The sequence below is a fragment of the Protomyctophum bolini genome (assembly GCF_963924005.1).
Source record: "Protomyctophum bolini genome assembly, chromosome: 16".
NCBI classification, from domain to species: Eukaryota; Metazoa; Chordata; class Actinopteri; order Myctophiformes; family Myctophidae; genus Protomyctophum; species Protomyctophum bolini.
In genome coordinates, this window is record NC_137877.1 from 40,371,755 (window position 1) to 40,443,843 (window position 72,089).

The 72,089-nt window shown below is 42.3% G+C and overlaps 3 protein-coding genes and 2 long non-coding RNA genes across 7 annotated transcripts; 4 read left to right on the forward strand and 1 right to left on the reverse strand.

Annotated features, from left to right (window-relative positions):
• Positions 1 to 3,482: 3,482 nt before the first annotated feature.
• Positions 3,483 to 25,318, reverse strand: LOC308330712 (C-C chemokine receptor type 5-like). Of its 2 annotated transcripts, none has more exons than XM_080785689.1 (6): positions 25,199 to 25,318; positions 21,223 to 21,558; positions 8,629 to 8,990; positions 7,497 to 7,783; positions 6,603 to 6,728; positions 3,483 to 5,484 (listed from the first exon to the last, which is right to left on the reverse strand). In XM_080785689.1, the coding sequence occupies exons 3-6, from the start codon at positions 8,966 to 8,968 to the stop codon at positions 5,110 to 5,112; spliced, it is 1,128 nt and encodes a 375-aa protein (XP_080641815.1). In that variant the 5' UTR covers positions 8,969 to 8,990; positions 21,223 to 21,558; positions 25,199 to 25,318; the 3' UTR covers positions 3,483 to 5,109. The 2 variants fall into 2 exon arrangements, with proteins under 2 accessions (XP_080641815.1, XP_080641814.1); XM_080785688.1 differs by having other exon boundaries at positions 21,130 to 21,558.
• A 4,139-nt stretch (positions 25,319 to 29,457) lies between these two features.
• LOC308330623 (uncharacterized protein) lies at positions 29,458 to 37,743 on the forward strand. 2 transcript variants are annotated; one of them, XM_080785572.1, is made up of 6 exons: positions 32,951 to 33,432; positions 33,554 to 33,714; positions 33,804 to 34,024; positions 34,467 to 34,614; positions 36,173 to 36,279; positions 36,734 to 37,743. In XM_080785572.1, the coding sequence occupies exons 1-6, from the start codon at positions 33,144 to 33,146 to the stop codon at positions 36,909 to 36,911; spliced, it is 1,104 nt and encodes a 367-aa protein (XP_080641698.1). In that variant the 5' UTR covers positions 32,951 to 33,143; the 3' UTR covers positions 36,912 to 37,743. The 2 variants fall into 2 exon arrangements, with proteins under 2 accessions (XP_080641699.1, XP_080641698.1); XM_080785573.1 differs by lacking the exons at positions 32,951 to 33,432; positions 33,554 to 33,714 and adding an exon at positions 29,458 to 29,538 and having other exon boundaries at positions 33,802 to 34,024.
• Positions 37,744 to 49,224: 11,481 nt separating this feature from the next.
• Positions 49,225 to 51,185, forward strand: LOC308330626 (uncharacterized protein). The gene is made up of 4 exons (XM_080785576.1): positions 49,225 to 49,318; positions 49,685 to 49,832; positions 50,297 to 50,403; positions 50,868 to 51,185. Exons 1-4 carry the CDS (start codon positions 49,242 to 49,244, stop codon positions 51,043 to 51,045), a joined length of 510 nt encoding a protein of 169 aa, XP_080641702.1. The 5' UTR covers positions 49,225 to 49,241; the 3' UTR covers positions 51,046 to 51,185.
• A 6,960-nt stretch (positions 51,186 to 58,145) lies between these two features.
• Positions 58,146 to 59,058, forward strand: LOC308330628. The gene is made up of 3 exons (XR_013965509.1): positions 58,146 to 58,267; positions 58,357 to 58,577; positions 58,946 to 59,058. It is a non-coding gene; the product is annotated as an uncharacterized lncRNA (long non-coding RNA).
• A 10,961-nt stretch (positions 59,059 to 70,019) lies between these two features.
• LOC308330629 lies at positions 70,020 to 71,134 on the forward strand. Its single transcript, XR_013965510.1, has 3 exons — positions 70,020 to 70,529; positions 70,658 to 70,818; positions 70,919 to 71,134. It is a non-coding gene; the product is annotated as an uncharacterized lncRNA (long non-coding RNA).
• Positions 71,135 to 72,089: the final 955 nt, after the last annotated feature.

Genomic DNA, 72,089 nt, shown 5'->3' on the forward strand with positions numbered 1-72,089 from the left:
TGCGAATCCCTTGACTCCTTCAAAAGAACGGAACAGAATTGATTTAATACTGATGGATACATGAGTTCACCCTCTCTCTCTCTCTCTCTCTCTCTCTCTCTCTCCCTCTCAGGACCAGGGTCAGGTCGAGACATCAGCGGCTCTGCTTGTGTCTCTCACTCACTGTGGCTTCTGTTCAGCTGCGTCTCCTGCCTTTTCTTCAAGTGTTAATACCAAACCACGACGTCCTCCTGCATAGAATAACCACTTTTTTGGTTCCCGGAAAAGAGCCTTTCAGACCCGAGGTTCTTTTTAAAAGAACCATTTATTTGAACGGTTCTGTAAATCTTGTATATACGGGGCATAGCGTATCTTGTGTGGTTCACTCGATTCTTTGTTCAGAGTCATAATGGAGATGTCCAAACAATTCATTTCAATTGTTTTAAGAAGTCTATAGCTATATAGAATCAGGCCATTCAGGCTCCTGTTGAATCACGACCATAAAAAAAACATTTGATTATGTCGGGACGAGGGGGGGGGGAGAAAATACATTTAATATTGAATTGGACTGATATACTATTTAATAAGTACCCTTTGTTTTTCGGTTTACGGATTTCTATTTTCACAGAATCACATGTTTTATGGTCATGATTCATTCTTGCCTAGCCTGGATGGCTTAAAATAATCGTTATCTCTATGGGAAAAATGCATTGAGTAAATTTGAGTGTAACCACAAAATGGCCACCACTGCTATGCCCTATAGGGTTCTATTTGTTGGGGGAGATGGGGGGGGGGGGGGGGGGGGGGGGCTGACCCCTGACACCCCTGCCTCTGCTTTTCATGTATACCTCCCTCTGGGTCATTACTTTTGTATCGCCGACCGGAATTGTTTTATCCCCCGCTCTCTGGTCAAGAATTTGAACAAAGATAATTTATGGCGCCTCCTGAGTTTCAATGAATTATCTCGAGTCAGGAAGACATCCTGGCGAGGTCCTCCGTCCCGGCTCGGCGATCCCTGTGCCGAGTGGAACGACAAAAGAATGACAAAAGCTCGTTTTGATAGCGAATTACAATCCAGTTCCACTTGTCCCTGTGATAGCGAGATGGAATCACCACGAAACCCGCGGGCAACAAGTATTGTATTTCCCTTGTTTACAGGGAAAAATGTTTAGAAAAAAGGAAAAAAAAAAGAAAAGAAAAGAGACAAATATTACTACAATAGATGATGAACCAGGCAATAGTGAAAACGTGTCAGAAACACAGCTTCATCATTCAACACAAACCTATGAACGGCTGGCTGTCGGTGAGGAGGGGGCAGTGAAGTGGTATACGTTGATTTATAATAAAGAAGTTATAAAATATAATTCCAGCAAATGCTTTCTGGGTCTGTTCTTTGTTTAACTCACACATAACAGTTTAAAAAAAAGACAATTTCAAGCAAATGCTTCATGGCCAGCCATTTATTTCATTAATACATGGATTAAGAGATATAAGGCTATACCGTTTGGGAAATGTAGCCTGTTATGTTTGGTACGTATGTTTATTTATGTTAGTTTCATTTAAGAATTGTATTAAACAATTATGCCAATAAACTACCCCCACCTGTGTTGTTTATTTCCCCCCCTCGCACATCAAACCTTGCCTATAGAGAAATGTTTTGGGGCCGATCAAATAATTAGTAAGAAGAAAAACAAAAGTGTTGAATACCCTGCCTTTTTATTTCTTCTTTCTAATTATTTGATCAGCTCAAAACATTGTGTTTATTGTCATGATTTGTCACGACGAGATCATGAAAAAAAAATGAGTAGTGATATGGCTGACTGAGTAAAATAAAACAATCTACCTGAAAATAGATAGCTATAAGTGAAGAGCAATTTCCGCAATTACCATTTCCGCAATTTCCATTTCCGCAATTTCCATTTCCGCAATTTCCTCAATTTCCATTTCCGCAATTTCCATTTCCACCATTTCCGCAATTTCCGCAATTTCCATTTCAGCAATTTCCGCAATTTCCGCAATTTCCATTTCCACCATTTCCGCAATTTCCGCAATTACCATTTCCGCAATTTCAATTCCCGCAATTTCCATTTCCGCAATTTCCATTTCCGCAATTTCCATTTCCACCATTTCCGCAATTTCCGCAATTACCATTTCCGCAATTTCCATTTCAGCAATTTCCGCAATTTCCACCATTTCCGCAATTTCCGCAATTACAATTTCCGCAATTTCCATTTCCATTTCCAACTATTAATGGCAGCTGGGTTTCATCATTCAAATAAAATAGAATTCTGTCCGTTTAGCTATAAAATTATGTCAGGGAATAGGGATACACAGTATATGTCTTTCATTTGCATTGCATCTCCCCCCCCCCCCCCCAAGCTTTTATTTTCGTTCGAGTAATAGTACAACTCTAATAGTATTACTTATAATAATGTAATTAAAGATAACTTCATTCAGATTTATTTATTTTTATTTCATTTTCCAGATTCTTTTTTCTTCTTTTTTTTTAGATTTTCATTGGTGGGCCAGTCATAATGGTCCCGCAGGCCTGATGTGGCCCGCGGGCCTGAGGTTGAGTATCACTGCTATAACCCATCGTTTTTTTCATTTTTTTCAAATCCTCAAAAATGATGAAAAACGGCGTGCTATAATATGCCGTACGATATGGGAATCTGGAGGCCACAGGTTCAAGTCCCATCTTTGATGCTGGAATGCTACTAGTCCCAGTTTTAGACATAATAGTGCTTTCAAATTTGATACATTTATAATGGGTCTCAAATTCAATGGCAGATTTTGGCACGTCAAAAAATCACTTTCACCTAGAAACTCCACACTTTTTATTAATCAGCTTACTGTGGAGACACATGCTGGAACCTTTTACTTTGAAATGTTTTGTATTTTGTAGTTTTTTTCAACCAAGGTTCATGTTTTATGTTATTAGAGAAGGTAAAAGATGAGTGTTAATATTGTTTCATTTGCTGCTTTCTTTCGTTTTAGGGATTTTAGCTGTTTTTGATAGGGGGGCAGGGGCATTCGAGCATGGGGCTAAATTATTTTACAACATTTTCTAGCGATGTATTTTTTGATTATTTAATATAGTCCTACTAGACCCCAAGAAATTACATCTGGCCAAAAAGGATCACGAGATCTACTGAATGTGTCAAACCGACATATTGAGCCTATGACACACAATGTGGCTTCCCCCCAGTAGGCTACCTTCACATTCAGTAGATCCTGTGATCTTTTGTGGCAGATGTAATTTCTTGGGGATTAGTAGGACTATAGTAAATAATAAAAAAATTAATCGCCATCATAGTGTAAAAAAAATACATATTTAGCCCCATGCTCGAATGCCCCCGCCCCCCTGTCAAAAACAGCTAAAATCCCTAAAACGAAAGAAAGCAGCAAACGAAAAGAAATTAACACTCATCTTTTACTTTCTCTAATAACCTAAAACATAAACCGTGGTTGGAAAAAAAAAAGGTTGTCCTTTAAACGCCCAATGCATTCTCAATGGCAATAGCACAAACTTTGGCATGCTACTAGTCCTACATACTTAAACCCATTCAACCCATTCAAACCTATATAGGTTAATCTTACGGTGGACATGTTTCCCTGAAAATGAATCTTTGAAATGTTTCATGGTTTTAGAAATATAGTACTTTCACATTTATAATGGGGGTCAATGGCAGATTTGGTCACATCAAATAATCACACAATTAATGCTCACACATCAATGGTTTATTCACAAACCCAACATGTTGTTTGAACCGTCAAGGTATCCTAGTGATGTCCCGTTTGACTGGCCCACTGCGCCATTGGTACCGGTGAATTCATTCTGCTATTTTAGTTTTCAAATTGTTCTTCTAGAAATCGGTCTTGAAAGTAAAGACTTGAGTGGGGTTTAAACCCACAACCTCCAGATCATGTAGGCAATGAGCTAACTCACTGACCTACAGTATGTGCTACCTGAAACAGCACAGTCTTCCTTTGCCTTTGAGTAACATTGGTACAAAACAATAACATAACAGGAGCTTTGTCTATAGTTTGTTGTGCTGTTGTTTATCTCTAGACGTATGAATGTTTATGAATCACAATGGAAACAAGCCTCTGGCTTTTCTGTCATTATTCATTTGGCTTTTTATACACAACCAGCACATTGCCTCACTGGGTAAAGAGCCCGCATGGGAATCTGGAGGCCACAGGTTCAAGTCCCATCTTTGATGCTGGAACTTTGAGTTTTTAAATATTTTGTAGTTTCCGAGTTATTGAACGCCCAATGCATTCTCAATGGCAATAGCACAAACTTTGGCACGCTACTAGTCCTACATACTTATACCTATAGAAACCCCATTCAAAACTATTTAGGTACATCTTACGGAGGACATGTTTGCCTGAAAAGGAATCTTTGAAATGTTTCATAGTTTTAGAAATATAGTGCTTTCAAATTTGAGACATTATAATATAATGGGGCTCAATGGCAATTTTTTTGGCAAATCACTCACACTTTTTATGATTCGGCTTATACTGTGGAGACACATGCTGGAACTTTTTTACTTTGAAATTAATGGGCCTGCGTTAGTAAAGAAAAGCAGGCGACAAATGCCCAGGAAAACGGCTATATAGAAAACCAGCTAAAGTGGCCGTTTTCAATATGTTTTTGGTCCATTATCTCTGGAACGGAAAGTCCAATGTGCTCAGTTCAAAGCGTGTTGGAAGCGTGACTTTAAAGGGACATTATGAATCCAAGGGCGGCCCTGGGCCCCCATGGGCTCAGGGGCCCCCGTGGGCTCAGGGGCCCCCATGGGCTCAGGGGCCCACATGGGCTCAGGGGCCCCCGTGGGCTCAGGGGCCCCCATGGGCTCAGGGGCCCCCATGGGCTCAGGGCCCCCCGTGGGCTCAGGGCCCCCCCCCATGTGCACTTGGCACAAGCCACGATTCGTCCATGCTTCCACAGGTCAGATCGATGATCACAAATGTGTCGCACCTTGTCAATCTGCAAATTATTTGGCTTTATGCTTACAGTTAAATATGCGAAGAAAGTATGTGTGTGCGTGGGTGGGTGGGTGCGTGCGTACATGCGTGCGTTGCGTCATTGCGCGCGCGCGCTCATTCGAGTCCTCTCTCCAGCTAGTAATCGGCGGTAGTGTGGGGTGTTGTTGTTCTCTGTGAGGTGGTCCTGCTGCTCTGGCTGCTCTGGAGGCCCACGACGTGTCTCCGCAGACAGGGGAGCTTCTTGGCCAGCAGCCTCCTGAAGTGGCTCTGGAACTTCTTGCCCACGAAGGTGTAGAACAGTGGGCTGACGCAGCAGTAGAGGTAGGCCACGTTGCGCGTCACGTACAGGGAGTAGTCCAGCGTGTCCGACGCGGAGCACGACTCGGCGCTGCTGCTGTTGTTGTTGTTGTTGTTGGTGGTGGTGGTAGAGATTCTGATGGCCTGCAGGAGGATGACGGTGTTGTAGGGCGTCCAGCATGCAAAGTAGGTGAAGACGATGACGAAGATGAGCTGGATTGGACGGACGGAGCACACGGCTTTTAATTATTAACCCATCCTGACCTGAGATCAGCTTCTAAAACTTGTCTTCTGACATCCTGACAGTTTTCTGAAAAAGCTATATGTTTCTGTGTCAGTCGTTCTTTGATTTAAAAAAAATAGCAGACCTACAAGCTCATGGAGACTTTACAAAAAAAAAATAGGACTAACTGAAACAGTTAGTGTTTACAAAAACAAGCTAAAACTGTCTAAAACAAATGTCCTTAGTTTTAGTCTTTGTCAATATGTCATCCCAGAGTAATTCAGCTGCGCCAGTAAAGACTGAAAACGTCTTCACTCTGGATTTTTCTGAGCTTTTTTGTATCTCCCCCACTGAGTACCCCATACCCCTAAAGGCAATAAATATCAGACGAGTCTAAAGTGAGTGGTACTGTACTGTACTGTACTGTACTGTACTGTACTGTACTGTACTGTACTGTACTGTACTGTACTGTACTGCACTGCACTGCACTGTACAAGCCCTATGTGGCTATAGTAGGACTCAAAAACGAAACTAAAACAAAGAAATCCCCCAAAAAATAGAATAAAAATCACAGCTGTGTGAACTGAGCGGTGCAACTATATGTATTGTTATAGTCACTGTACTGTACTGTGCTCTGTACTGTACTTTGATTATTTTTTGAAAAAATCTTTGAGAAATTACAGTTACCGCGCGGGGGGCCCAGGGGCCCGGCCCTGTTCCGGCCCGAGCCGAATTCCCCGCGACCGAAACGATTGAGAAATGACATAGTTTCCGCGTTGCAGCTTTCTGTGCTCGCGCAGATACAGATACAGGGACACGTATACATATAGGGACACACATAGCTGCGTAATGGAGTGGAGGCACCGCTCAGACATATAACTAAACCAGCCCCTTTAACCCATTTTGACCGGAGATCAGATTCAAAAAATGTTCTTCTACATCCCGACAGTTTTCTGAAAAAGCTATGTTTCTATGTCAGTGGTTCTTCGATTTAAAAATAAATAGCAGACCTACAAGTTCGTAGCGCGCGCTATGAGCTTGTAGATCGGCTATTTTTCCATAGCTAAAGCATAACGTAATGCTAACGACAATAATAATGCTATAAAACCTTGATGGAGCGGCACTTCTCCTTCATGCGCGTGTTGATGATGCGGACAGTGATGCTGGCGTAGCAGAACATCAACATGAAGAAAGGCAGCAGGAAGAAGACAAGGAACTGTTGATAATAGCTGACCTGTAGGGGGCAGAAAGGAGCCTTTTCAGAGATATCGTATATATCGTGATACAGTGAATGTGCATTCTATGATTTGCAGTTTTATACCTTAATTTATATCTTTTGTAGAACAACGGTTTGTTAGTTGTTAAATTAAAAGTAGTTTGGTCTAAATGTTCCGTTACTCCTTTTTCTCCGTTGTTACCTTGTAGGTGTTAGGTTAAGTAACTTGAACAATATAATAACTATATTGTGACATATTCTTTTCCATAACGTCCACTTCTAACTTCTATAGGTTTATAGTGTGTTGGACGTTATTTTTCAGAAAGGAAGCCATTGAGAGTTAAAATGGGTCTTAATGCTTCCAAACTCGAGTAGAATTATTAATGTTTTGTGTGTCCACGACAACAAAAATCCATTTGCTCTGTAAAATATTTCGGGGGCATATTTATAATGTGTGCAGGCTTGAGTATGTCGAATCTAGTTTGCATTAATGAGGATTTAGTTGACACAATAAAAATAAAATGGCGATAGTATTCCATATGGGGCAGGCGGCCTGTCACAGCCAGATATGGGAGAGCAGCGCAGCTTTGTTGTTTTGCGAGGAAAGCGGCAAAATGAGACTTTCGTGGTTGTTTCCGTCTCAGATTTAGTCCGACGGATCGTCACAGTATAGCTCTATGGGGGACACAAAAGCGACACAAAAGTAGGACCCGGAAGTATTTCAGGAGGGGGGGGGGGGGGGGGGGGGGGCGCTCAACGTCACGGCTAAAACACCGAATATCTCACCTGGCGCCAGTGGTTCATGACCTCCACGTCGTATCCGGTCTCCTCGCAAATGAGGCCCAGTTCTTGGTCGCGGCGTACGTTCGTGAAGACCAGCTCTTTGAGGCTGGCCAGCACGCTGACGCACCAGACTCCCGCCGACGCGCACACGGCGTAGGTGGTCCTCCTGCTCCTGGAGGCGGCCACGGCGTGCACCACGGCCAGGTAGCGGTCAAACGTCATGAGGGTGAGGAAGAGGACGGAGCTGTAGTAGCCGATGAAGTAGGCACTGCTGACCATCTTGCAGAGTGCTGCACCGAAGACCACAGAGAGGGGTCAAGAATTAGATGCATTTAGTTGCATTAAACTAACTAACTAACTATAGTTGCATTTTACTTAAACATTACTTATGGATGAAATACAATGTAAGTGTACTGTAAGTTTTAAAAAAAAGGTAATTGTATCGTCTACTCAGGCTAATGTGAACACCCCAGTCAGTTTTTAAGTTACTCTATATTCAATTTAGCTTCCCCGCCCCCTTCGTATATACAAACCCATTCAAACTCCATTTTGACCATGATAGAATCATCGAAAACACTCAACCATTTCGCTGGTGATTGAAATACACGTATAACCCCCATCTGAATTTGCACATTTGCACAAATTCTTTCACACAACTTGTGTAGATGTATTCAATCACCTTTTTTTTTTTTTGATTTTTTTGATTTTTATAGCAGATAAACAGGTTCAGCTTTTGCTGGTGGATCTGCTATATAAAAAAGAATCAATTTCAAATTTCAAATTAAGCCACATAAATAGGGTACAAAAAAAACTGATGGAACCCATCTCAAGGGCCCCTCCCTGGGAGTCCATCTCAAGGGCCCCTCCCTGGGAGTCCATCTCAAGGGCCCCTTCCCTGGGAGTCCATCTCAAGGGCCCCTCCCTGGGAGTCCATCTCAAGGGCCCCTTCCCTGGGAGTCCATCTCAAGGGCCCCTTCCCTGGGAGTCCATCTCAAGGGCCCCTTCCCTGGGAGTCCATCTCAAGGGCCCCTTCCCTGGGAGTCCATCTCAAGGGCCCCTTCCCTGGGAGTCCATCTCAAGGGCCCCTTCCCTGGGAGTCCTCGGAGAACCAAACTCGTTCGACTCCCGCACCCACCTCTGCCAAAGATCCACTCGGACGAATGGTAGGTGGCCCAGAAAGGAAGGCTGGAGGCGAAGAGGAGGTTGGAGACCACCAAGTTGAGGAGGAAGATGTTGGTCACCGTGTGGAGCTTCTCGAACTTGTAGATGATGAGCAGAACCAGCCCGTTGCCGACGGAGCTGAGGAGGAAGTTGACGTAGTAGAAGAACGGGATGAACGTGGCGCCGAAGCGGTTGACGTCGGACTTGGAGCAGAGCACCACCACCCTGTCGACCACGGCGCTCGGGTCATCCGTGGCGTCATAGCTGTCGTTGAACAGACTAAGGAAGTCATTGTAGCTGTCCGCGTCCTCCATGGCTTGGATATAATGGTTCGACCTGTTGGGAGAGAGACGTCTTTAATGAAGAATAGAGACGGCAAAATGGTTCCTCATTCTCATTTCATCTTCAATACAGTGTCACATGACCGTGCTTGACAACTGGGCAGGGGCGGCCTTAACCCATTCTGACCTGAGATCAGATTCACACGAGGTTTCCACTGCTGGACACACACTGGTCTGATGAACCCATTCTGACCCGAGATCAGATTCTAAAAATGTCAGTCGTTCTTTGATTTTTCAAAAAATAGCAGACCTACCTTGAAGATCTGCTGTTTTTCAATAGCTAAAGCATAACGTGATGCCAACACCAAAATGGGTTCCCGTTCAGAATGGGTTAAGGATCTGGAAGCCACGTTCATGACGTCATAATATATTCTAATAATTATTTAAAAAAATATATAACCTTTTTTTTTTTTCTTCAGTGTGTATTATCAGACTTCAAAGCATGAAGTCACATTACTTTAGTGGTTCTTTTTGAGGGGCTCTAGCGCCTCCTTAAAAACGCCATTGACAATGGACAGAGTTTAATGTTTGTTTTGCCACTAACACAAACATTAAATGCCATTAACAATGAACAGAGTTAAAAAAAAAAAACATTTAAAAAAAGAAACATTAAACTCTGTTCATTGTCAATGGCATTTAATGTTTGTTTTAGTGACAAAACAAACATTAAATGCCATTGACAATGAACAGAGTTTAATGTTTGTTTTGTCCTCGTAAGATGATATGTCCTCATCCTTGTAATATGATAAGAGTGCCCCTCACTTCACACGGGTGTGATTGTATTGATACTTTTTTTTTTTGTGGGGATGAGTGTCGAGAATTGGAATCAGACGGAATTTATTCCCAAGTTATTGAGAATCAGGAATTGGTTAAAAATGATCCATTCCAGTGATATATCTACAATTCACGTTTTATCCTACAGACAATTAGTTTACGTCCAATAATCAATTTTTTTGGTCATAGTTAGCATTTCTCTAAATGGTCCTGAATTAGAATATCCTCATTCATCACATTTTCTGATCTATGTTTAACTCTGAACTATTTTTAAAGGATTCAAGAAAGGCAATGAATTATTCTGCATTATACTTTTTTTTTTTGGCTTCTCAGTCTAACTGGATTGTACTTTATCTTTTTCACGATGAATAAATAATCTCATGATCGCTGTCTCATGAGCCTGTGTCCACTCCACTGTATTCCAATGTTACCAGTATCAGACACCAGCATCAAATCAACGATAGTTGCCGTTTTGTGTGATTCTTCTGTTTTTTTGGTGTTTTAACTAAGCATTATGTTTTATGTTATGCTTTAGCTATTGGAAAAATTGCAGATCTACAAGCTCATAGCGCGCCACCGAGCGGCACGCTACGAGCTTGTAGGTCTTCTATTTTTGACAAATCGTGAAAATGTGGCACAAATCTTTAAATATATATTCTTTCAGAATACTTTTTTTTTTTTTTCGACGTCAGCCCTAAATTGATTAATGCCTTTCCGTTAACATGCGATATAACTTTATTTCTTACCCATTATATTTGGTACTATAATTTGTTGGAATGAATCTATATTAAAAACCAATTGAGCCCCATGAATTTGCATGAAGGAAATCAACGTAATTGAATTAACTCAATCCACAATATTATGAATCTAAAGTTTCTCACAAAACAAATGCATTAGTCACTGAAGATAGCTTATGCAGATGTATTTTCCTTCAATAAAAAGGTTAAATAGAATGTGTACCGATAATAAACCTGTGTTAAACTCACCCGTGTTGAGCGACAAGATGACGAAAGCAACTAGATGACAAAAGCAACTACTAAAGTGTAGTGAAGTGGTAGTGCTGACTGTGGCAAAGTGTGTTACTGTCAAACATGTGTCATCGATAAAGAGGAACTATTGGGTTCCCCTCTCTCTCTCTCTCTGTGTGTGCCCCCTCTCTCTCTCTCTCTCTCTCTCTCTCTCTCTCTCTCTCTCTCTCAGATCAAATTACCTACCTAGGTTCCATCCTGGAGGCCAATCTTTCCGGTGATAAGATGGCCACCAACGTAATCAAAAAAGTCAATCAAAGAACAAGATTCCTCTACAGGATCTCCTCACTGGTCGACAAAAACACCTTGAAGACCTTAACAGGAGCCCTTGTACAAGGTTTCTTTGACTATGCATCCACCTCCTGGTACCACAGCACCTCAAAGGCCCTTAAAACAAGGCTCCAGACCTCCCAAAACAAACTGGTCAGGCTCCTACTTGGCCTCACCCCCCGAACCCACCTCACCCCTGCCCACTTTGACAGGCTGGGATGGCTTAGGGTCGACGACAGAGTACAGCATCTTGCAATGGGTCTGGTCTACAAGATTAGATACACCACCAAGATACCCATGTACCTGTCTAAATACTTCCTTAATGTAAACGAAGTCCACACCCACAACACCAGAGGGAGTGCAACAAACCATGTACAACCCAGATTCGGCACAAACAAGGGACTAAATTCTTTTCGCTCCTATGCGACCAAAATGTGGAACGCCCTACCAACAGTCATTAAGACATGTGAATCCCTTGGCTCCTTCAAAACTGCTCTCAAAGGGCACCTACGGATGGCTGCAATTCGAAACTGGCCTCTGTAAAAGCTGAATGTTTATCTGGATTGTACTATGTTTTTGTATGGACGTGGTGTTGGGTGCCTGCACATATGCACACATGGCATCAACGCATGGTGTTGTGTGCAGGCACCCTACACTCTGTCTTTTGTTTTCTTTTCTTTTATCCCCCTGTTCCCCTCACTGTATATATATTTTTTTCCCTTTTCGCTTCCTATATGATGAATTCCTGTTCTGTTCTTTAACTACATAGAAGTGTCTATTTGTTTGTCTCTAAATGTTTTGATGAATTGAACAATGTGGACCCTGTTGTAAACAAGTGTAAGGCTTAATTGGGTCGTCCACTCACAGTTAACAGTCTTTGTATTGAGTTTGTGCTTGAAATGTACTGTAATTCTGCAAACTGTTAATAAAGATTTCAATCAATCAATCAAAAGTCCCCTCTCTCTCTCCCTCCCTCTCTCTGTGCGTGTGTGCATGCCTGTACTTTTCTAAACAAACATTAAATGTCCATAGACCTGCCTATAATTTCTAGGGATGTGCCCGATCACGTTTTCTTGCTCCAGGTCCAGATTTTGAAACATTTGATTTTGAGTATCTGCCGATTTCCCCGGTCCGATATTTATATTTTCAGAGAACACTTATGTCAGACTCGCATCACAATAGTAGCAATATCCAAAATCACAGTCAATATCCTAAATATCCTAATATTTATAGGCAAGATTTGCACAACGGTAACACAACTTGTCAAAGTTGCAGGACCCATGATCAGGTGTCAGTCACACACCTGTCACTGCTGGCACACACCTGTCACTGCTGGCACACACCTGTCACTGCTGGCACACACCTGTCACTGCTGGCACACACCTGTCACTGCTGGCACACACCTGTCACTGCTGGCACACACCTGTCACTGGCACACACCTGTCACTGCTGGCACACACCTGTCACTGCTGGCACACACCTGTCACTGCTGGCACACACCTGTCACTGCTGGCACACACCTGTCACTGCTGGCACACACCTGTCACTGGCACACACCCGTCACTGCTGGCACACACCTGTCACTGGCACACACCTGTCACTGGCACACACCTGCAAGCAAATGTTTCTCTCTTTAAATGAACGCCTTGCTTCATCATACAAGTGTGTGGCACACAAAAAGTGAACATGGCAAATCTACAAGATCACAACATGTCGCAATGCAACACACTCGTACAGTAAATCTGCTATAGTTATACTACTGCTTACACAGATTTTGATGCTGAACTATATTTTTGCTGTGGACCTCCCTGGAACTCTCTCGAGGACCCCCCTCGCGGGTCCCCCAGACCCCCAGTTTGACACAACCACTGTTCCAGAGCATGTTGTAATCAACTGAGTGAGAACAGCCACGGGCAGTCCTTTATACGAGGATGAGGAGGGACTTTGAATGTGGATGATCTCATAGGAGGAGGCGGAGCAACTGGTTCAGGAGGATGGTGCTCAGGTGAAAACCAGGTATAGTTATAATTAACCCATTTTGGGGTGAGAAGTAACCCCTTTTGGTGTTAGCATTATGTTATGCTTTAGCTATTGAAAAATAGCAGATCTACAAGCTCATAGCGCGCCACCGAGTGGCGCGCTACGAGCTTGTAGATCTGCTATTTTTGAAAAATCAAAGAACCACTGACATAGAAACATAGCTTTTTCGGAGAACTGTCAAAATGGGTTTTAACTGGTGAGTGTGCCACATATAAAACCATAGTTTTAACACTTTCTGTACACTTTTTTTGTGTATAATCATAATACCCGAGGTGTTTTGACATGAGTCGATCTGTCCATTACTCAAGACCACTGGTGGTACAAAGAGGAAACGAAAGTAGTGCGCGCGCACACACACACACACACACACATTACACAAGAAAAGAATATCTAAAACGGTCCTTACTTACATAAACATAACATATATGGCAACATCAGCAGTTTATACTCCCATTATTATATGTCTTAGTCGTGTGGTAAATGTTAAGGAGCGTCTCAGAGAGAGAGAGAGATTTAGGATAACTTGGGAGGAGAAAGTAAAGCGGCAGTTGATCCTCATCAACTGCTTCACTTTCTTTCTTCTCCAAGTTAGCCTAAATCTCTCTGAGACTCTCCTTAAAATATGTATAGGTTGAAATAAAAAAAAGACTGGGAGCAGAATTATATCGCGTGCGGACATTCCACTTTTTTTCTTCAGTCATTGTTTGGATCCAGCATCGTATTCTGAAACTGGGATGTTTTCCTGCTTTACTCTCCTTAAAATGTACCACAGTAGAAACTGAAACATCAATGATAATTCAATTACGGTCTGGGTATCGTAGTGTAACTTATTTTGTTCATAATTAATAAATCACATAGACATCGTTGTATGTGATTTGCAACAAAAAAGGGGGTAAATATTTTACCTTTTTTTTTTTCCTCCAAAATAGATAAATCATAAAAACGATTTAAATCTGTGGCTCTTAGTATAATAATGGATAATTCACCAATAGCTATAAGACCCGGCCTCTCCCACTTGGGACACTTTCCAGCCCGGGCTCATTCAGTCCAATTAATGTAAATATCATTTTACACATTAACCCATTCTGACCGGGAACCCATTTTGGTGTCAGCAACATGTTATGCTTTAGCTATTGAAAAATAGCAGATCTACAAGCTCATAGCGCGCCACCGAGTGGCGCGCTATGAGCTTGTAGGTCTGCTATTTTTGAAAAATCGAAGAACGACTGACATTTTTAGAATCTGATCTCAGGTCAGAATGGGTTATAATCAGACCAGTGTGTGTCCAGTGGAAACCTTGTATGAATCTGATCTCAGGTCAGAATGGGTTAAATACTGGTTCATTTTTGGAACCAGACCTTCAAAATCTCTTCCAAATCCGTTCACAAGTATTATGCACTGGAAAAATACGTGTGTTTTTTTTTAAACAATGTTTTATCATATAGGAAAACCATTGGTGGAGAGGTTTGTCTAACCCATGCTATGCTTAGCTGTGATTGGCAGTTTGCAGGGGAGGGGCTTATAGGTAAATTGTCAAAAACATGGCCAATTGTTCTACATTACCCACAAACAACATGTTGTGGGCAACGCCCATGCTCACCACAAAGTTGCGGCAGAGCTTGGGTTGACCTAAATCAGGGTAGGTCAACCTACCCTGATTATAAATGGGGGTCAGTAGCCTATGCATGTCAAACTGGGCATCCTTTTCAAATTTCAGGGCAAGACCTCGACCTCGCACGTGCGGAGCATAGAGTTATTATACAATAGAGAAGACACCCAGAGGAAATCCTGAAGCGCAATGGACATAGTGGCCGAAGAAGGTATTGCAGTTTGGTAACGTTTGGTCCTCAAACACATGAACGCACACTAGGCTCCGTCCACTCTGCCGGTCGCTCGCGCGTTCATGTGTTTGAGGACAATCCATCCAGAATGCACACTGCTCCTAAACCGGAAGGAGGAGTGGATTCGCCTCATGCGCTTCTGAGCAACTCAATGCAAGTGGACGGGAGGAGAACTTGGGTGTCTTCTCTATTGTATATATACTCTAAGGTGCGGAGTTGCGGACTCGGCCCCCAGCCTGGTACCCTAGTCAAAATATGGCCCTTGAGGAAAATGTATTGGGGAACACCTGACCTACATAGTGGATGTAGCCCATATTGAGTATAGCCTTCCAACAGTTTGCTATATATATATATATATATTAGTATAGTCTACATGTGGTACGATTTTTACAATGAATGTCCTTCAAAGCTTCGTATGACACACATGACTCACTCATGACTTGGTGAGGCCTCTTGTTTTTGTTTCAACGCCATGTCAACAAAAGTAATGCCATATTGCAATGTCGCAAGATTCAAGAAGAATTGTGTGACACACACACACACACACACACACACACACACACACACACACACACACACACACACACACGATGTGACAAATTAACTGAGCTACACAAAACAAACAGAACGTTACCACGTCCTTTATTCCAACCAGTGGTCATTCCTCAGTTGCTTGCAGTGAATGTTTGTTCCAAGTGCTATAATACTGTCCAAATTACTGAGACAAACTGTAGTTTTCTTGTTCTATGTATCTTGTTTCCCATGTATCCTTTGAATCAGCCTTTGATCGTAACATAGCACTGTGAAGTACTTTAAAAAAGTACACAAACGGTAATACTGTACATGAGTGATGACCCATATGCATTTAGCAAAGGGTCCTTACTGATCGTAAGGCCGTATAGAGGTCGGCAGTAGGTTGGCACCTCGACAGAGTGCATTTCTATAGTTCACAACTGCGGTTGTAATATTTGTCGGATGTGTTACATGAACTTCACTCACATAAACAGCCACTCATTTGCAAAGCCCAATCACATTTATTTGTGTCACTTTGCACTAGGCTACACGTCAAACACAAAGAAGATAAAACAATGTAATCCAAACTAAATTATAATAGACAAAAGTGTACATCGTTTGGGTCTTAAGTAATAATAAAATTTAGCAAAAGAGCAACTTGATGTAGCACAGTCTACACAATGCTCTTTAACATTAAAGGGACACTTCACCCTTTTTGCAAAAAAATATATGTTAATGACGTTTAGAAGCTTTAGAACACTTTCCTGGGGGTCTTTATGTGTGTAATATGTGGTTTTAGATATTTTAGATTGTAGCAGTGAGCCTGTTGTCTCTCATGTCATGGACACTGGGCTCACTTCCTTCCTGGACTACATGTTGTCTCTAGTAAGACAGCTCTCCCCCCTATCCACAAGGAGGAGCAGTGCACCAAAGAATTATGGGAATTGTAGTCCAGGAAGGTAGTGAGACCAGTGTCCATGACATCAGAGACAACAGGCTCACTGCTACAATCTAAAATATCTAAAACCACATATTACACACATAAATACCCCCAGGAAAGTGATCTAAAGCTTCTAAACGTCATTAAAGGGAGAGTCAGTGATTTCACTTAATTCAAATATCACTTATTTTTTTGTTTTGTTGTGATAATCCTCTCTACTATAGAGTGTGCTGACCATATAAGGAGTTCCTCCCTGTCCCCAGTTAACCCCTGGGGGTCAAAAAACCTTAGGTTTCGTTTTTGACTCTCTATCCTGATTGGACGAAGGCTTAGGTCCCACAGCCAAAAACGAAACCTAAGGTTTTTTGAGTGAAATCACTTACTCTACCTTTAACATATATTTTTTTGCAAAAAGGGTGAAGTGTCCCTTTAAATACAAAGTTACATCACATGGTAGAATTATACTAGGTATTAATAAATAGCATCGATGTTAGCGAGCTAAAAATGAAGCCATCCTTGCTCTAGAAAGCACCAATGTCTCCATCTAGATCACCGGATAATCAGCAAAGACTTCCCGAACAACGCGCACGTTTTACCTAAACCCTGGTGAGCTCCGTAGATAATTTGCGCAAACCCGGTCTAGGTTCGCTAAAGAAGGCCAAGCCAAAACAATAATGAAGAAAAAAAAATAGAAATCAGCGTTCCGGTTTGACATCAATAATAAAGCTTATCAGACGGAGTATTACGCCAGAAGCCGTTGTGCGGCTGGATTCCTTCTGGCTAGTTAACCCATTCTGACCTGAGATCAGATTCATACGAGGTTTCCACTGGACACACACTGGTCTGATTAACCCATTCTGACCTGAGATCAGATTAAAAAAAAAATGTCAGTCGTTCTTCGATTTTTCAAAAATAGCAGACCTACAAGCTCGTAGCGCGCCACTCGGTGGCGCGCTATGAGCTTGTAGATCTGCTATTTTTCAATAGCTAAAGCATAACATGATGCTAACACCAAAAGGGGTTCCCGTTCAGAATGGGTTAAGGCCCATTTAGGCCTGACCTTAAATTAAAAAAGAAATCTTCTAAATCCGATTTTTCAAAAAATAGCAGACTCACAAGCTCGGTGGCGTGCTATGAGCTTGTAGATCTGCTATTTTTCCAATAGCTAAATTATAAACCATTTTGGGTTCCCGCCCCCAAAAAACGTTAACTCATTTTGGATTAAAAATCACACCTGTGTGAACCAAGTGGTGCAACTCCCCTCTCTCCCTCTCTCTCTCTCTCTCTCTCTCTCTCTCTCTCTTTCTCTCTCAGAGACACAGCACTACCCCTCTCTCTGTTTCTGGCGCCCCCTACTGCTATGAATAAGTCACATACTCGTGCTCATTGACGTACACAAACAGACAAACAAACAGGTACACGGACATTGCAAGCTGGTTGTAGAAGTGGTTGCACCACTTAAAAAAGGGGGCGCTCTTGTCATCGTATACATCAATTTATGTTAGCGGACATTTGACATTGCTGCATAAGGTGGTCCCTTATTGGCCGAGCGCTCCCACCAACCAATGGGATTGGTTAGCCGATTTGCTAGTTTACATTATGACGTACGTTTTCCCTTTAATGTCAATGGCGTTTAATGTTTTGATGTTTAATTTACGTCACATTTAGCGGAATTATCAGCCCTTACCATCATACGTCATCTCATATCGGCCAATCAGAATGCCTGTTGTTGCCTGTGATTGGTTGGCTGATTTTCTCGTTTACATACGACGTACAATTTTCCCTTCAATGTCAATGGCGTTTAATGTTTTGATGTTTAGTTTACGTCATATTCAGCGGAATTCTGACGTCATTTCTCTGTTCGTGCGAGGACAAAAGCTGTTTGAAAAGGGGCTAGCGCCCCTGATAAAACAGTTTTAATCGCCCCTCAACAATCACACCCGTGTGAAGTGAGCGGCACTCTCATCATCGTATACATCATCTCATCCGGGCCAAACACAATTTGCGTCCTCACCTTTGGCATCAGTGTAAACACTCAACACTGTCCATACATTGTATATAATAAATGCTTAAATTTAAATTAAAGTTGGACAAACAATCACACCCATGTGAAGTGAGGGCCGCTCTTAAATCAATCAATCAACTACGTTTTTTTAATAAACAAGCCGAAATAAGCAACAGCACATTAGAAACAATCCCAAATAAGCAACAGCACTGACAACTAGAGAACCACCGATATAGAGGTTTTTCAGAAAACTTTCGACATTTTGTAGAATCGTCCTCAGGTCTAAATGTGTTAACCTGTGAAGGCAGTCGGGGAGGCCACACCGCAGGGAATCAAACCCCGTCCTAGTGCACCAGGAGTGCCGTACCAGTGTCTGTTACCCCTCGACTAATCTACAGGTCCTATTGCACCAGGAGTGCCGTACCAGTGTCTGTTACCCCTCGACTCATCTACAGGTTCAAGAAACCACCCTAATAAAGCAATAAACCACAAGAGGTCTCAGGTTATCGTGCATTTTATAATGGCTGAGAGGCGTGTCGAGTGTCTCCGACCCTCTCAGACATTATAATCTCGCGTGGTTCATTGCTTTTCCAAAACCGTTAAACATATATAGCAATATTAACCTCATAAAACTATTCCTAATTCTCAAAAGTAGCTACACTTTACGCGCACCAGAGCGAGCCACACTTCCTAGTTTTGACCAAGGACAGGAAGCGAAGACCGTACGGTGGACTCCATGTTGCTCCCTGGAAGGAAAGAAACATGCACAGTTGAGACCAAGGAAGCTGAACGCGGAAGTGTTGGCTGCATATAGGCCCATTGCACATGTTTCTTTCCTTCCAGGGAGCAACATGGAGTCCACCGTACGGTCTTCGATTCCTAACCTTATTTAATTAACCTTGGTTTGTACTCGGCCAGTCTCTGTGACAGGGGAATAGGAGGCGCTTGCTGTCTTTACGAGGCCGCCCTGGAGCCACACATTCACAGTCATATGAGCGCGGCCGGTGCTTATAGACGCCCGCATGGCATGGGTTTGTAAGGCAATCAAGTGATCCCCTTCCCCAGTTCAGCTGCAGAGCTGCGAGATCAATGTAACGCAGCTGAGAAGTGATTGAAGGTGTGGGTTTATCATGAGATTTACTACATAGTCTAATCCAGCCAATCAGAATCAAGTAATAGGACTAACCGTTTTAGAATTTACATTTTAATTCTTAGCTAAAGACACTCTAGCATTCAGAGATTGTGGAATAGGTCTCTGGCTGTGAGAGACTAATTGCTGCTTAACCCATTAAGACCTGAGGCCGATTCTAAATCAGTACTTTTTCATGTCAAGGAGCCCGGAAATGTTGCATGCCAGGGAGGGACCCCTGGCATGCAAATGTGTAAAAAACTAAGAAAGAAGTTTAATTAAAAAAAAGAAAGCACGCCTGATGGAGGGGGAAAGGAACTGGTTGGAATAATGTGTTCCTTCCACGCGCTACGTCCAACCAGGGAAACCCCCCCCCTGTCAGGTGTAAAGGAGCATATATGGGGGACAAGGTTGGTGGAGGGTGTGTAGAGCACAGGATCACATTAGATGATTGACACATAAAATGGGTTACAAAATGGTGGGATAAAAAAAAGAATAAAAAAAAAGAAAGCAAAAAAAGTTAAAAAATAGCAGATATACAAGCTCGAATGAGCCCTTATCAACGATCGGGGGTTTGGGCATTTGTGCTTTCTGCACCAGCATCTTTCTTTAGAACGTCCACATAGGTAGGTGTGGGACGTCCTCTTGATCGATGCCCGTGTGTTGGTTCCCACAGTACTGTAAGCTTTTTGTCCAGGAGTTCTTGGTGTCGGTGCCAGCTAGTCTCATACTCCTTACTGCCATCTTCTCCGATACACTTGGTAATAAATGCCCCGTACAGGCGCTTGTTGGATTCAAAATGTGATCTTGTTCTTCAGGCAATAAATTAAAATTGTAGATTCTCTTGAAGAAATGAAATTATATTCGTATTGTCTTGAAGAAATTAAATTCGTCAATTGTTTCATTAAATGAAACTCACGCACGCACCCACGAACGCCCTTCCATTTACAGCCACACCACTACAATGTCCTAAAAGCTATTTAGTTTTACACGGTACTATGGACCTGCATTCATTCATATCTCATAAATTAGAAGAGATTCAATGTTTGCCACCTGAAAAGTACTACAAAAGAGGTTAATTAAACAGAAATGACAACATTTGGCCAACCTGGCGGGAAGGAAACAACAACAGACAAGCGAAACATTTGGCCATCTCCTCAACAACATATGATTATGGGGGTAGATTTTACGTAGATTCTACGTCTGGCCCCCCCCATTTCAACATACTCGTAGACTCAGCGTCGGGCCAATCAAAAACACACTGCTTCAACACACACTCGCACACACACACACAAACACGCACACACCGATCCAATACTTTGGGGATAATAGTCATAATACAATGATGACTCATAATTGTAAGTCATAATCGTCATAATTGTTTCCATGTTGGAAAGTAGTGGAAGTAGCAGATCTAGGAGCTCAAAAACCGGTTTGATCTCGTAGATCTGTTACTTTTTGTTATTTTGTCATGAGCCAGAATAATTTTTATTCATAGCGTTAGTACGATGGAATTAAATCGTAAATTAATCATTTATTCGAGCGACAATGTATTTCAAAGCAAAAGTACATAATTGTGACTGGCCTAATGTACCTCTATGTACCCAGGCTTCAGAGGTACATTTGGGGATTCCAGACAAGATAGGTACCACTATCGTTGTCCGGGCGAGGAGACCCTCGAACCTACCCCGACGTTCAGAGGACGATTCCACACATCAAGGGTACCAGGCATCATCCATCCATCTTCAACCGCTTATCCGTAGTCGGGTCGCGGGGGCAACAGCTCCACCAGAGTGCTCCAGACTTCCCTCTCCAGAGCAACATTAGTGACTTACTCCTGGGGGGGATTCCGAGACTAGTGGCCAGTGAGTCGATGAGTTTCCTCCAACTGCGCCTTGCTCTGCCCCGGGGTCTCCTCCCAGTGTGACGTGCATCGAGGACCTCCCTAGGGAGACGTCCGAGAGGCATCCTAACCAGATGCCCGAACCACCTCCCCTCAGACTCCTTTCCAGGCATCGTTTTCCTTAAAAATAAATAAAAAATGAAACCAGTAAGCTTTAAATAAATACTTTTTTAAACGTCTCTATGGGGAAAATGAAGGGGGAATTATTTCCGAGGAACCAGGAAACAATGCCACGCTAATGCCACGCTCTATAGAAGGACTTTTAAGAAAATATTTCTAAAATGACAAATAAAAAATAAACTAATAAAGTAACCAACTATACCAGTGGTTTTCAACCATTTTGATACCAGGGCCCACTATTTGTTCTGCATTTGAGCCACGAACCACCATTTGATGAGGTTTAGTCTCTCAGACCCAAAACTAAAGATGGTTTGGTTTTTGTCCACAATCTATGCTGTAATTAGGACAGATATAACAGATATAACAATCAAAATAACAATTCTTCAAAAATGTTCTAATTGTGTGGACTACTTACTTGAATTAAGTAACTCAGAGGTTTAACAATAATAATTTAACTCTCAAGAGTTAAAGAACTGAAAGGGCCCATTTGGTTACCGGGCTCTCAATTTAGCTGCGGACCACCTGGAAAACCCCTTCAAGGACCACTGGTGGTCCCCGGACCACTGGTTGAGAACCACTGAACTATACTAAAAAATGGTCAAACATTAGCCAAAGTGTCAATGACCTCGGAAAGGTTTCTTTGAAAATAGCTGATCTACAAGCTCACAATACCTCGCAGTGTGAGGTATTGCCACTGCTATACGCTGTAGCTCAATACAAAAAAAAACAGCAACGATAAATACTATTTAAAAGTATTTATACGCAGTGTTGGAATAAGTGCTCACATTCCTGACTTAAGTATCAATACTGCTGTAAAGAAATACTCTGTTGCTGTGAAAGTCGAGAATTTAAAATGTACTTAACCCCTTGATGGTCAAGGGCAATAAAGGGGTTAAGCAAAAGTATTGTTTTAAAAAATGTACCAAAAATGTACCAAAAGTAGAAACTAGGACAGAATGTCCTGTTACACGTTTTCCCATGTGAGCTTGTAGATCGGATACTTTACAATGTGAGCTTGTAGTGTGTGTGTGTGTGTGTGTGTGTGTGTGTGTGTGTGTGTGTGTGTGTGTGTGTGTGTGACCACACTCCAGTTACAGAAACACTGTCACATATTATTAATGGCTGCTATGTATATAAGGGAATGTACATTGCTAGGCACAACAGAATTGTTGACCTATTAGCTAAGGACATAAGTTCATATGTTTCATCATCTGCCAAAATGTGTATAAGCACTCACGTGTTTCAACTGCCATGTTCATGCACAATAATGAAAATGATGCCTTTTCAGATGTCACAGCTAATACACCAGATATTGTTGTTGTTGATGAGGACAGTAGAGAAGTGACCATTTTGGAAGTGGCATGTACATTTGACCACAGTCTGGAAGAGGCATTCCTTACCACGGTGCTTAAGTACCAGCGTCTTAAGGATGCTATTATACAGCTTGGCTACAGATGTAAACAACTTGTGTTCATATTTGGAAGCCTCGGTAATGTCCACAAATCAGTCGTGAGGGGCCTGCAGATTGCAGGCATGCCCAAGGCTAGCCCCTCTCGGAACCCCGTGGGTCAGCCCAATCGATTCGTGCCGAACCGGGCTACCCGTGGGGTCCCTGTGCGTAACTGTGTTTTCGTATGTAAATGTTAGACATAACGCAGACATAAATGCCATCGGATACGTCGTGTCTGCGCCGTTTGAGGGCTTCTGTTCGTTTGAGTTATTCCGTTTATGTGAACTCTAGTTTACTGCTGCGAATTTTCCTGTGCTGCGGAAGCCGTTAAGTATTTTTAATCTGTGTTTGACCGATTTGGAAGCTTTGATTCCTCTCTTCCTTCCTTGTTTATTTACCGTTTATTGCACCGCCTCCCGTTGCGGGGTTGGCTTTTGCGTCCCTACGTTCCTGCCTCTGATCTGCTCTGTCATAGCTATAGCCACTAGCTAGCCAGATAGGCGGCACAATGAGGTGTCAATAAACAAGGAAGGAAGAGAAGAATCAAAGCGACCAAACAAAGCGGTATTCCTTGTATGTTATAGCTCTCAGAAACAGAATCACTCAAACGAACAGAAGCCCTCAAACGGCACAGAAACGACGTAACCGACGGTATTTATGTTTATTTATGTTCGCGTACCCGGTGTCAGGGTGGAGGTGGAATAGGACCCCATGGTATATGGGTCTCAAAAATGTCCGAAACTTCAGTACCATTGGGTTCTGACTTGTGGGGCTAGCCCAAGCCGAGAGCTAAGGCATCAGCGAAATTCTGTTCAGTGTCTGCAATAATTGGCAGTCGCCATATATGGAGAAGGCGATGCTTTCTGTACCCGTGATCTGTATCCTGAAGCACTTGTTGTAGAGTTTTCTCAAGTTTGCGCATGCACTATTGTTTGTGTTCAAGAAATTTCTTGTAAAATGTTAATACAAATAAAGATGTTAAATGTATGTGTGTGTGTGTGTGTGTGTGTGTGTGTGTGTGTGTGTGTGTGTGTGTGTGTGTGTGTGTGTGTGTGTGTGTGTGCGTGTGTACAATATTACACCTTAAGCTAATCAAATGGGGACCCAAGGAAAACAAAAAAAAAGTATACAAATCCTAAAAAAAATAGCAGATCTACAAGCTCACAATTAACACATCCATCCAAATACCTAGCCCCGCAAGCAGAACCCGAATGTAGTAAAGTTTCTGACACTTTTATGACTTTACTGCATTGGGTCCTGCTTCACGTGGGGCTGTCGCCAGTTACGCACAAACAAATACAATGTAAACACGCCATGAGACGGACTTCTGCGCGCTTTTACCATGGTTATTCATGTATTGACTTACGAATGTGCGAACTATAAGTACCTTACATACCATACCGACACATCTCCTGTGTCGCGGAAGCCGTTAAGTATTTTTAATCCATGATTGATTAAAAATGTCGCTTCTTCCTACCTTGTTTATTGACACCTCATTGTACCGCCTATCTGGCTAGCTAGTGGTGCTACAGCTATGACGGAGCAGATCAGAGGCAGGGACATAGCCCGCAAAGCCAACCGCACATCGAGAGGCGGTACAATAAACGGTAAATAAACAAGAAGAAATCAAAGCGACATTTTTAATCAAACATGGATTAAAAATACTTAACGGCTTCCGCGACACAGGAGATTTTATCAGAGGTATGTAAGGTACTTATAGTTCGCACATCCGTAAACAAACACAATAAAAAGCGTCCTAATTCCGCGCCGATGGACTAAACGATGAGTTTGTGTATATCCGCGTCCCAACAATCGCATTGAAAAATCTTAGCGTGACCAGGAACCCTACGGGTCAGCCCGGTTCGGTTCGGATTGGGCTGACCCAGGGGGTTCCGAGAGGGGCTACCAAATACCTAGAAATAAGTAGGCCTACTCCAAAATAGTAAAAAAAATAAGAAAAAAGAAAAGCACTTAGTTACTTAAACTACTGAGTCTAGGCCTCCATCTCAGCCTCACAATCAAACAGAGCTCAAAATAATTCAATAGCCTACAACAATATTAACTCCATATCACATCACACAAAACAGCAACGCTTAATTCATCCTGACTCATTTAGTATCAGCGCAGTGAAATCACTTAGTTCAATCAATTCCTGTCATGCAAAGCAGAGCAGCTAAGCTAACACCTCACCTAAGTTTGATGGTCGGATCATGGAAGGAAGGATGGATGCGGATGCCTCGATCTGTTTGCACACAATCTTTGTTTAGAACTTAGAAGGCTGGAAGCTTCTTTTCACCGTCCTAGTAAAACACTGAATGACTCTACTATAGGCTCTAGTCGATGTCCAAGACGTGTTGATTTACTCTTTTAAAGTTTTTACCATAACAAAACAGCTGAGCTTGTAACAAACACACACACACCGCTTGTAACAGTGCTCCATCCGTCTGTTCAGTGTTTGGAGTGTGTCAGTGTAAATAAAGGGGGCGGGGCAACAAATAAAGTACCTAAATAGCCACGCCCCTCCCAGGAAGCACAGAGAGAGAGAGAGAGAGAGAGAGAGAGACTTTTTTTCTGTTTTACACATCATTATATGTTAAAATGTTCTTGTTTTGATCAAGACCCAACAAGTCTGTAGATTTTATTCAGTTATGAATTACACTGATTTACTAGGCTTATATATAATATATGTGTGTGTGTGTGTGTGTGTGTGTGTGTGTCTGTCTGTCTGTCTGTCTGTCTGTCTGTCTGTCTGTCTGTCTGTCTGTCTGTCTGTCTGTCTGTCTGTCTGTCTGTCTGTGTGTGTGTGTGTGTGTGTGTGTGTGTGTGTGTGTGTGTGTGTGTGTGTGTGTGTGTGTGTGTGTGTGTGTTTACTATTATAACAACAGTATCAACACTGTAACTGTAAAAGTCCAGAATTCAAAATGCCTATACCAAAAGTACTCATTCATCAACATGTATAAAGTACAATTACTCAGTGAGCAGAATGTTCCATTTCAAGGTTTTCAAGTGTATGAAAATGTATGCAAATTATTTGAAAATAGCAGATCTACAAGCTCTCAATGCGTCGCAATGCGACGCATTGAGAGCTTGTAGATCAGCTATTTTCAAATGGCTGAAATGCATATTGGGCTGAAGAGGTCAGTGTATGTTTTGTAATAATAAAATCTACAAAGTAATCAATCATAGTGACAGTTTTCAAATAATAAATAGTAAAAGTAGGCTACAATATTTGTATCTGAGTCGCACGCACGCACGCACCACACACACACACACACACACGCACGCACGCGCACACACACACACACACACACACACACACACACACACACACACACACACACACACACACACTTTCTGTGCTGTTGCCTATAGTCTAAACAATTCAACAACAATACAATATTCACTAGTTGGAGAAAACACACCATTGGGTATTTGGGGAGGTTTAAGGATTTGTTGACAGTAAGGAAATGGAGGGATAAATGAAGGAGTTCGGGTGTGTATAGGTTCCGGGGGGGTCGCCGACCCTGGAGTATTTGGGGAGTCGTCTTGCGATGCGCATGGACAATCACCCCTTCCAGCAGGAACCTGAGGAGGAGAGAGAGTTTTGTTGTAATCGTTTGTTCCACTTCGGCGAAGTGAATGCGGTATTCCTATAGTGCCGATAAGCTCCTTTGAGGGGAGCGGGGGAAGGAGCTACTATATGGAAGTGAAGGGGGCGGGGGTGAGATGGCGAGAAACCTGTAGGAAGGCAGCCTTAGGCAGCTATAGTGTGCGACACAGCAAGGCGGGCAAAACATGGAGGATTCTGGGTGGTATACTGGGCAGGTATAACTATAGGGACAGGTAGGTTGGCGTGGAGGGCGGAGAGTGACGTGAAGGGCAGGGTCAATGTTAGCCCTGAAACATGACTGCCATGATGATTATCATGACAGTCATGCAGTAACTTTACCCTATTTTTGGCAATTTCTGCATTTACAAACTAAACGTATATATAAACATTCAGATTTCAAATATAAACTACTCACATTTTGTCTCACGGGTGTTAGCTAGTAGCAGCACCATTCGCTAGCACTGCTGCATTCCGCGTTCTTTAATAAAAAGCATTTTTGTCCGGTCATTTCTGTGTTTTGCCCGTTTTTGCCTTCAACTTCCGCCTTTCGGAACTGCACCTCAGCGCCCCTGTCGGTTGTCAGCTTAGAGACTCTATGGTTGTCAGACGGCCAGATTTATCTTCTTCCTTTGGGCATTGAAAATCATTGCAAGTGACAACCGACAGGGGCGCTGAGGTGCAGTTCCGAAAGGCGGAAGTTGAAGGCAAAAACGGGCAAAACACAGAAATGACCGGACAAAAATGCTTTTTATTAAAGAACGCGGAATGCAGCAGTGCTAGCGAATGGTGCTGCTACTAGCTAACACCCGTGAGACAAAATGTGAGTACTTTATATTTGAAATCTGAATGTTTATATATACGTTTAGTTTGTAAATGCAGCAAGTGCCAAAAATAGGGTGAAGATTCGTCATGACTCTCGTATGAATACGAGAGTCATGTTTCAGGGCTAGGTCAATGTGTGTGTCTCCGCCTCCTGAACATCTGTCGTTCCAACTCCATTTATTATAATGAATAGGCCTACTACAGCATGCAGGCCAGCCACACTTAATACGGAATGAGAATCATCTTTATTGTCACTTCACAGTTTAGCTTCACAACTTCACAGTTCACAGCATGTAAAAAGTGGGTGAAATTCATTATTGTGCATATATACGGTAATATTTTGTGCATATATATAGAGCACCGAAGTCTGACGTCAATATCGGTAGAGGGCGCTATAAATCCAGGGGTTCATGTACTTTTTATTTGGATTGTATAATCCCCATAGGGGGGATTTTAGATCGCCTCATGAGAACTGAGTTTGAAGAATTACCGTAAACAAAGTCATCCCGGCTGTTACACTCATATGGATATTTTTTAGACTCAACTGACTGAGAGAAAACGCTATTGTTACCGCGACTGAATTACATTTTCACTAGAAACGGACATAGTCTATAGATTATAGTCTATAGAGTAGACTATATATAGTCCATAGAGTAGACTATAGCCTATAGACTATAACACTATACACTATATAACACTATGGGCTGTATTTTGCGTGTCTTAAGTATACCAGGTCTTATTACTTAATTTAAGACCTGGATGCGTGATCAATGCCATTTGGCTATTCTGAGTGGCCAATGAGCACTTTATTGGTCTCGTGCGTATGCACATGCACTTCCTATGGCCAACGTGCACTTATTGCATAGCACACTTTAACGCTTGCACTTTAATGGTTAATGTGCACTTTACTGTACTTTTGGTATCTGCTATGTGTGCTGTTTGTTGTATTTTTTGTTTCATTGTTTGATCTACTGTCTATGCTGCAACCCAATTTGCCCTTCGGGGACATTGGACATTCGGAAATGCGCCCTGAACGCACTGGTGTACTCTCTTGTCGTTCGTTATTCAGTGCATAGCACTCGGTGCATTGTCGTGCGCTGCGCACCGGGTGTGGCGAGTGCCCGCACTGAGCGACCCTACCCTGAAGCTGTCCGGTGTGAATTATTTACGAACGACCACGGCTGTGGTCGTTCGTAAAAAAGGCACACTGAACGCACTCTGTGACGTCACCGCCCACCACACTAAACAAACTGACCACATTCCCGGTGCGCATTTCCGAACGCACCCTAAATAAACTTGAACCTTGAACCTCTACCGCTGATCCACTGCCGTCCAGGTGCTGGACAACAATGCAAAGAACAATGACAAGTTAAAATAACAACACTCTGGATATTGTAGCTCTATAACAAATTAATTAACAATTCCAGCGTTCAGGTCTTCATCAGACATCACTTGTGGAACTGAAGACTATAAATCCGTAGCAGAACGTTGTGTTTTCATTAAGCTTGTCTGGAGAGTGAGAGAAGAGAAGCAGAGAGACTGTTCGGTTCCAGCATGCTGTGTGGTGTGTGTGCAATGCTCAAACTATGTTCACATCTGGATGGTGTCACGTGTCAGGACACATGACAGCACATGACAGCCTCTGATTGGCCGCTTTCAACCCGCGCCCAAGCGTGCACACACACACACACACACACACACACACACACGCACACACACACACACACACACACACACACACACACACACACACACACACACACACACACACACAGTAATTTTAATACTTTCTATTTCATGGGAATTCAAGCTTAGTTTACTGGATAGTGAAAGTTAGAAGAGAAGAGAGTGAGAGAGAGAGAGAGAGAGAGAGAGAGAGAGAGATAGAGAGAGAGAGAGAGAGAGAGAGAGAGAGACAGAGAGAGAGAGAGAGAGACAGAGAGAGAGAGAGAGAGAGAGAGAGACAGAGAAGGAAGAGGAAGTGGGAAGTCCTACTATTGTAAGTAACATTGTTTCATGAAGTTGTGAGTCAACAGACAGATCTGGTTCATGTGGATTTGAAAGAGTCGGGTTGTCAAGATTATACCCAGAAACTGTAAGTTAAATGTACCACCTTATTCTTAAAGCTGTTGGTTTGACTTGTAGTATTTGTTTATTATGAACATATGTTTTGTAAAAATGTTCATGTCGCAGATACTGTATGGTATGAGCTGATTTGTGAAATCATGTTTCCACTCGTCCTTACTTAACCCCTTCCTTCCTACCATCAGAACAAGAGCAGTATTTCTTTTGTACTGTATATCTCAAAGGTGGTTTGGTTTGAGTGACTATATGACAGGTCTGATACATATTTTTAATTCAAGTACAACTTCAAAAGACCAGTAAGATGCCTGTGTGGCGATAAGCGACCTTGCCCTAAAGGGTGAGGCGCGTGTACTGGCCATATATGGAGCGTGTCTTGAGTGTACAGGGTTTGATTGAGGTCAGATCAACATATGGAATGTCAGCTCCATATATGGAGATCTAAGGGTGGCAGGGTATTGAGTGTACAGGGTTTGATGAGGGCCCAGGTATAGGGCCTGTTGCCATATACCTGCGGCTGCACTAACTTTGGGGCTTGGTGAATGGACAGGTATCATTGTGAGTGACGTGACAAATTTAGTGACAAAAATGTATGGGGAATGTGAGTGGAGTGACCTGACGTGACAAAAAGCACAAGGTTTCATAGTTAACTGCGACCTTCGGCCCTAAACCTTAACAATTACACACAGGGTGGAAAGGTTTTTTCATGTATCTACTACAATGAAGAAATACTTACTAAGAAAGTACTAAGTCATGTATTGACATTTTTATTCAAGCAAAAGTACAGATGTATTGTCATCAAAATGTACTTAACATATCAAAAGTAAAAGTAGCCGACTCATTCTGCAGAAACATCTTTCAAACATATATAGCCGATCTACAAGCTCACAATGTGAACTCTATAAGTAACTCAGTAAATACATTTGCCTCTGATGTAGTGGAGTAGAAGTATAAAGTATTGAAACCTGTATTGAAAGTGCCTCAAAATTGTATTCAGTACTTGAGTAAAAGTACTTACTTTCGTTCAACCAATGATTACACAACAACCTTACATTTCTAAAACGGAACCTTTCTTCAGTTAAATTATACATAATCCATGTTTGAATAAATGTATTGAACACCTTTTTCTTCGTTAACCCACAGCTATTCTGAAGCAAAGAAATGGATCCGGTAGCACAGAGCATGAACAATGATCTCAGAGAGGTTCCACCAGGGACCACATCTGCCCCAACAGAAACACATCCCATAATACAGCTCATTATGAGTGGCGACCTCAACAAGTTCAAGAAATCAATCCGAGGGAAAGACATCAATGGTCTTTACCCATGCAAAGAGCTCAACAGTCATATATGTCCTTTACGTGCTGCTGTGGCATTTCACAAGGAGGACATTTTTGCATTCCTTCTGAAAGAGCGTGCAAACCCAGATGACTTATCCACAAAAGACTGGACCCCTCTGCAGTATGCCTCTTATTACAAAACGCCACTTGATTTTGTGCACAAACTGCTTAAAGCAGGAGCAAATCCAAATGCTAGAGGAAGAGGTTCCCGCGCTATGACACCAGTTCAGGTTGCTGCCATCAGTAAGAGAGGTGATATTGTGAAAGTCCTAGTCAAAGCTGGGGGGATTATAACACCAATCTCGGATAAACATCCTGCTCATGGTTTTTTCAATTTAAAAATATCTGACATGATGCATGAGCTTTCATTGAGCGACGGTGACTATTATTCTAAAATAAAACTTTTTATAGATCTCGATATTGCTGTGCAACAGAAAACACCAACAGAAGTTTTCAGCATGTTTGATCGTTACATGCTGGAGGAGGGTCCTCAGACCCTCACCCATCTGACCGTCATTGACATGTTAATGGCATTAATCCTTAACGGACCACTAGGAGAAGAGTATCATCGGAGAAGTATTAAGTGGTTGAAGGACAATGATAAGATGAACTTCTACATTGAGAATGCAGACAAGATTCTTTCAATGGTCGATGTACGCATAAAGGCTGTACACGTACTTGTTCTAAATGTATCTCTAGTTTTCTGCGCAATGGAAGAGATACCCAGTGAGGTATCACTGTCTATGATCCCCAAGCTGCTGAAACTCCTTTCCACAAGGACTCAATTTCCTGAAAAACAGGATAATCCAGTTCTGAGGCTACTATATTTGATCGCACAAAAAACCAAAGTTAAAGATGACTGGAATCAGAACCTCATGGTTACATTGGTCACAGCGATTGCTCCTTTTGTAAAGAAAGAGCACCCCCCTAACGTGAGATTCGATACATATGGCATACTGGCAAACCTGCTTCCATGTGAACATGCCACTGACATCTTTGCATCAGTGGGAATAGATCACGTGCCTGAGGATATAATGCGAACTGCATATTCTCTACGTCGTCCTCAGACGAGCCCTCCATCGGCGTCTCCAGTCATGTCGGTTCTCCACACAGAATTCATCAAAAAGAAAGAAGATATAACAGAACTGCACAAGTGCCTAAACAAGGCAAGCTCAGAGCGTGATGTTTCCACAACTGCCAACACAGAGCTGTCAGGATCCAAAAAGAAGAAGAGAAGGATAAAACAAATGAAGCAAGAGGAGCTGAAAGATGAGGTTCATACTGATGCAGATAAGCCAACAACGGTTCCTGTTGAGAAATCTGGTCTGACAGAAAGTTCACATGTGCAACCTATCCACCCCGTAGCCAGTGTGTCACCAACACCACAACCTATCCACACCATAGCCAGTGTGTCACCAACACCTCAACCTATCCACCCCGTAGCCAGTGTGTCACCACAACCACAACCTAACCACCCCATAGCCAGTGTGTCACCAACACCACAACCTATCCACCCCATAGCCAGTGTGTCACCAACACCACAACCTATCCACCCCGTAGCCAGTGTGTCACCACAACCACAACCTATCCACCCTGTAGCCAGTGTTTCACCAACACCACAACCTATCCACCCCATATCCAGTGTGTCACCAAAACCACAACCTATCCACCCCGTAGCCAGTGTGTCACCAACACCACAACCTATCCACCCCGTAGCCAGTGTGTCACCACAACCACAACCTATCCACCCCGTAGCCAGTGTGTCACCACAACCACAACCTATCCACCCCGTAGCCAGTGTGTCACCACAGCCACAACCTATCCACCCTGAAGCCAGTGTGTCACCAACACCACAACCTATCCACCCCGTAGCCAGTGTGTCACCAACACCACAACCTATCTATCCCGTAGCCAGTGTGTCACCACAGCCACAACCTATCCACCCTGAAGCCAGTGTGTCACCAACACCACAACCTATCCACCCCGTAGCCAGTGTGTCATCAAAACCACAACCTATCCACCCCGTAGCCAGTGTGTCACCAACACCACAACCTATCCACCCCGTAGCCAGTGTGTCATCAAAACCACGGAAATGGCACCCAATCAGTCAAAGATGGAAGCAACAGTTGGAGAAGCTTGCAATCATAGATGAAAGTAAAGTGATCAAAGTTGGAAGTCTTGTGTTTGGGAAAGATATTGAATTCCGCATTCAAAAGGGAAGTGATGGAACTGTGGTCTTCTTGGGGTTAAGAGATGACGGCACTGAAGTTGCAGTTAAGAGAATGCCCATAGACAACTGCGATGTGCTGAAGAATGAGGAAAGATTTTTACGTATTTTTGATGATCCTTCGATTGTACGATATGTCGACTTTGCAGAGGATGAGGACTTTGGATACCTTGCTCTTCAGTTATGTGAATACACACTGGAAGAATACATTAAATGTAACTTCACTGAAGACAGCCTTGGTGAAATGAAGGGTCTTGCAAAGCAGGTTCTCAATAGCTTAAATGTTCTTCATTGTGAGTATCAAATTCTCCACCGGGATATCAAGCCCCAGAATGTCTTAATTGGTAAGATACAGTAAGAGCATAGCCTATACAGTTTCAGAGAATGAAACAACATACAATTCATGTCATTTCCATCAATAGTAAACACTGTTTATTGTATTGATCTACCCAATTTGCTTTATAGATGTTAAAAATAAAGCAAGATTAGCAGATTTTGGAATAAGCCGACGATTGCAGGAAGGACGAACAACCCTCCACACAAAGAATGCAGGATCGAGATGCTGGAAGGCAAAGGAGACGATACCTGCTCACAGTGATGTTGCTAAAAGAAGTGCTGATATCCAGGTTAATAAAAAGGAAAATCTGACTGAGAACAATTCAATAAATGAGAACAATATAAATGATTAAATACATTTCCATGCTCCTTTTGTCAGGTGGCTGGGATGTTGATGTATTACATCCTATCCGGAGGACACCATCCCTTCGGTGATGACTTTAGATGTGAAACCAACATCTACGATGGAATCTACAACCTGGATCACGTTCAGGATGTGGTTGCCAAGGATCTCATCGAGAGGATGATCCATGAAGACCCAAAGAAAAGACCTAAAGTGGAGGAATGCTTGGCTCATCCCTACTTCTGGACAAACAAAACGTACTAGAAATAAGTACACATTACACATACAGTAGTAGTAGTAGTAGTAGTAGTAGTAGTAGCTTTAATCAATACTTCATATCATGGCATAATCACAACCACAGCTCATTTTATTCTCTTAAGCTCTATTAAATAAATAGCACATCTACAAGCTCACAACGGGTCACAACACGTTTGGACTTTGGAGCTTGTAGATCAGCTAATTTGGCTATTGATTTTTTTTTCTGCCAATAATATCATGCCCCAAACATGGTTTTAAAGTAAACCTTTTGATCCAACAGTACGTTTTCTACCAACATGATGTTTTTGTTGTTGTTTTTGTTTGATGTTTTCTTACATTTTCTGCCCATAATTTATATCATGCCCAAAACATGGATGCCAATTTTAAAGTAAACCTTTTGATTTATTTTTCTCAATATGTTTGTTTTGTAAATTCTTCCAGGAGAATTGATTTCCTGCAAAAGGTTGCGAATGAGAAGGAAATCGACAAGCACTATGAAAACCCTGAGCGCCACAACGTCATGGCTGTGTGGAACCAGTGTGCTGAGGATGGACTGTTCAGCACATGGAAACACACCATGAAACACAAGGTGACTAAATCATGTTCATACATACACACATATGTCCATTAGACTAAATCTGTATAAAATACACATAATAGTCCATTACACTAAATCATGTGTAGAATGTACACATACTAGTCCATTACACTAAATCTGTATAAAATACACATGATAATGTCCATTACAATTTACAATTTAGGCATTTATCAGACGCTCTTAATCCAGAGCGACATACATTAAGGAAGAACAAAAAACATGGTAATACATCATATACATCATAGTCATCATGAATCATATGTAAGCTAAGAACCTAACAGTGGAATAATGAAACTTTGCATTTATACTAGGGGTGTAACGATACATTTTCACAGCGATACATGGTTGACGATACGATACATGGACGATATTGCTTCATTATGGCGATACAATACGATTCAATGATTTTAAATCGATACAGTAACTATTTAGCAAATACATTAAATGTGTGTGAAACTTGTGGATAGTGCAGGTTTTTTAAGGGAAAGAAAAATTATTATGGATAGAAATAAGTAAACAGTGAATCTCTGGCGAATAGATGGACATTATATTTGAACACATGAACAAACCCACGCCTTGACATGAACACAGAGAATACACACATTTATCGATATACCAAGTGTAGCTATATGGAATGGAAAAGTAATCAACCCCATCATTTTCTTTTATCTTCTTAAAATTGCTAAATACGATGCACAAGTATTGATTAAATTGATTATTTCCATTGCAAAACGATTCGATACCGATTATATCCATTGACGATACGATACAAAGTCAAACAATACGATGCGTTATTTACTTTGATATACTTTAATTTCTTTCATTAAAATCGATATTTTGATACAGTTACTATATTCTTACACCCCTAATATATACTATATTTGCTATGTCTATATAAAATGCTATCTGAGTTGCATGAGTTGAGCCTTTGCATATATACGCCTGTAAGGTTGTCAAGGCTACGGCAAGTGTCACGGGCTAAGATGGAGTCTGAAGAGGTGTGTTTTCAGACTAAATTATACAGTATGTATACTGTATAGTCCACTAGACTACGTCATGTGTATATAGGGGTGTAACAATATTGTAGGCCTGTGTTTAATACGCACATATATATCTCCACATATAGCCTAAATCATGTGGGGTTCAGGTGTGTCCAGCTCAGTGGCCTTGTGGTTAGAGTGTCCGCCCTGAGACTGGGAGGTCGGGGTTCAATTCCCGGCCGGGTCATACCAAAGACTATAAAAATGGGACCCAGTGCTTCCCTGCTTGACACTCAGCATCAAGGGTTGGATTGGGGGTAAGTCCCTGCGACATACTAGCGTCATGTCCAGGGGGTGTACTTGTACATCAAGCTGCCTCATGCTACAGAAACAGGAGATAGGCTCCTGCCCTATTAGACTAAATAATGTAAGGTTCAGGTGTGTCCATTAGAGACTAAATCATGTGGGGTTCAGGTGTGTCCATTAGACTTTAAGGTTCAGGTGTGTATATGTGTGTGTGTTTATTAGACAACAGGTCCGTTTCATGTTGAAGTTGTGTGTTTTTCCAGTTGTCACAGGAGGTGTTTGAGGAGATGGACAACAGGAGGAAGAGGTTTCCCTACCATGATGATGCGTTTGGACTGCTGCGCTTCATACGCAATCTCCATCAGCACCAGTACGTTGAATTTGACATTTTTGTGCTAATTAGCTTATTTCCATTGAAATAAGTGTACTAAAGTGCGCCGCTTGGGATACTATTTACATTATGAAGAGAGGATATATAAAAGAAATGATTTTTGTGCCATGGAAATAAGCGAATTAGGACAACACCCCATTCAATTCAATGCAATTCATTGAGGGCTTATGGTAGAGGAAATCACCAATAATGCGCTTTTGCGCACGATAACACCTGGACCTCTTTGGTGGGGACGTAACAACTACAAATAAAGGGAGCAGACGTAATGCCCTGTCTGAATTACATGCCGTCACCCTTCATGCAATGACTATATGAAATGATTGCACATACTGTAGGGCCTAAATGGAAACAAGACCGCAAGGACTTCTTATTGGTGCTGTGCCTTTTGAACTGAGTGTATATATGGCTGTACTCTGTTTCTGTGTGCTTACAGTGCTGAGGCTGCTGCTGACATTGACCTGATGGAGATGTTTCCTGCTCTCGTCGTAAGTGTCTACAAGTTCACTCTGAACCAAGGCTGGAACACACGGATCACCCTGGAAGACTTCTATCCAGCAAAGTCCACAAGTCACAGCCTGGACGACGCCCTGGGCAAACTCTCCCTGTCGTAACTTAACGGGTTGCCCAAAAGGTAGATCGCGATCTACCAGACCAGTAGATCACAAAGGCTGTGCAGGTAGAACACATGACATTCCCCGAAATATATAAGAAAAATCACAAAACTCCTCATCCCACTAAACCAGAATCAGAATATGCTGGACGTGGTGTGTTTGCTAGGATGGAGCTTACCAGCACTCCACTTGCCTCCACACTTCCACACAGACTATTCATAAGTACTCTGCCTTGGGTCTACTATAGGTTCATATCCAGCCCTCAATGTCTTCACATTATTGTACAGTTAATAAAATGCATTATTCAGTGTAACGCCAGCTCCGTTATTCAGGTATATTTCCGTCAGGTATATTGTTTTTATATATATATTTTTTTATAGCAATGGGATAATATATATATTTTTTTTTTGGTGGGTAGATCTTGAAGAGCTGGACGGGTCATTTTAAAAGTAAATCTCAAGTCAAAAGTGTGTGGGCACCCCTGGACCCGTTACATACATAATTGTATGATGACATGATTGATTGAAAGCTGCTAAATTCATATATGATTGTTTACAGATGAAGAGATTGATTTAATTCAATACAGTCTATTGATTTAATTTGTACAACATTGATTGACATTGAACTGAGACTTTATTTTTGTATTGCCCCCGACCAAAGGGTTATAACTGGTTATATTGACCAATAGCATACGAGAGAAAACGCATGGACGCCAAATGATGCCAAAACATCATTTCTGTACAATTTTGTGCCTTAATGAAATGTGTTGTTTTTATAAAAGCTAGAAGCACATTTACTGTATGTACAGCACTGGATTAAATAAATAATTATATCTAAATAAGGTTGTGTGCAGATATCTCTCTGTCTTCACTGTCTGTCATGCAGAGCAGAATTATATGAAATATAACCAACGTAGTGTACAGATATCTCTCTGTCTTCACTGTATGTCATGCAGAGCAGAATGATATGAAATATAACCAACGTTGTGTACAGATATCTCTCTGTCATGCAGATCAGAGGTTCACAGATTGAGAAAGTGTTTGTCCGGGACCCGTACTAGTGAAAATAGCAGATCTACAGGCGTGCAACGCGTTGCTTTGTGCAGCGTTGCACGCTTGTAGATCAGCTATTTTCACTACGTCTTAATTATTATTATTTATTTTTTTAATGGAATTTATTAGATGTGTTTGTTAGTTTGTTTTTAAATGTATATTGCTTTTTGGGTTTTTTTCTTTTTTGTTTATTTAAAAAAATCTTTTTAATTTAAATGTAGGAAAAAAAATGATCTTTTTACTCTAGTCTTGTGACCCATAGAAATGTGTCTGTGACCCACAAATGGGTCACAGAAACACCGTGTCATTATGCTCTACATTGAATACGAACGCTGTCTGGTGGAAACCTGCTATGTCCAACATTTACTTTTTATCATTATTAAAAAATAAATAAAATTAAATAAATAGTGAATATCTACCAGTAAGACGCCTGGGGACGAGAAGGGCGAGGTCGCATGCACGCATCCGCCTCGTTGACGGCAGACTGCCGGGTGAGCGCTGGCGCTTTGGCATGGGGGGGGTCAGAACAACATGGAATGAATTATGTACTGGCCATATAAGGAGCACGTCTTGAGTGTACAGGGTTTGATGAGGTCAGATCAACATATGGAATGTCAGAACAGGTCAGCTCCATAAATGGAGATCCAAGGGTGGTAGTGGGGACATTCTCTTGACTGTACAGGGTTTGATGAGGGCCCAGGTATAGGGCCAGCTAGGCCTTCATTTCTGGGGCTGTTGAATGGGTACAAGCTTTCAAACGAAAACAAGTCAATACAAGAACTGCTCTGACTTGTTTACAACAGGGTCCTCCATTTTCAATTCAACAGAAAGATACTTAAGTACAGTAGTTGAGTAAATGTACTTAGTTACCTTCCACCAGTGTTTATGGGAAGTCATAATAAAACATTGCAGATTGTCTATTTCCTCAGTGTGGCCTGTAGCACCATCTACTGGCTCACATGTCTACATGCTCAACATTATGTAGAAGGATTTGAACCCAGAAATAGAAAAGAGAGCATCACTGATTTTGTTCCAGTGGATGTTTTGTCTTCTATTAATAGTAAATAACTTTAGATCATCTGAGCTTTATGCATTTTTACTGAATAGAAAGTCACTTCCATCAGTCAGTATTATGTTGTTGGTTATTATGGAAACTATTTCATGTTTTAAGAAAAATGTCCAATTAAATTACAATTTAACCATAATATGGTTAAATATACAATGCTATTGTCTGCTATATTATAGCAGACAATTGGAAGTGATACATCAGAATAAGTGAACATGAACTGTAGTCAAAAAACATAGTAAATAGTAACATAGTAGTGGTAAATAGAATATAGTATAGTGCCTCAAATAAACTATAGGATAGCAGCTAAACAAGGAACCTAGTGTTTATCTATAACGACCTGATATCTAAGTACCTTTCTGTACATGTGTGGTCGAGACACGAAAAAACGACATTAATGAAACAAAAACACGAGATTATTGAGTAATCTGCATAGTAAACTAGCATCACTTATTCGGTTAAAGGAAAAAATGACTTGCCAAAGCAGCAGGGATACTAGTCCTTGGGCCGGACGAGATATCGGTACCGAAAAGGCGGCAAAGTTTAGTTGTGATTTTTTTATTCCTATACATCCCTAGATTAGGTTTTGATATGATAGACCTTGCTGACTGGCAGCTTTTTAGTGGTTATTGTCGTATTATAGGGTTCTGATACTGGGTGCTGTGTTCGGATACTGTTAGAGCATGTTGAAGGCCGCTGCTGGCATGCAGGGATTGTGATGTCTAGTCTGTGACGTCATTAGGACATGAAGTATCCAAGATATATATGCTGCTGTAAGTGGAATAAACCTTGTGAACGTTTTGATGTGACCAAGTCTCGTGTCATGTTAATCTTCTCCCGGGCCGGCCTGTCTGTCTGTCCGCCGCCGAACCATGGAAATGCCAGCCGGGTCGTCACACACCAGAACCAGACGAGGGTCCAATACGTAGAATACAGTATATCATAACAGTTATCACCTCAAACCCCCCTTTTTGGTATATGGCTCTGGCGAAATTGTGTAAAGGCATACATTAATTCACTAAAATTACAAAAATCGACTTGGTAGTCTAAAATTTGTCATGTAGTATCTTGACACATAGGGGTAAGTATCAGAATAGGATTTTGGGGCTATCTACCATTGTATTCTTAAATATGACCTACATCATCCTCAGAAACACAAAAATATACACTGTCCGTTTAACAAATAACAACAAAGATGGTTATTTTCCAGCACATTAGGGTGAATATAACTGCCTCACTTGTATATAGAAAACTTCCCATATCCTTAAGCTTCAATTTAAGCCCAAGATGACCTCTCTATCTTGAAGATTACTCTTTCTGTGGCCAAAATGCTGCACTATACCTCAAATCGGAGACATTTTCATTATCAGTCCTAGAATGTAACAATAGGTTCACATGTTCTGCAACTACTGCTGTCTGAAGTTAGAAACTTCATGAATACTACAGCAGGAACACAGATGCCTTTTATTATATTTATATTTATTTATTATATTATATGCACATAATAGCTTGTTTCAGTACATAGCCTATCAATAGTCACCCAAATCAATGTGCACCCAAATGTTAATAGAAAATAGGATTTTTTTTTAGAAATGTTGAATGGGAGAAGAGGTAGAAACCTGATTGTGTCCACCTTGATGCATTAATATAATTCAACCATCATCACTCCATGTCACCCTCAATAAATATATGTGAAGCCACAAGCCGACTATGGTCCTGCATGGTTCTCTAATAGGCACACTGGTGTAAGGGTGATATAGCCTACAACCAGCAAACCCCTTCGTACAGTATACAATTCTTTCATGGTCCTTCGAGCACGGATCACCCTGCCATCAGAGATGGACCGGAGTCCCCCTCCCCAGCTCCACCGCCACCATCGGCGCAGCAGCGACCATGGGCCCCAGCCCCCCAGCAGCCATGGCCCTCAGCCTCCCAGCAGCCATGGCTGTACTGTACTGTACATTATGTGTCGCATGTCGTTATAGGTGAGCCGTACTGTACTGTACATTATGTGTCGCATGACGTTATAGGTGAGCCGTACTGTACTGTACATTATGTGTTGCATGTCGTTATAGGTGAGCCGTACTAAACATTGTGTCGCATGTCGTTATAGGTGAGCCGTACTGTACTGTACATTATGTGTCGCATGTCGTTATAGGTGAGCCGTACTGTACTGTACATTATGTGTCGCATGTCGTTAAGGTGAGCCGTACTGTACTGTACATTATGTGTCGCATGTCGTTATAGGTGAGCCGTACTGTACTGTACTGTACATTATGTGTCGCATGTCGTTAAGGTGAGCCGTACTGTACTACATTATGTGTCGCATGTCGTTATGTTGTCCAGCATTCACAGCATGTCAGGGCCCTCAGCTCCACAGCAGCAGCCATGGCCCCCACTCCCCCAGCTCCCCAGCAGCAGCCATGGCCCCCACTCCCCAGCAGCCATGGCCCCCACTCCCCCAGCTCCCAGCAGCAGCCATGGCCCTCAGCTCCCCAGCAGCCATGGCCCCCACTCCCCCAGCTCCCAGCAGCAGCCATGGCCCTCAGCTCCCCAGCAGCCATGGCCCCCACTCCCCCAGCTCCCCAGCAGCAGCCATGGCCCCTAGCTCCCCAGAAGCCATTTCAGGGCTCTATAGGGTCCAGCATTCACAGCATGTCAGAGCTCTATAGGGTCCAGCATTCACAGCATGTCAGAGCTCTGGGTCCAGCATTCAATGCATTTCAGGGCTCTATAGGGTCCAGCATTCACAGCATGTCAGGGCTCTATAGGGTCCAGCATTCACAGCATGTCAGGGCTCTATAGGGTCCAGCAGTCACAGCATTTCAGGGTTTCTATAGGGTCCAGCATTCACTGCATGTCAGGGCTCTATAGGGTCCAGCACTTTCGTCATGTAGGTCTATAGGGGTCTGAAATAGCATTCAGGGCTCTATAGGATTCAATTAAATAGGTATCAATTCAATCCTTACATTAGGAGCATGTCTGGACTCTCTAGGGTCCAGCATTCACAGCATGTCAGGGCCCTCAGCTCCCCAACAGCAGCCATGGCCCCCAGCTCCCTAGCAGCCATGGCCCCCACCCCCCCAGCTCCCAGCAGCAGCCATGGCCCCCAGCTCCCCAGCAGCAATGGCCCCCACTCCCCCAGCTCCCAGCAGCAGCCATGGCCCCCAGCTCCCCAGCAGCCATTTCAGGGCTCTATAGGGTCCAGCATTCACAGCATGTCAGAGCTCTATAGGGTCCAGCATTCAATGCATTTCAGGGCTCTAGGGTCCAGCATTCACAGCATGTCAGGGTTTCTATAGGGTCCAGCATTCACAGCATGTCAGGGTCCTCAGCTCCCCAACAGCAGCCATGGCCCCCAGCTCCCCATCAGCCATGGCCCCCACTCCCCCAGCTCCCAGCAGCAGCCATGGCCCCCAGCCCCCCCTAGCAGCCATGGCCCCCACTCCCCCAGCTCCCCAGCAGCAGCTGAGGGCCATGGCTGCTGGGGGGCTGGGGCCCATGGTCGCTCCTGCGCCGATGGTGGCGGTGGAGCTGGGGAGGGGGACTCCGGTCCATCTCTGATGGCAGGGTGATCCGTGCTCGAAGGACCATGAAAGAATTGTATACTGTACGAAGGGGTTTGCTGGTTGTAGGCTATATCACCCTTACACCAGTGTGCCTATTAGAGAACCATGCAGGACCATAGTCGGCTTGTGGTTTCACATATATTTATTGAGGGTGACATGGAGTGATGATGGTTGAATTATATTAATGCATCAAGGTGGACACAATCAGGTTTCTACCTCTTCTCCTATTCAACATTTCTATTTTATTATTAACATTTGGGTGCACATTGATTTGGGTGACTATATTGATAGGCTATGTACTGAAACAAGCTATTATGTGCATATAATATAATAAATAAATATAATAAAAGGCATTTGTGTTCCTGCTGTAGTATTCATGTTTCTAACTTCAGACAGCAGTAGTTGCAGAACATGTGAACCTATTGTTACATTCTAGGACTCTGGAAGGCTATAGTGACTGATAATGAAAATGTCTCCGATTTGAGGTATAGTGCAGCATTTTGGCCACAGAAAGAGTAATCTTCAAGATAGAGAGGTCATCTTGGGCTTAAATTGAAGCTTAAGGATATGGGAAGTTTTCTATATACAAGTGAGGCAGTTATATTCACCCTAATGTGCTGGAAAATAACCATCTTTGTTGTTATTTGTTAAACGGACAGTGTATATTTTTGTGTTTCTGAGGATGATGTAGGTCATATTTAAGAATACAATGGTAGATAGCCCCAAAATCCTATTCTGATACTTACCCCTATGTGTCAGGATACTCCATGCCAAATTTCACACTTCCATGTGTATTTATGTAATTTTAGTGAATTTTTATTTGCCTTTACACAATTTCGCCAGAGCCATATACCAAAAAGGGGGGTTTGAGGTGATAACCACTAAAAAGCTGCCAGTCATTTATAAGGTCTATCATATCAAAACCTAATTTAGGGATGTATAGGAATAAAAAAATCACAACTAAACTTTGCCACCTCACCGGTACCGACATGTCATATCTGGGCACTTGGCCCAAGGACTATACCAGGAGAGTTCAGTTTTAGACTTTTAGAATATCTGAGCTAGCTATAGCTAGCTGCCTGCCTGCGTCTAACCTGATTGGTCCATCCATCTGATCAGTGCACCTGTGTGTGACCCTCTGATTACACACCCATTGATGTCAATCTGAAGCCACCAAGTGTTCAAAAACAATGCAATGAGAAAAAGAGGTTGTGCATCAGCAATGGTTCTCATTGGAGTGAGTGTGCTTCAGCAATGGTTCTCATTGGAGTGAGTGTGCATCAGCAAAGGTTCTCATTGGAGTGAGTGTGCTTCAGCAATGGTTCTCATTGGAGTGAGTGTGCATCAGCAATGGTTCTCATTGGAGTGCTAAACCCAAATACAGTATACCAAACGTAGCACATCCAAAAGTTTAGATAAACACACAAACGCACGCACACACACGACAGAGGAAACAATGCATGCACATGGGGTTAAATTAAGGGTTGAGAGTCTTGCTCAAGGACACTTCGATCGGGGGAGCCCACAGGGATCGAACCTGAGATCCTCAGGGTTCACATCTGGCTGCTCTAGCGGCCACTCACACCCGTCTCTTTTTGCACACTGAATGCTGCTGAATCTTATGATGAGCACTTTATTGGTCTCGTGCGTATGCACATGCACTTCCTATGGCCAACGTGCACTTATTGCATAGCACTTTAACGCTTGCACTTTAATGGTTAATGTGCACTTTACTGTACTTTTGGTATCTGCTATGTGTACTGTTTGTTGTATTTGTTGTTTCATTGTTTGATCTAAAATCCGGTGCGTTGTCGTTAGAAAATCCAGTGCGCTGCGCACCAGGTGTGGCGAGTGCCCGCACTGAGCGACCCTACCCTGAAGCTGTCCGGTGTGAATTATTTACGAACGACCACAGCTGTGGTCGTTTGTAAATAAGGCACACTGAACGCACTCTGTGACGTCACCGCCCACCACACTAAACAAACTGACCTGACCGCATTCCCGGTGCGCATTTCCGAACACACCCTAAATAAACTTGAACCTTGAACCTCTAAGTCATTTTCATACTTTCTATTTAATGGGAATTCAAGCTTAGTTTACTGGATAGTGAAAGTTAGAAGAGAAAAGAGAGAGAGAGAGAGAGAGAGAGAGAGAGAGAGAGAGAGAGAGAAGGAAGAGGAAGTGGGAAGTCCTACTACTGTAAGTAACAATGTTTATGTGGATTTGAAAGAGTCGTTCGTGTTGTCAAGATTATACCCAGAAACTGTAAGTAAAATGTAACACTTTATTCTTAAAGCTGTTGGTTTGAATTGTAGTAGTTGTTTATTATGAACATATTTTTTGTAAAAATGTTCGCAGATAGATACTGTACGGTATGAGCTGATTTGTGAAATCATTTTTCCACTCGTCCTTACTTAACCCCTTCCTCTCTACCATCAGAACAAGAACAGTATTTTTTTTGTACTGTATATGTCAAAGGTGGTTTGGTTTGTGATCAATATATGGAATGTCAGAAAAGGGTCAGCTCCATCTATGGAGATCTAAGGGTGACAGTGTATTGAGTGTACAGGGTTTGATGAGGGCCCAGGTATAGGGCCTGTTGCCATATACCTGCGGCTGCACAAATAACTTTGGGGCAGGCCAGTCTGAGTTTAAATGGACAGGTATCATTGTGAGTGACGTGACAAAATGAGTGACAAAAATGTATGGGGATAGTTACAGTAACTGCGACCTTCGGCCCTAAACCTTAACAATTACACACAGGGTGGAAAGGTTTTTTCATGCATCTACTACAATAAATAAATACTTACTAATAAAGTAATGTCATGTATTGACATTATTATTCACGCAAAACTGCAGATGCATTGCCATCAAAATATACTTAGTAAGTAAAAGTAACCGACTCATTCTGCAGAATCTTTTTTTTTGTCAGACATCTTTCAAACATAGCCGATCTACAAGCTCACAATGTGAACTCTATAAGTAACTCAGTAAATACATTTGCCTCTGATGGAGTAGAAGTATAAAGTATTGAAACAAGTGCCTCAAAATGGTATTCAGTAAATTAGTATTGAGTAAATGTACTTATTTTCAACCAATGATTACACAACAACGTTACATTTCTAAAACGGAACCTTTCTTCAGTTAAATACATAATCCATGTTTGAATAAATGTATTGAACACCTTTTTCTTCGTCAACCCACAGCTATTCTGAAGCAAATAAATGGATCCGGTAGCACAGAGCATGAACAATGAGCTCAGAGAGGTTCCACCAGGGACCACATCGGCCCCAACAGAAACACATCCCATAATACAGCTCATTATGAGTGGCGACCTCAACAAGTTCAAGAAATCAATCCGAGGCAAAGACATCAATGGCCTTTACCCATGCAAAGAGCTCAACAGTCATATATGTCCCTTAAGTGCTGCTGTGGCATTTCACAAGGAGGACATTTTTGCATTCCTTCTGAAAGAGCGTGCAAACACAGATCAGTTATCCACGAAAAACTGGACCCCTCTACATTATGCCTCTTATTACAAAACACCACTTGATTTTGTGCACAAACTGATTAAAGCAGGAGCACAACCAAATGTTCTTGCAAATGGTCCCCGCGCTATGACACCAGTTCAGGTTGCTGTCATCAGTAAGAGAGGTGATATTGTGAAAGTCCTAGTCAAAGCTGGAGCGTTTATAGTACCAATAACTAATGAACATCCTGCTCATGCTTTTTTCAATTTAAAAATATCTGACATGATGCATGAGCTTTCATTGAGCGACGGTGACTATTATTCTAAAATAAAACTTTTTATAGATCTCTGTATTGCTGTGCAACAGAAAACACCAACAGAAGTTTTCAGCATGTTTGATCGTTACATGCTGGAGGAGGATCCTCAGACCCATCTGACCAACATTGACATGTTAATGTCATTAATCGGACCACTAGAAGAAGAGTATCATCAGATAAGTATTAAGTGGTTGAAGGACAATGATAAGATGAACTTCTACATTGAGAATGCAGACAAGATTCTTTCAACGGTCGATGTACCCAAGGCTGTAAACTTACTTGTTAAAAATGTATCTCTAGTTTTCTACGCAATGAAAGAGATACCCAGTGAGGTATCACTGTCTATGATCCCCAAGCTGCTGAAACTCCTTTCCACAAGCACTCCATATCCTGAAATACAGGATACTGTTCTGAGCCTACTATATTTGATCGCACAAAAAACCAAAGTGAAAGATGACTGGAATCAGAACCTCATGGTTACATTGATCACAGCAATTGTTCCTTTTGTAAAGAAAGAGCACCCCCCTAACGTGAGATTCGATACATATGGCATACTGGCAAACCTGCTTCCATGTGAACATGCCACTGACATCTTTGCATCAGTGGGAATAGATCATGTGCCTGAGGCTATAATGCGAATTGCATATTGTACTCTCTCTCTACGTCGTCCTCAGACGAGCCCTCCATCGGCGTCTCCAGTCATGTCGATTCTCCACGCAGAATTCATCAAAAAGAAAGAAGATATAACAGAACTGCACAAGTGCCTAAACAAGGCAAGCTCAGAGCGTGAAGTTTCCACAACTGCCAACACAGAGCTGTCAGGATCCAAAAAGAAGAAGAGAAGGATAAAACAAATGAAGCAAGAGGAGCTGAAAGATGAGGTTCATACTGATGCAGATAAGCCAACAACGGTTCCTGTTGAGAAATCTGGTCTGACTGAAAGTTCACATGTGCAACCTATCCACCCCGTAGCCAGTGTGTCACCAAAACCACAACCTATCCACCCCGTAGCCAGTGTGTCACCAACACCACAACCTATCCACCCCGTAGCCAGTGTGTCACCAACACCTCAACCTATCCACCCCGTAGCCAGTGTGTCACCAACACCACAACCTATCCACCCCGTAGCCAGTGTGTCACCAACACCACAACCTATCCACCCCGTAGCCAGTGTGTCACCAACACCACAACCTATCCACCCCGTAGCCAGTGTGTCACCAACACCACAACCTATCCACCCCGTAGCCAGTGTGTCACCAAAACCACAACCTATCCACCCCGTAGCCAGTGTGTCACCACAACCTATCCACCCCGTAGCCAGTGTGTTACCAACACCACAACCTATCCACCCCGTAGCCAGTGTGTCACCACAACCACAACCTATCCGCCCCGTAGCCAGTGTGTCACCAACACCTCAACCTATCCACCCCGTAGCCAGTGTGTCACCAACACCACAACCTATCCACCCCGTAGCCAGTGTGTCACCAACACCTCAACCTATCCACCCCGTAGCCAGTGTGTCACCACAACCACAACCTATCCACCCCATAGCCAGTGTGTCACCAACACCACAACCTATCCACCCGGTAGCCAGTGTGTCACCAACACCACAACCTATCCACCCCGTAGCCAGTGTGTCACCACAACCACAACCTATCCACCCAGTAGCCAGTGTGTCACCAACACCACAACCTATCCACCCCGTAGCCAGTGTGTCACCAACACCACAACCTATCCACCCCGTAGCCAGTGTGTCACCAACACCACAACCTATCCACCCTGTAGTTAGTGTGTCACCAAAACCACAACCTATCCATCCCATAGCCAGTGTGTCATCAAAACCACGGAAATGGCACCCAATCAGTCAAAGATGGAAGCAACAGTTAGAGAAGCTTGCAGACATAGATGAAAGTAAAGTGATCAAAGTTGGAAGTCTTGTGTTTGGGAAAGATATTGAATTCCGCATTGCAAAGGGAAGTGATGGAACTGAGGTCTTCTTGGGGTTAAGAAATGACGGCACTGAAGTTGCAGTTAAGAGAATGCCCATATCCAACTGCGGTGTGCTGAAGAATGAGGAAGGATTTTTACATCTTCCAGAGCTTGATGATCCTTCGATTGTACGATATGTCGACTTTGCAGAGGATGAGTACTTTGGATACCTTGCTCTTCAGTTATGTGAATACACACTGGAAGAGTACATCAAATGTAACTTCACTGAAGACAGCCTTGGTGAAATGAAGGGTCTTGCAAAGCAGGTTCTCAATAGCTTAAATGTTCTTCATTGTCAGTATCCTCATATTCTCCACCGGGATATCAAGCCCCAGAATGTCTTGATTGGTAAGATACAGAATAGATTAAGAGCATAGCCTATACAGTTTCAGTGAATGAAACAACATACAATTCATGTCATTTCCATCAATAGTAAACACTGTTTATTGTATTGATCTACCCAATTTGCTTTATAGATGTTAAAAATAAAGCAAGATTAGCAGATTTTGGAATAAGCCGACGATTGCAGGAAGGACGAACAACCCTCCACACAATCAATGCAGGATCGAGATGCTGGAAGGCAAAGGAGACGATACCTGCTCACAGTGATGTTGCTAAAAGAAGTGCTGATATCCAGGTTAATAAAAAGGAAAATCTGACTGAGAACAATTCAATAAATGTGAACAATATAAATGATTAAATACATTCCCATGCTCCTTTTGTCAGGTGGCTGGGATGTTGATGTATTACATCCTATCCGGAGGACACCATCCCTTCGGTGATGACTTTAGATGTGAAACCAACATCTACAACAATCTACAACCTGGATCATGTTCAGGATGTGGTTGCCAAGGATCTCATCGAGAGGATGATCCATGCAGACCCAAAGAAAAGACCTAAAGTGGAGGAATGCTTGGCTCATCCCTACTTCTGGACAAACAAAACGTACTAGAAATAAGTACACATTACACATACAGTAATAGTAGTAGTAGTAGTAGTAGTAGCTTTAATCAATACTTCATATCATGGCATAATCACAACCACAGCTCATTTTATTCTCTTAAGCTCTATTAAAAAAAAAGCACGTCTACCAGCTCACAACGGGTCACAACACGTTTGGAGCTCGTAGATCAGCTAATTTGGCTATTGATAATTTTTTTCTACCAATAATATCATGCCCCAAACATGGTTTTAAAGTAAACATTTTGATCCAACATTAAGTGTTCTACCAACATGATGTTTGCGTTGTTGTTTTAAAGTAAACCTTTTGATTTATTTTTCTCAATATGTTTGTTTTGTAAATTCTTCCAGGAGAATTGATTTCCTGCAAAAGGTTGCGAATGAGAAGGAAATCGACAAGCACTATGAAAACCCTGAGCGCCACAACGTCATGGCGGTGTGGAACCAGTGTGCTGAGGATGGACTGTTCAGCACATGGAAACACACCATGAAACACAAGGTGACTAAATCATGTGTACAATAGCCTATACACATATATGTCCATTACACTAAATCTGTATAAAATACACATACATGTCCATTACAATTTAGGCCTTTATCAGATGCTCTTAATCCAGAGCGACATACTTAAGCAATTTTACACGAGAGGGTGTAGTTTAACGTGATTATTGCCACGACAGTGATACGGTCAGGAACGAGACGTAGTCGAGTTCCGCAAGCATCACTGAAGTTGTTCGAGGCTAGGGCAAGTGCTACGGTCTGGTGTTTTCAGACTAAATCATATGTATACTGTATTACTGTAGTCTATTAGACTAAATCATGTAGGGTTCAGGTGTGTCCATTAGAGACTAAATCATGTAGGGTTCAGGTGTGTGTGTGTGTGTGTGTGTGTGTGTGTGTGTGTGTGTGTGTGTGTGTTTATTAGACAGGTCCGTTTCATGTTGAAGTTGTGTGTTTTTCCAGTTGCCACAGGAGGTGTTTGAGGAGATGGACAACAGGAGGAAGAGGTTTCCCTACCATGATGATGCGTTTGGACTGCTGCGCTTCATACGCAATCTCCATCAGCACCAGTACGTTGAATTTGACATTTTTGTGCTAATTAGCTTATTTCCATTTAAAAAAGTGTACTAAAGTGCGCCGCTTGGGATACTATTTACATTATGAAGACAGGATATATAAAATAAATTATTTTTGTGCCATGGAAATAAGCGAATTAGGACAACACCCCATTCAATTCAATGCAATTCAATGCAATTCATTGAGGGCTTATGGTAGAGGAAATCACCAATAATGCGCTTTTGCACACAATAACACGTGGACCTCTTTGGTGGGGACGTAACAACTACAAATAAAGGGAGCAGACGTAATGCCCTGTCTGAATTACATGCTGTCACCCTTCATGCAATGACTATATGAAATGATTGCACATACTGTAGGGCCTAAATGGAAACAAGACCGCAAGGACTTCTTATTGGTGCTGTGCCTTTTGAACTGAGTGTATATATGGCTGTACTCTGTTTCTGTGTGTTTACAGTGCTGAGGCTGCTGCTGACATTGACCTGATGGAGATGTTTCCTGCTCTCATCGTAAGTGTCTACAAGTTCACTCTGAACCAAGGCTGGAACACACGGATCACCCTGGAAGACTTCTATCCAGCAAAGTCCACAAGTCACAGCCTGGACGACACCCTGGGCAAACTCTCCCTGTCGTAACTTAACGCGTTGCCCAAAAGGTAGATCGCGATCTACCAGACCAGTAGATCACAAAGGCTGTGCAGGTAGAACACATGACATTCCCCGAAATATATAAGAGAAATCACAAAACTCCTCATCCCACTAAACCAGAATCAGAATATGTTGGACGTGGTGTGTTTGCTAGGATGGAGCTTACCAGCACTCCACTCCCCTCCACACTTCCACACAGACTATTCATAAGTACTCTGCCTTGGGTCTACTATAGGTTCATATCCAGCCCTCAATGTCTTCACATTATTGTACAGTTAATAAAATGCATTATTCAGTGTAACGCCAGCTCCGTTATTTAGGTATATTTCCGTCAGGTATATATTTTTTATATATATTTTTTTTTATAGCAATGGGATAATATATATATATATTTTGGTGGGTAGATCTTGAAGAGCTGGACGGGTAATTTTAAAAGTAAATCTCAAGTCAAAAGTGTGTGGGCACCCCTGGACCCGTTACATAGATAATTGTATGACATGATTGATTGAAAGCTGCTAAATTCATATATTATGATTGTTTACAGATGAAGAGATTGATTTAATTCAATACAGTCTATTGAATTAATTTGTACAACATTGATTGACATGACGGCAGACTGCCGGACGAGCGCTGCCGTTTTGGCATGGGGGGGGTCAGAACAACATGGAATGAATTCTGTACTGGCCATACAAGGAGCACGTCTTGAGTGTACAGGGTTTGATGAGGTCAGATCAACATATGGAATGTCAGAACAGGTCAGCTCCATAAATGGAGATCCAAGGGTGGTAGTGGGGACATTCTCTTGACTGTACAGGGTTTGATGAGGGCCCAGGTATAGGGCCAGCTAGGCCTTCATTTCTGGGGCTGTTGAATGGGTACAAGCTTTCAAACTAAAACAAGTCAATACAAGAACTGCTCTGACTTGTTTACAACAGGGTCCTCCATTTTCAATTCAACAGAAAGATACTTAAGTACAGTAGTTGAGTAAATGTACTTAGTTACCTTCCACCAGTGTTTATGGGAAGTCATAATAAAACATTGCAGATTGTCTATTTCCTCAGTGTGGCCTGTAGCACCATCTACTGGCTCACATGTCTACATGCTCAACATTATGTAGAAGGATTTGAACCCAGAAATATAAAAGAGAACATCACTGATTTTGTTCCAGTGGATGTTTTGTCTTCTATTAATAGTAAATAACTTTAGATCATCTGAGCTTTAATGCATTTTTACTGAATAGAAAGTCAGTCAGTATTATGTTGTTGGTTATTATGGAAACTATTTCATGTTTTAAGAACAATGTCCAATTAAATTACAATTTAACCATATAGCAGACACTTGGAAGTGATAAATCAGAATAAGTGAACATGAACTGTAGTCAATAAACAAGGTAAATATAGTAACGTACTAGTGGTAAATAGAATGCAGAGAACAATATAGTGCCTCAAATAAACTATAGGATAGCAGCTAAACAAGGAACCTAGTGTTTACCTATAACGACCTGATATCTAAGTACCTTTCTGTACATGTGTGGTCGAGAAACGAAAAAAACTACATTAATGAAACAAAAACACGAGATTATTGAGTAGGCCTAATCTGCATAGTAAACTAGCATCTGTTATTCTGTTGAAGGAAAAAATGACTTGCCAAAGCAGCAGGGATACCAGGAGAGTTCAGTTATTTAGCAGAATTATTAAAACATATACTATTAGAATATCTGAGCTATAGCTATAGCTAGCTGCCTGCCTGCGTCTAACCTGATTGGTCATGTTGGTCCATCCATCTGACCAGTGCACCTGTGTGTGACCCTCTGATTACACACCCATTGATGTCAATCTGAAGCCACCAAGTGTTCAAAAACAATGCAATGAGAAAAAGAGGTTGTGCATCAGCAATGGTTCTCATTGGAGTGAGTGTGCATCAGCAATGGTTCTCATTGGAGTGAGTGTGCATCAGCAATGGTTCTCATTGGAGTGAGTGTGCATCAGCAATGGTTCTCTGGAGTGAGTGTGCATCAGCAATGGTTCTCAATGGAGTGAGTGTGCATCAGCAATGGTTCTCATTGGAGTGCTAAACCCAAATACAGTATACCAAACGTAGCACATCCAAAAATGTAAATAAACGCACAAATGCACGCACACACACGACAGAGGAAACCATGCAAGGCACCAACCCTGCACATCGGGTTAAATTAGGGGTTGAGAGTCTTGCTCAAGGACACTTCGATCGGGGGAGCCCAGAGGAATCGAACCTGGGATCCTCAGGGTTCACATCTGGATGCTCTAGCGGCCACTCACACCCGTCTCTTTTTGCACACTGAATGCTGCTGAATCTTATGATGAGCACTTTATTGGTCTCGTGCGTATACACATGCACTTCCTATGGCCAATGTGCACTTATTGCATAGCACTTTAACGCTTGCACTTTAATGGTTAATGTGCACTTTACTGTACTTTTGGTATCTGCTATGTGTACTGTTTGTTGTATTTGTTGTTTCATTGTTTGATCTAAAATCCGGTGCGTTGTCGTTAGAAAATCCAGTTCGCTGCGCACCGGGTGTGGCGAGTGCCCGCACTGAGCGACCCTACCCTGAAGCTGGGGTTGTCCGGTGTGAATTATTTACGAACGATTCACAGCTGTGGTCGTTTGTAAATAAGGCACACTGAACGCACTATGTGACGTCACCGCCCACCACACTAAACAAACTGACCTGACCGCATTCCCGGTGCGCATTTCCGAACACACCCTAAATAAACTTGAACCTGAACCTCTACCGCTGAGCCACTGCCGTCCAGGTGACACAGTGGCCCACACACACACACACACACACACACACACACACACACACACACACACACACACACACACACACACACACACACACTTTTCATACTTTCTATTTCATGGGAATTCAAGCTTAGTTTACTGGATAGTGAAAGTTAGAAGAGGAGAGAGAGAGAGAGAGAGAGAGAGAGAGAGAGAGAGAGAGAGAGAGAGAGAGAGAGAGAGAGGAAGAGGAAGTGGGAAGTCCTACTACTGTAACTGTAAGTAACAATGTTTATGTGGATTTGAAAGAGTCGTGTTGTCAAGATTATACCCAGAAACTGTAAGTTAAATGTAACAACTTATTATTAAAGCTGTTGGTTTGACTTGTATTAGTTGTTTATTATGAACATATCTTTTGTAAAAATGTTCGCAGATAGATACTGTACGGTAGGCTATGAGCTGATTTGTGAAATCATGTTTCCACTCGTCCTTACTTAACCCCTTCCTCCCTACCATCAGAACAAGAACAGAGTTTTTTTGTACTGTATATCTCAAAGGTGGTTTGGTTTGAGTGACTATGACAGGTCTGATTTTTGAGTGGTGCAACCACTCCTACAACTAGCAATGTGTGTACACCTATGTACCCATGTGGTCATGAGTACCAGTATTAGCCTGGCTAATAAGGTACCAGTAGGGGGCGCCAGAAACAGAGAGAGGGATAGTGCTGCAATGTTGCCTGCTAATGAGAGAGAGAGAGAGAGAGAGAGAGAGAGAGAGGTGGGGGTGGGGGGAGCTGCACCACTCAGTTCACACGGGTGAGTACAAATTCAAAAGACCAGTAAGACACCTGGTGGCGAGAAACGACCTTGCCCTGGCCTAAAGGGTGAGGTTGCGTGTACTGGCCATATGGAGCGTGTCTTGAGTATACAGGGTTTGATTGAGGTCAGATCAACATATGGAATGTCAGAAAAGGTCAGCTCCATTTATGGAGATCTAAGGGTGACAGTGTATTGAGTGTACAGGGTTTGATGAGGGCCCAGGTATAGGGCCTGTTGCCATATACCTGCGGCTTTACTAACTTTGGGGCAGGCCTGTCTGAGTTTAAATGGACAGGTATCATTGTGAGTGACGTGACAAAATGAGTGACAAAAATTTATGGGGATTGTGAGTGATGGTGAGGGAAGGTTTCATAGTTAACTGCGACCTTCAGCCCTAAACCTTAACAATTACACACAGGGTGGAAAGGTTTTTCCATGTATCTACTACAATGAATAAATACTTACTAAGAAAGTAATTCAAGCTAAAGTACAGATGTATTGTCATCAAAATGTACTTAACCTATCAAAAGTAAAAGTAGCCGACTCATTCTGCAGAATGTCTCATTTCAAAAGTTTTTTTTCTTTATTTTTTGTCAAACATCTTTCAAACATAGCCGATCTACAAGCTCAAATTGTGAACTCTATAAGTAACTCAGTAAATACATTTGCCTCTGATGTAGTGGAGTAGAAGTATAACATATTGTGCCTCAAAATGGTATTCAGTACTTGAGTAAATGTACTTACTTTAAACCAATGATTACACAACAACCATTTCTAAAACGGAACCTTTCTTCAGTTAAATACATAATCCATGTTTGAATAAACGTATTAAACACTTTTTTCTTCTTCCACCCACAGCTATTCTGAAGCAAAGAAATGGATCCGGTAGCACAGAGCATGAACAATGACCTCCGATGGGATCCACCAGGGACCACATCTGCCCCAACAGAAACACATCCCATAATACAGCTCATTATGACTGGCGACCTCAACAAGTTCGAGAAATCAATCCGAGGCAAAGACATCAATGGCCTTTACCCATGCAAAGAGCTCAACAGTCATATATGTCCCTTAAGTGCTGCTGTGGCATTTCACAAGGAGGACATTTTTGCATTCCTTCTGAAAGAGCGTGCAAACACAGATCGGTTATCCACAAAAAACTTGACGCCTCTGCAATATGCCTCTTATTACAAAACACCACTTGATTTTGTGCACAAACTGATTAAAGCAGGAGCAAATCCAAATGCTTTTGCAAATGCTCCCCGCGCTATGTCACCAGTTCAGGTTGCTGCCATCAGTAAGAGAGGTGATATTGTGAAAGTCCTAGTCAAAGCTGGAGGGATTATAACACCAATAACTAATGAACATCCTGCTCATGGTTTATTCAATTTAAAAATATCTGACATGATGCATGAGCTTTCATTGAGCGACGGTGACTATTATTCTAAAATAAAACGTTTTATAGATCTGAATATTGCTGTGCATCAGAAAACACCAACAGAAGTTTTCAGCATGTTTGATCGTTACATGCTGGAGGAGAATCCTCAGACCCATCTGACCACCATTGACATGTTAATGTCATTAATGCTTAACGGACCACTAAGAGAAGAGTATCGTCAGAGATGTATTAAGTGGTTGAAGGACAATGATAAGATGAACTTCTACATTGAGAATGCAGACAAGATTCTTTCAACGGTCGATGTACCCATAGATGTTGTACACATGATACTTGTTTCAAATGTATCTATAGTTGTCCGCGCAATGAAAGAGATACCCAGTGAGGTATCACTGTCTATGATCCCCAAGCTGCTGAAACTCCTTTCCACAAGGACTCGATTTCCTGAAAAACAGGATAATGTTCTGTGGCTACTATATTTGATCGCACAAAAAACCAAAGTTAAAGATGACTGGAATCAGAACCTCATGGTTACATTGGTCACAACGATTGTTCCTTTTGTGAAGAAAGAGAACCCCCCTTTTGTGAGATTGAATACATATGGCATACTGGCAAACCTGCTTCCATGTGAACATGCCACTGACATCTTTGCATCAGTGGGAATAGATCATGTGCCTGAGGATATAATGCGAATTGCATATTCTTTACGTCGTCCTCAGACGAGCCCTCCATCGGCGTCTCCAGTCATGTCGATTCTCCACACAGAATTCATCAAACTGAAAGAAGATATAACAGAACTGCACAAGTTCCTAAACAAGGCAAGCTCAGAGTGTGATGTTTCCACAACTGCCAACACAGAGCTGTCAGGATCCAAAAAGAAGAAGAGAAGGATAAAACAAATGAAGCAAGAGGAGCTGAAAGATGAGGTTCATACTGATGCAGATAAGCCAACAACGGTTCCTGTTGAGAAATCTGGTCTGACTGAAAGTTCACATGTGCAACCTATCCACCCCGTAGCCAGTGTGTCACCAAAACCACAACCTATCCACCCTGAAGCCAGTGTGTCACCAACACCACAACCTATCCACCCCGTAGCCAGTGTGTCACCACAACCTATGCACCCCATAGCCAGTGTGTCACCACAACCACAACCTATCCACCCCATAGCCAGTGTGTCACCACAACCTATGCACCCCATAGCCAGTGTGTCACCAACACCAAAACCTATCCACCCCGTAGCCAGTGTGTCACCAACACCACAACCTATCCACCACGTAGCCAGTGTGTCACCACAACCACAACCTATCCACCCCATAGCCAGTGTGTCACCACAACCTATCCACCCCGTAGCCAGTGTGTCACCAACACCACAACCTATCCACCCCGTAGCCAGTGTGTCACCAAAACCACAACCTATCCACCCTGTAGCCAGTGTGTCATCAAAACTACGGAAATGGCACCCAATCAGTCAAAGATGGAAGCAACAGTTAGAGAAGCTTGCAGACATAGATGAAAGTAAAGTGATCAAAGTTGGAAGTCTTGTGTTTGTGAAAGATATTGAATTCTGCATTGCAAAGGGAAGTGATGGAACTGAGGTCTTCTTGGGGTTAAGAAATGACGGCACTGAAGTTGCAGTTAAGAGAATGCCCATATCCAACTGCGGTGTGCTGAAGAATGAGGAAGGATTTTTACGTCTTCCAGAGCTTGATGATCCTTCGATTGTACGATATGTCGACTTTGCAGAGGATGAGGACTTTGGATACCTTGGTCTTCAGTTATGTGAATACACACTGGAAGAGTACATCAAATGTAACTTCACTGAAGACAGCCTTGGTGAAATGAAGGGTCTTGCAAAGCAGGTTCTCAATAGCTTAAATGTTCTTCATTGTCAGTATCCTCATATTCTCCACCGGGATATCAAGCCCCAGAATGTCTTGATTGGTAAGATACAGAATAGATTAAGAGCATAGCCTATACAGTTTCAGAGAATGAAACAACATACAATTCATGTCATTTCCATCAATAGTAAACACTGTTTATTGTATTGATCTACCCAATTTGCTTTATAGATGTTAAAAACAAAGCAAGATTAGCAGATTTTGGAATAAGCCGACGATTGCAGGAAGGACGAACAACCCTCCACACAAAGAATGCAGGATCGAGATGCTGGAAGGCAAAGGAGACGATACCTGCTCACAGTGATGTTGCTAAAAGAAGTGCTGATATCCAGGTTAATAAAAAGGAAAATCTGACTGAGAACAATTAAATAAATGAGAACAATATAAATGATTAAATACATTTCCATGCTCCTTTTGTCAGGTGGCTGGGATGTTGATGTATTACATCCTATCCGGAGGACACCATCCCTTCGGTGATGACTTTAGATGTGAAACCAACATCTACGATGGAATCTACAACCTGGATCACGTTCAGGATGTGGTTGCCAAGGATCTCATCGAGAGGATGATCCATGCAGACCCAAAGAAAAGACCTAAAGTGGAGGAATGCTTGGCTCATCCCTACTTCTGGACAAACAAAACGTACTATAAGTACACATTACACATACAGTAGTAGTAGTAGTAGTAGTAGTAGTAGTAGTAGCTTTAATCAATACTTCATATCATGGCATAATCACAACCACAGCTCATTTTATTCTCTTAAGCTCTATTAAAAAAAAAGCACATCTACAAGCTCACAACGGGTCACAACACGTTTGGAGCTCGTAGATCAGCTAATTTGGCTATTGATAATTTTTTTCTACCAATAATATCATGCCCCAAACATGGTTTTAAAGTAAACATTTTGATCCAACAGTAAGTGTTCTACCAACATGATGTTTTCGTTGTTGTTTTAAAGTAAACCTTTTGATTTATTTTTCTCAATATGTTTGTTTTGTAAATTCTTCCAGGAGAATTGATTTCCTGCAAAAGGTTGCGAATGAGAAGGAAATCGACAAGCACTATGAAAACCCTGAGCGCCACAACGTCATGGCTGTGTGGAACCAGTGTGCTGAGGATGGACTGTTCCAGGGGCGCAATAGCCTAGGGGACGCGGGGGACGCGTCCCCTGCCAGCGTCACATTGGTCCCCCCCAGATGAGTTTGGGCCTGGTACGAGACTATAGGTACAGCTGTTGCTTCTTTCGAAAAATATAACGCAACATAGGAACCCCGCTAGTGTTTTTGGTCTTCGTCTGACAGTTTCTGTAGCAGAAAGACCTCTTTTCTGGAGGGGGGGGGGACAGTCGGTTTGGGGGGGTCCCGACGGCTGCGCGTAGCTTCCACCTCTGACAGAGGGGAAGCGAGTAAGCGACGCCGTCAGAAACCCCCTCACTCAGGAAGGCCCCCTCACTCAGATCTCAGACGGACCAAATTGCGACAATAACATAAAGCCTATGTAAAGAGGAATATAAACAAGACCATGGCGCAAAACTTCATATTTACCCTGCTCTAATACAACAAAAGTGTGTTCTTACATCCTCCATTTCACATCAGCACTCGTGAGTAAATTTAATTGCCATTATGAAAGTTTTCAGTGACGTTGGACACACAGGTTGCATTGTCGTCAATAATTAATCTGTCTTTAAAACGTTCTAATGTTAATATAGCATATTGGCATTGCATTTGTATGTGCATTGAGTCACTGGAACAACCTCTCTGTAGTCCGACCCTAACCATAACCCCACGTTTTGGTGGTTAGACCCCCCCATCCCCCCCTCCCCTAGGGTAGTGGGGGGGACGGGGGGGACGGATTTTTCGGCGGCGCCGCTTCGCGGCGCCGCTCTATATCCCCCCCTAGCGTTCGGTCAGTGTTGCGCCTCTGGACTGTTCAGCACATGGAAACACACCATGAAACACAAGGGGCCTGATTCATTAAAAAGAAATACGCCACCGTTACACTGTGGCGGAAACAGATATCGTATTTATCCGTCCGATCAAGCTACGTTGAGATGACGTGTTATTCAGAGAGCGGTGTGTACCACAGGTGCGCTGGCGTATCGCAGGTGTATGTCATACTGAATGCAGTGGGTGCAAAGTGATCGGAAAAGCACCCGACAACCTCATTTGCATTGATCCACGCCCCATATCGCACCATAAAAGGCTTCAAGCATGACTCAGCAGACAGCAGTTTGGTCTGTCAAAAAAAGAAAAAAGGCTTCACAGCCGCGGTCAATGCATGAATATAGCCCGCACTCTATTAAAATGTCCACAACGGTGCGTGCTCCGCTGCTGAAGCAATATCATTATAATTTATTTAATTAAGTTCGGGACCAAGGCGGTTGCTGCACTCACACCTTTGCAGTCAGAGGTAAAATATAGGCTATCCGATATTTAAAATATCGGATATATGTCAATGCAAAAGTCGTCTTTTGAGAGAGAGAGAGAGAGAGAGAGAGAGAGAGAGAGAGAGAGAGAGAGAGAGGGGAGAGAGGGAGGGGGCCAGGGGGGCATGGCTTGCGCGATAAAGAACAGTAGCCTACAAGCATATACATTCATAAGTGAATAATTGGGATCCTCTTGTCTGAAGAATTTAAGAAATTATAATCCAGTGAGTTTATCCAGTGAGTTAAACTATTCTGTGTGTGGCATCCATGCATGTGATCAATATCAATACATGATATTAATTTGTACTGTTCACCACACGACCAAATGCTATATTACAACTCGGCAATGATAAGCCCTTAGGCTACTGATGAATGCACCTGAGGGTTATAAAAAAAAGAAACAACACTCGCCTGCAGAAGTAAAATAGATATCCGATGTATCAGATGTAAATTAATTTCATGATGTCGTCATATTAAAATGATTCGCGGGACACGGCAAACTTGATTCATCTCATGATGAGATCAATGTAGTAGCCTACAGCATATAGCCTACACAGCTACAACGTTGCCCATATTATAATTAATTAAGGTGAGCTGGCTTAAAACTGACTGGCCAAATTGCACGCTGTGGATTTATAGCCCTCGTCGTGACTGCTGTCTGTCTGTCAGACCGGCATGTCTGTCAGTCTGTGAACCATAGAATGCCATAGATAGACCATATAACAGTCGGGCCAGGCCGTGTTCTGTCCTTGCCGGGCTCACCGCGCCGTTATATTAATTTTCCAATGTAAATTTCACCCAGATTGGACTCGGTTCAGCGGCCGCATGCTGCTGTCCGCCCCCCCACACACACACACACACACACACCGACAGTCAGAGAACTGACTCACTAAACAACACTAACACACACTGACTAAACAACGTTGGATTCGTACAGTGCAGAATGCAGATAAGTGTAGGCCTATGTTCTTATTATAATTGTGAGTTTGTTTTTTAACATGCAGCGCGAGTCCACGGGAGCCGATCTACAAGCTCACAACGCACTGCGATAGCCTAGAGAAGGCTGTCAAGTGAGCAGCGCAATCGCGCATGCTATAGAAATATCCTAATAAATAAATAAAAAGGTGTCGCTTGCAGGGGCAGTTTCCTTATGGGACTTGACTCTAGAATGCATGCATAGGCATACAAGTGCAAGTGCACTCGGCTTTTATATATCATTTTTTTATGTGCTGAACAATGTTAGGGTCGGGACACATGCCTACATATTTTATCTGCGATTTGGGAACTATTTATTGATTCAGCATGAAGACTAAAGCCTTCTGAATATATCCGTAAATTCGTCCGCCACCTAAAGAGGTCCCGTGGGATTTTACGGAGTTTCCGACCAACCTACGTGAGCGTCAAGTTCACGGCCATTTCCATGAATTCCAAATTAATGTGGGAAATCCACGTAAATGCCTTTCCGCTAGCTTCACGTCATTATATCAGCGTAAACGCGTTGAAGAATCAGGCCCAAGGTGACTAAATCATGTGTACAATAGCCTATACACATATATGTCCATTACACTAAATCTGTATAAAATACACATACATGTCCATTACAATTTAGGCCTTTATCAGATGCTCTTAATCCAGAGCGACATACTTAAGCAATTTTACACGAGAGGGTGTAGTTTAACGTGATTATTGCCACGACAGTGATGCGGTCAGGAACGAGACGTAGTCGAGTTCCGCAAGCATCACTGAAGTTGTTCGAGGCTAGGGCAAGTGCTACGGTCTGGTGTTTTCAGACTAATCATATGTATACTGTATTACTGTAGTCTATTAGACTAAATCATGTAGGGTTCAGGTGTGTCCATTAGAGACTAAATCATGTAGGGTTCAGGTGTGTGTGTGTGTTTATTAGACAGGTCCGTTTCATGTTGAAGTTGTGTGTTTTTCCAGTTGCCACAGGAGGTGTTTGAGGAGATGGACAACAGGAGGAAGAGGTTTCCCTACCATGATGATGCGTTTGGACTGCTGCGCTTCATACGCAATCTCCATCAGCACCAGTACGTTGAATTTGACATTTTTGTGCCAATTAGCTTATTTCCATTGAAATAAGTGTACTAAAGTGCACCGCTTGGGATACTATTTACATTATGAAGAGAGGATATATAAATTAAATGATTTTTGTGCCATGGAAATAACCCCATTCAATTCAATGCAATTCATTGAGGGCTTATGGTAGAGGAAATCACCAATAATGCGCTTTTGCACACAATAACACCTGGACCTCTTTGGTGGGGACGTAACAACTACAAATAAAGGGAGCAGACGTAATGCCCTGTCTGAATTACATGCTGTCACCCTTCATGCAATGACTATATGAAATGATTGCACATACTGTAGGGCCTAAATGGAAACAAGAAGACCGCAAGGACTTCTTATTGGTGCTGTGCCTTTTGAACTGAGTGTATATATGGCTGTACTCTGTTTCTGTGTGTTTACAGTGCTGAGGCTGCTGCTGACATTGACCTGATGGAGATGTTTCCTGCTCTCATCGTAAGTGTCTACAAGTTCACTCTGAACCAAGGCTGGAACACACGGATCACCCTGGAAGACTTCTATCCAGCAAAGTCCACAAATCACAGCCTGGACGACGCCCTGGGCAAACTCTCCCTGTCGTAACTTAACGCGTTGCCCAAAAGGTAGATCGCGATCTACCAGACCAGTAGATCACAAAGGCTGTGCAGGTAGAACACATGACATCCCCCGAAATATATAATATACATTAATATATCACAAATATATCACAAAACTCCTCATCCCACTAAACCAGAATCAGAATATGCTGGACGTGGTGTGTTTGCTAGGATGGAGCTTACCAGCACTCAACTTGCCTCCACACTTCCACACAGACTATTCATAAGTACTCTGCCTTGGGTCTACTATAGGTTCATATCCAGCCCTCAATGTCTTCACATTATTGTACAGTTAATAAAATGCATTATTCAGTGTAACGTCAGCTCCGTTATTCAGGTATATTTCCGTCAGGTATATATTTTTTATATATATTTTTTTATAGCAATGGGATAATATATATATTTTTTTTGGTGGGTATAGATCTTGAAGAGCTGGACGGGTCATTTTAAAAGTAAATCTCAAGTCAAAAGTGTGTGGGCACCCCTGGACCCGTTACATAGATAATTGTATGACATGATTCATTGAAAGCTGCTAAATTCATATACGATTGTTTACAGATGAAGAGATTGATTTAATTCAACACAGTCTATTGATTTAATTTGTACAACATTGATTGACATTGAACTGAGACTTCATTTTTGTATTGCCCCCGACCAAAGGGTTATAACTGGTTATATATTGACCAATAGCGAGAGAAAACGCACAGACGCCAAATTATGCCAAAACATAATTTCTGTACAATTTTGTGCCTTAATGATTGAATGATGTGTTGTTTTTATATAAGCTAGAAGCACATTTACTGTATGTACAGCACTGGATTAAATAAATAATTATATGTAAATAAGGTTGTGTACAGATATCTCTCTGTATTCACTGTATGTCATGCAGAGCAGAATGATATGAAATATAACCAACGTAGTGTACAGATATCTCTCTGTCATGCAGAGCAGAATTATATGAAATATAACCAACGTAGTGTACAGATATCTCTCTGTCATGCAGATCAGAGGTTCACAGGTTGAGACCCTAAAGTGTTTGTCCGGGACCCGTACTAGTGAAAATAGCAGATCTACAGGCGTGCAACGCGTTGCTTCGTGCAGCGTTGCACGCTTGTAGATCAGCTATTTTCACTACGTCTTAATTATTATTATTTTTATTTATTTATGGAATTCATTAGATGTGTTTGTTAGTTTGTTTTTAAATGTATATTGCTTTTTGGGTTTTTTTTCTTTTTTGTATAATTAAAAAAATCTTTTTAATTTAAATGTAGGGGGAAAAAATGATCTTTTTACTCTAGTCTTGTGACCCATAGAAATGTGTCTGTGACCCACAAATGGGTCACAGAAACACCGTGTCATTATGCTCTACATTGAATACGAACGCTGTCTGGTGGAAACCTGCTATGTCCAACATTTACTTTTTATCATTATTAAAAAATAAATAAAATTAAATAAATAGTGAACATACAGTAGCATATCTACCAGTAAGACGCCTGGGGACGAGAAGGGCGAGGTCGCGTGCACGCATCCGCCTCGTTGACGGCAGACTGCCGGACGAGCGCTGGCGCTTTGGCATGGGGGGGGTCAGAACAACATGGAATGAATTCTGTACTGGCCATATAAGGAGCATGTCTTCACTGTACAGGGTTTGATGAGGTCAGATCAACATATGGAATGTCAGAACAGGTCAGCTCCATAAATGGAGATCCAAGGGTGGTAATGGGGACATTCTCTTGACTGTACAGGGTTTGATGAGGGCCCAGGTATAGGGCCAGCTAGGCCTTCATTTCTGGGGCTGTTGAATGGGTACAAGCTTTCAAACTAAAACAAGTCAATACAAGAACTGCTCTGACTTGTTTACAACAGGGTCCTCCATTTTCAATTCAACAGAAAGATACTTAAGTACAGTAGTTGAGTAAATGTACTTAGTTACCTTCCACCAGTGATTATGGGAAGTCATAATAAAACATTGCAGATTGTCTATTTCCTCAGTGTGGCCTGTAGCACCATCTACTGGCTCACATGTCTACATGCTCAACATTATGTAGAAGGATTTGAACCCAGAAATAGAAAAGAGAACATCACTGATTTTGTTCTAGTGGTTGTTTTGTCTTCTATTAATAGTAAATAACATTAGATCATCTGAGCTTTATGCATTTTTACTGAATAGAAAGTCAGTCAGTATTATGTTGTTGGTTATTATGGAAACTATTTCATGTTTTAAGAAAAATGTCCAATTCAATTACAATTTAACCATAATATGGTTAAATATACCATGCTATTGTCTGCTAATTGGAAGTGATAAATCAGAATAAGTGAACATGAACTGTAGTAAAAAAACATAGTAAATAGTAACATAGTAGTGGTAAATAGAATATAGTATAGTGCCTCAAATAAACTATAGGATAGCAGCTAAACAAGGAACCTAGTGTTTATCTATAACGACCTGATATCTAAGTATACCTTTCTGTACAAAAAAACGACATTAATGAAACAAAAACACGAGATTATTGAGTAATCTGCATAGTAAACTAGCATCACTTATTCGGTTGAAGGAAAAAATGACTTGCCAAAGCAGCAGGGATACCAGGAGAGTTCAGTTTTAGACTTTTAGAATATCTGAGCTAGCTATAGCTAGCTGCCTGCCTGCCTGCCTGCGTCTAACCTGATTGGTCCATCCATCTGATCAGTGCACCTGTGTGTGACCCTCTGATTACACACCCATTGATGTCAATCTGAAGCCACCAAGTGTTCAAAAACAATGCAATGAGAAAAAGAGGTTGTGCATCAGCAATGGTTCTCATTGGAGTGAGTGTGCATCAGCAATGGTTCTCATTGGAGTGAGTGTGCATCAGCAATGGTTCTCATTGGAGTGCTAAACCCAAATACAGTATACCAAACGTAGCACATCCAAAAATGTAAATAAACGCACAAATGCACGCACACACGACAGAGGAAACCATGCAAGGCACCAACCCTGCACATGGGGTTAAATTAAGGGTTGAGAGTCTTGCTCAAGGACACTTCGATCGGGGGAGCCCACAGGGATCGAACCTGGGATCCTCAGGGTTCACATCTGGATGCTCTAGCGGCCACTCACACCTGTCTCTTTTTGCACACTGAATGCTGCTAAATCTTATGATGAGCACTTTATTTGTCTCGTGCGTATGCACATGCACTTCCTATGGCCAACGTGCACTTATTGCATAGCACTTTAACGCTTGCACTTTAATGGTTAATGTGCACTTTACTGTACTTTTGGTATCTGCTATGTGTACTGTTTGTTGTATTTGTTGTTTCATTGTTTGATCTAAAATCCAGTGCGCTGCGCACCGGGTGTGGCGAATGCCCGCACTGAGCGACCCTACCCTGAAGCTGGGGTTGTCCGGTGTGAATTATTTACGAACGACCACAGCTGTGGTCGTTTGTAAATAAGGCACACTGAACGCACTGTGACGTCACCGCCCACCACACTAAACAAACAAACTGACCTGACCACATTCCCGGTGCGCATTTCCGAACACACCCTAAATAAACTTGAACCTTGAACCTCTACCGCTGAGCTACTGCCGTCCAGGTGCCGTCCAGGTGACACACACACACACACACACACACACACACACACACACAGACACACACACACGCACACGCACACGCACACGCACACACACACACACACACACACAAAGTAATTTTTAGTAATACTTTCTATTTCATGGGAATTCAAGCTTAGTTTACTGGATAGTGAAAGTTATAAGAGACAAGAGAGAGAGAGAGAGAGAGAGAGAGAGAGAGAGAGAGAGAGAGAGAAGGAAGAGGAAGTCCAGGTCCTACTACTGTAAGTAACAATGTTTATGTGGATTTGAAAGAGTCGTGTTGTCAAGATTATACCCAGAAACTGTAAGTAAAATGTAACACTTTATTCTTAAAGCTGTTGGTTTGACTTGTAGTAGTTGTTTATTATGAACATATTTTTTGTAAAAATGTTCGCAGATAGATACTGTACGGTATGAGCTGATTTGTGAAATCATGTTTCCACTCGTCCTTACTTAACCCCTTCCTCTCTACCATCAGAACAAGAACAGTATTTGTTTTGTACTGTATATCTCAAAGGTGGTTTGGTTTGAGTGACTATGACAGGTCTGATTTTTGAGTGGTGCAACCACTCCTACAACTAGCAATGTGTGTACACCAATATTAGCCTGGCTAATAAGGTACCAGTAGGGGGCGCCAGAAACAGAGAGAGGGATAGTGCTGCAATGTTGCCTGCTAATGAGAGAGAGAGAGAGAGAGAGAGAGAGAGGTGGGGGTGGGGGGGAGCTGCACCACTCAGTTCACACGGGTGAGTACAAATTCAAAAGACCAGTAAGACACCTGGTGGCGAGAAGCGACCTTGCCCTAAAGGGTGAGGTTGCGTGTACTGGCCATATGGAGCGTGTCTTGAGTATACAGGGTTTGATTGAGCTCAGATCAACATATGGAATGTCAGAATAGGTCAGCTCCATTTATGGAGATCTAAGGGTGACAGTGTATTGAGTGTACAGGGTTTGATGAGGTCCCAGGTATAGGGCCTGTTGCCATATACCTGCTGCTTCACTAACTTTGGGGCAGGCCTGTCTGAGTTTAAATGGACGGGTATCATTGTGAGTGACGTGAGAAAATGAGTGACAAAAATGTATGGGGATTGTGAGTGACGTTGAGGGAAGGTTTCATAGTTAACTGCGACCTTCGGCCCTAAACCTTAACAATTACACACAGGGTGGAAAGGTTTTTTCATGTATCTACTACAATGAATAAATACTTACTAAGAAAGTAATTCAAGCTAAAGTACAGATGTATTGTCATCAAAATGTACTTAACATATCAAAAGTAAAAGTAGCCGACTCATTCTGCAGAATGTCTCATTTCAAATGTTTATTTTTTGTCAAACATCTTTCAAACATAGCCGATCTACAAGCTCTAATTGTGAACTCTATAAGTAACTCAGTAAATACATTTGCCTCTGATGTAGTGGAGTAGAAGTATAACATATTGTGCCTCAAAATGGTATTCAGTACTTGAGTAAATGTACTTACTTTAAACCAATGATTACACAACAACCATTTCTAAAACGGAACCTTTCTTCAGTTAAATACATAATACATGTTTGAATAAACGTATTAAACAATCTTTTCTTCTTCCACCCACAGCTATTCTGAAGCAAAGAAATGGATCCGGTAGCACAGAGCATGAACAATGACCTCCGATGGGTTCCACCAGGGACCACATCTGCCCCAACAGAAACACATCCCATAATACAGCTCATTATGAGTGGCGACCTCAACAAGTTCAAGAAATCAATCCGAGGCAAAGACATCAATGGCCTTTACCCATGCAAAGAGCTCAACAGTCATATATGTCCCTTAAGTGCTGCTGTGGCATTTCACAAGGAGGACATTTTTGCATTCCTTCTGAAAGAGTGTGCAAACACAGATCAGTTATCCACGAAAGACTGGACCCCTCTGCATTATGCCTCTTATTACAAAACGCCACTTGATTTTGTGCACAAACTGCTTAAAGCAGGAGCACATCCACATGTTCTTACAAATGGTCCCCGCGCTATGACACCAGTTCAGGTTGCTGCCATCAGTAAGAGAGGTGATATTGTGAAAGTCCTAGTCAAAGCTGGAGGGTTTATAACACCAATCTCGGTTAAACATCCTGCTCATGGTTTTTTCAGTTTAAAAATATCTGACATGATGCATGAGCTTTCATTGAGCGACGGTGACTATTATTCTAAAATAAAACTTTTTATAGATCTGCATATTGCTGTGCAACAGAAAACACCAACAGAAGTTTTCAGCATGTTTGATCGTTACATGCTGGAGAAGAATCCTGAGAGCCATCTGATCGTCATTGATATGTTCATTAGTCTTGAAGAGTATCAAGTACTAAGTATTAAGTGGTTGAAGGACAATGATAAGATGAACTTCTACATTGAGAATGCAGACAAGATTCTTTCAATGGTCGATGTACCCATAAAGGCTGTACACCTACTTGTTTCAAATGTATCTATAGTTGTCCGCGCAATGAAAGAGATACCCAGTGAGGTATCACTGTCTATGATCCCCAAGCTGCTGAAACTCCTTTCCACAAGCACTCCATATCCTGAAATACAGGATACTGTTCTGAGCCTACTATATTTGATCGCACAAAAAAACAAAGTTAAAGATGACTGGAATCAGAACCTCATGGTTACATTGGTCACAGCGATTGCTCTTTTTGTGAAGAAAGAGCACCCCCCTGGCGTGAGATTGTATACATATGGCATACTGGCAAACCTTCTTCCATGTGAAAATGCCACTGACATCTTTGCATCAGTGGGAATAGATCATGTGCCTGTGGATATAATTGCATATTATGCAGAATTGTGCATAGATGACAAACTGAAAGAAGATATAACAGAACTGCACAAGTGCCTAAACAAGGCAAGCTCAGAGCGTGATTTTTCCACAACTGCCAACACAGAGCTGTCAGGATCCAAAAAGAAGAAGAGAAGGATAAAACAAATGAAGCAAGAGGAGCTGAAAGATGAGGTTCATACTGATGCAGATAAGCCAACAACGGTTCCTGTTGAGGAATCTGGTCTGACTGAAAGTTCACATGTGCAACCTATCCACCCCATAGCCAGTGTGTCACCAACACCACAACCTATCCACCCCGTAGCCAGTGTGTCACCAAAACCACAACCTATCCACCCCGTAGCCAGTGTGTCACCAACACCACAACCTATCCACCCCGTAGCCAGTGTGTCACCAACACCACAACCTATCCACCACATAGCCAGTGTGTCACCACAACCTATCCACCCCGTAGCCAGTGTGTCACCAACACCACAACCTATCCACCCCGTAGCCAGTGTGTCACCAAAACCACAACCTATCCACCCCGTAGCCAGTGTGTCACCAAAACCACAACCTATCCACCCTGTAGCCAGTGTGTCATCAAAACTACGGAAATGGCACCCAATCAGTCAAAGATGGAAGCAACAGTTAGAGAAGCTTGCAGACATAGATGAAAGTAAAGTGATCAAAGTTGGAAGTCTTGTGTTTGTGAAAGATAATGAATTCCGCATTGCAAAGGGAAGTGATGGAACTGAGGTCTTCTTGGGGTTAAGAAATGACGGCACTGAAGTTGCAGTTAAGAGAATGCCCATATCCAACTGCGGTGTGCTGAAGAATGAGGAAGGATTTTTACGTCTTCCAGAGCTTGATGATCCTTCGATTGTACGATATGTCGACTTTGCAGAGGATGAGGACTTTGGATACCTTGGTCTTCAGTTATGTGAATACACACTGGAAGAGTACATCAAATGTAACTTCACTGAAGACAGCCTTGGTGAAATGAAGGGTCTCGCAAAGCAGGTTCTCAATAGCTTAAATGTTCTTCATTGTCAGTATCCTCAAATTCTCCACCGGGATATCAAGCCCCAGAATGTCTTGATTGGTAAGATACAGAATAGATTAAGAGCATAGCCTATACAGTTTCAGAGAATGAAACAACATACAATTCATGTAATTTCCATCAATAGTAAACACTGTTTATTGTATTGATCTACCCAATTTGCTTTATAGATGTTAAAAATAAAGCAAGATTAGCAGATTTTGGAATAAGCCGACGATTGCAGGAAGGACGAACAACCCTCCACACAAAGAATGCAGGATCGAGATGCTGGAAGGCAAAGGAGACGATACCTGCTCACAGTGATGTTGCTAAAAGAAGTGCTGATATCCAGGTTAATAAAAAGGAAAATCTGACTGATAACAATTTTAATAAATGAGAACAATTATTATTATAATAAATGATGCAATTAATTTCCATGCTCCTTTTGTCAGGTGGCTGGGATGTTGATGTATTACATCCTATCCGGAGGACACCATCCCTTCGGTGATGACTTTAGATGTGAAACCAACATCTACGATGGAATCTACAACCTGGATCACGTTCAGGATGTGGTTGCCAAGGATCTCATCGAGAGGATGATCCATGCAGACCCAAAGAAAAGACCTAAAGTGGAGGAATGCTTGGCTCATCCCTACTTCTGGACAAACAAAACGTACTAGAAATAAGTACACATTACACATACAGTAGTAGTAGTAGTAGTAGTAGTAGTAGTAGTAGCTTTAATCAATACTTCATATCATGGCATAATCACAACCACAGCTCATTTTATTATCTTAAGCTCTTTTTTTTTTTTTTTTTTTTTTTATCCCACGATTTTGTAACCCAGTTTTCTTTTTCACCCAGTGCCAATTATCTAATGTAATCCTGGGCGCTACACTTCCTCTGCCAACCTGGGGGGGCAGCGGACTGACCTCATGCCTCCTTCTATGCATGAGGAGTCCAAGCTGCTTCTTTTCACCTGACAGAGGGGAATTTCCCTGGCCGGACGTAGCGCGTGGAAGGGACACGTTATTCCGACCAGTTCCTTTCCCCTCCATCAGGCGCCCCGGCTGGCCAGGGGGAGGTAGTTTTAGAGACCAGGATTACGGCATGTTTTTGTGAGGGTATCTACCCTAGGGGACACTAACCTGACGCTGCCAGATCCAAAAAGCTTGCTACACAAATTTGTTTCACAGCTTATTTGGATCTGGGATCGCGGAAGCAAATTCGATGACGGGGCTGTTCCTTTTTTTCAAGATACATGGTAGATGATTGGATGGGAGCGTCTGTCTATCACCGTGTGGGCGTGCAAACACAACCAATCATATCGACGTGTCTATATACCGTCACATCCGCATCCCGCCTTTAGCTCACGCTGATTGGTTCGGTACGAAGCAGATCTGACTCAGGGCTCAACTCCGTCAGAGATCCCAGATGAGTGTTGTGTTGGGGAATATGTTTCCGCAATACCGCCCTCATCTGGCAGCGTCAGGTTAAGGGGACACGGGGAGAACATGCAAATTATCTTAAGCTCTATTAAATAAATAGCACATCTACAAGCTCACAACTGGTCACAACACGTTTGGACTTTGGAGCTTGTAGATCAGCTAATTTGGCTATTGA

Coding starts and splice junctions, on each gene's coding strand:
- LOC308330712 (XM_080785689.1), bottom strand. CDS start 8,968: ATGGAGGACGCGGACAGCTACAATGACTTCCTTAGTCTGTTCAACGAC. Junction 7,784..8,628: donor CGAGTGGATCTTTGGCAGAG/GTGGGTGCGGGA, acceptor TCTTCGGTGCAG/CACTCTGCAAGATGGTCAGC. Junction 6,729..7,496: donor TCATGAACCACTGGCGCCAG/GTGAGATATTCG, acceptor TGCCCCCTACAG/GTCAGCTATTATCAACAGTT.
- LOC308330626 (XM_080785576.1), top strand. CDS start 49,242: ATGATCCATGCAGACCCAAAGAAAAGACCTAAAGTGGAGGAATGCTTG. Junction 49,319..49,684: donor TACTTCTGGACAAACAAAAC/GTACTAGAAATA, acceptor AAATTCTTCCAG/GAGAATTGATTTCCTGCAAA. Junction 50,404..50,867: donor CGCAATCTCCATCAGCACCA/GTACGTTGAATT, acceptor GTGTGTTTACAG/TGCTGAGGCTGCTGCTGACA.
- LOC308330623 (XM_080785572.1), top strand. CDS start 33,144: ATGCCCATAGACAACTGCGATGTGCTGAAGAATGAGGAAAGATTTTTA. Junction 33,715..33,803: donor AAAGAAGTGCTGATATCCAG/GTTAATAAAAAG, acceptor TCCTTTTGTCAG/GTGGCTGGGATGTTGATGTA. Junction 34,615..36,172: donor AACACACCATGAAACACAAG/GTGACTAAATCA, acceptor GTGTTTTTCCAG/TTGTCACAGGAGGTGTTTGA.